We start from the raw sequence: 72,089 nt of genomic DNA, 5'->3' as shown, positions 1-72,089 counted from the left end.
TCTGAGGTAGTATCACCACCTGGCTCCACTGTACCACCCTTGTGGGGGATAAAGTTCCTTTTTTCTTCTTTTTCGCTTACTCTGAAATACCACGTATATTTACTAAGAGTTTAGAGTTGAAAAATATAGTTTTTTTAGATGCAGGTTCAGCATTGAGTATTTAAAGCAGCCTTGTCAATGAATTAATAAAAATATTTCATCTTAAAATTATGGTGACTGGCAAGCTTAATAAATGTTCCGTTCTTCTGATCTTTCCTAGGACCTTAGTAACAAGCATATTCAACTCTCATCAATCCAGATGTGACAAAATAGTATAATTAAATTATGACCAGAGATTAACACTTGAGATGATGGGTGCATTTCTGATTTATTGAATATTGAATGGCACCTGATAGGTATGACAATGGTCAGCTAGGTGGCACAGTGGATAGATCACTGGGCCCAGAGTCAGGAAGACCTAAGTTCAAATCTAGTCCTAGATACCCACTAGCTGTGTGACCCTGGGCAAGTCACTTAATCCTGTTTGCCTTTGTTTATCATCTGTAAAATGAGCTGGAGAAGGAAATGGCAAACCACTCCAGGATTCCTGCCAAGGAAACTCCAAATAGGGTCATGAAGAGTTATATATGACTGAAATGACTGAACAATAACATGGATGACAACGCTCCTAACTCAGAAGACTTGTCTAGGATACTGTAACTGGATTGCTTCATTATAATTCACTTAAAAGTATTTCAGGGACGTGTGACACCATTATTATGAATATTCTTTTTATCTATAGATTGCTGTGGCTGAAAAAAACATCATCTGGTGAAGGGAGAGCTTTTGGTGGAGAGCCTTTTTAGATTTAACTAGGCTGGTTCTTGGACAGAAGGCATCTGGTCTGACTGGACCCATACTTGAAGCCTTCTAGAACGTTCATGTAGCTGGTGTGGTCTTTGAGCCAGTCCAGAGTCAAGTTGATAACAGTAGTTCTTTAATGGAGATTTTACTAAAATGATCAAATTAATTTATTCAGTATTAAATAATGCTGAACTAGGCAGTATAAGGGAAAATTTCCTTGACACGGTCCTTGCTTTCTAGGAAAGGATAATCAATGGACAAGCTGTACTGAATGCACCCAGAGGTCAAGGACATACACATGAGTGCTATAAAATACTTGAGTAATTCTGATGTATAAAATAAAGGGATTAAGTGATGATAATGATAATTCTCATTTACATGAGGCTTTACAGTTTACAATGTGTTTCCTTTGTGACCAGGGAAGTAGGAGTTCTACACCCAAGCAAGGGTACCTGTTGGCTTTTTTTCACCTGCTCACTCCTAGAAGGCTTTCTTAAAGAAATGAGTTGTCAGGAGTCACTTGAATGACAAGAAACAGTCAGCCAACTTGACCAGCAGTCAGTGAATAATGATACATTTTTAAAAAAACTAGAGAATCTCTGAAGATAACTCAAAATAGTGAAAATTAAATGTCTGCATTCTAGGTGTGCTTTATAATTTTAGAGGCAGCATGCCAAGAACTAGGAAGCCATGCAAGCTGTCATTTTCATAACCTACTTTTCAGGTTAATGATTTTCTTAACAATAATCTCCACATACCTATACTCCCCAAATAAGCCACTTAAGATGTTTCAGTGTCTTAGAGGTAATATAATAGGAAAAAAAAGTAAAGATGCAAGCAACTTGTGGGCTATAAATTTGAGATATTTCCAACATTTTTAGAAAGATTTCTTTAATAAAAAAATCTTTATGGCTGATGTAGGTGTATGAGCTATTTGTCAGGTAGATAGGTTATAGTCAAAAACCAAAGTTTAGTTAATGTCTTTAGTAGGAAGAGAACATTTAGTCAATTCATTCACTGTGTTTCTGTGTAGCCTTTTACTCTTAAGGCTTCTAAATGAAAATGTCTAAATTAGGGTAGTTAGTATGTAAGTGGTATCAGACATTCCATTCCCATAAAGGTACCCTTGAATAAGAATAGAAATTGTTAAATGATGGAAGAGGAGACTGGAAAAATTTTCTTCTCTATTTTTGAAAATAGAATAGATTCAATGGATCAACAAGCACTTTAAAAGCACCTACTATGTGCTGGTCACTGTGCTAGGCACTGGGGACATAGATATAAAAATGAAACAATCCTTGATCTCAAGGTCTGGGATTGTGAACTTTCCTGTGCATAATCTAAGTTCTAGTTATTTCCCTGGCTAAAAAGAAGTAGATTGACTGTGATAGCTTCTTAGTGACCCTTAGGATGACTTTATCACTTAAGATTTTAATTAGGAAACCACTGTCTTCCATCAACATGGCATCGTGATATGGAGGTGACTTGTGCTGTCAATGGCTATTCCAGCTGCAGATTCTGGCAGGTTCAAAGATTCTGGGAAAGTTTCCTGTGTGGTCTCAGCATCTCAGTGTTGATCATCCAAGGACCAACCTAACTTAGGTTGTTGAAGCTTGTCAACAATTCGTTAGGATTTTGTGATCAGTGTTTTCACAAAAGAGATTGATGAAGATCGTCTGTTTGAATGCTCAGTCATTTTTCAGTCGTGTCTGACCCTTTGTGACCCTTTTTGGGGTTTTCTTGGCAAAATTACTGGAGTGGTTTGCCATTTCCTTCTCCAACCCATTTTACAGATGAAGAAACTGAGCAAATAGAATTAAGTGACTTGCTCAGAGTCATATAGCAACTAAGTGTCTGAGGCCATATTTGAACTTGGCAAGTTGAGTCTTCCTGACTCCAGGAAGAGCACTCTATCCACTGTGACATCTAGCTGCCCAAAGAGACAAATGAGATAATATTCGTAAAGTGCTTAGCACAATTCCTGGCACATAGTAGGAACTTTAAGATATTATTCCCTTTCTCCCTTCCTCTAAGGGGCACTAGGGTTGCAATTGGTAATTGGCGCATACAATAAAATCATCTATCCTTGGTAAAGGAAAAATTAAGAATCATGATATGCAAACAACAGATGACAAGGACAAAGTGCTTTATGAAACATTATGTTCTTTTCTCAAAAAGTTATTCATCTTGGTTCCATGAAATTTCAGGACCACATACCTGGGAGTTATTCAATGGATTCTTTAGGCTGTTTTTTCACCTGCCTCTAATTGTTGTCTGTATCTAATCACTAATCACCGTCACTCTAATTGTTGAAAAAATGGCACCTTAGGCAGCTGCTGTGAGATAGATGCTTCCTTTTTCCTCTTTACTAGGACATTAAGCCCTGACTCTTATGTGAGCTAGAGGGAGGGATTTTCTTTACTTCTTCCTTATTTCACATTATCCTAATCTCACCTCTGAAGCTGGGGGATAAACACATGCATGCTTCTTGAGCCTTCAAATTCCCAACGTGTAGTGTCATGCAAACACTTTTAAAACTCTGATATGCTTCAGCTGAGATGCCAGAATATTTGGGAGTGCTGGGGTGGAGAGCGAACCAGCCTTCCCTTGCCACAAAAACAAAACAAAACAAAACACAACAAAACAAAACAAAACATTTTTATCCTTCTCACATGAAAAGATTAGGCAGTCAGACAAAGTGATGTCTAAAGTATTTTTCTAGGGACTTTTATCTCCTTTCCCAACTTTTATTTATGTAGCCCTCTCCTTTATGCTACTTCTCATTCCCCATCCATCTTCACAGGTTTGGTGTTCAAGGTTCTTTGCTGATAAGCTCCCTTTACCTTTAATAGTCAACCAGTTAATGCAATTAACTCAAAGCAAAGGCATTTATGGGGTACCTAGGTGGTGAAATAGATAAAATAACGGGCTTGGAGTCAGGAAGACTCATCCCTGAGTTCAAACCTGGCTTCAGACACTTACTTAGCTGTGTGACCCTGAGCAATCCCTTAACCCTGTTTGCCTCAGTTTCTTCATCTGCAAAGTAAGCTATAGAAGGAAATGGCAAACCATGACAGTATCTTTGCCAAGAAAACCTCAAATGGGGTCACAAAGAGTCAGACACAACTGAGCTGACTGAAAGTGAGTGTACTCCAATCTCTTTCCTCCAATGGGGTTAAGAGAGCAGTTGGACATGACAGCAGTAACAACAACAACAGAAAGGCGTTTATGGAAATGGGCAGTAAAATTAGTACCTATAAAACATTCTCAATTTTCCAAAATTGAATAGATTCAATTGATCAGAAAGTATATCTTCTTAAAGTTGGGGTATACACTTCTGAAAGTTCACAAAACATCAGTGAGAAGGGTGGGCATAAACATAGAGTACATTTGTGGTAAGCCTTTAAATGTTAGTGGATTGTTGACTAACAGAGAGGAAAATGACCAAGGCAATGGATACCACTAGTGCCGTGGATCTCCATTGTCTGTATTATAAATGGATGGTGACGAGAAGAGAAGAAATCCCTTCCCTCCTTGCTACTCTGGAAAAGGTGCAAGGGAAAAGGCAGAGTAATTTTCTCTCAAAAGCTGGGTTCTTCCTCCAGGGCTAGCTCTTGTTTCAACTGCTAGGGATCACTTATAAAACTGATCACTAGAGATGATTTCCTTAGAGTCCGGTGTTTATGTGAAGCCAACTCACTTGCTTAAAAATATCATTCTTTAAAACAATTTTAACAGAAAAAGAGAATAATTTGTGAAATCATGAATTTTTACTGTAAGGAGGGGTAGTGCTCCAGTGCAATGATGTCAAATTCACAAAGAAATCATCCCTGAAGTCCATGATGACTTGAAGAACCAACCAACCAATCAATAAACATTTTTTTAAGTGTCTACTATGTGCCAGGCACTGTGTTAAGTGCTGGGGATACAAAAGTGGGCAAAAGTCAGTTCCTAATCTCAAGGAGCTTACAACCAAATAGGGGAGACAGAGAGAAGGCACTGGAATGAAAAGGGGTTGGGAAAAGGCTTCCTGTAGAAGGTGAGATTTTAGTTGGCACTTAAAGGAAGCCAGGGATGTCAGCAGTCAGGGTGGAGGAGACAGAGCTTTCCAGGTAAGGGGGAAGCCAGAGAGAATGCTAAGAACTGAGACATGGACCATTTTGTTCCTAGAATAGCCAGGAGGCCAGTTTCACTGGACTGAAGATTATGTGTTAGAGAGTAAGATGTAAGAAAACCAGAAAAGCAAGAAGGGGCTAGGTTATGAAGGGCTTTGATAGCCAAACAGAGCATTTTTTATTTGCTTTTGGAAGTAATAAGAAACTATTGGACTTTATTGAGTGTGGGAGCAGGGCAGGAGTCACAATAGGGATCCACTGGTGTTTATTGAGTGGAGGGTGGTAGGTGGAGGGGTGACATGGTTGAATTTACACTTTAGAAAAGTCACTTTAGTGGCTGAATGGAAAATGGATTGGAATGGTTAGAACCTTAAGGCAGGCTGACCCACTAGTAGGCTATTGCAACAGTCCAGGTGTGAGGTAATAAGGGCCTCCACCAGAGTGGGGGCAGTGACAGAGGAGAGAAGGGAGTGTGTAGGAGAGATAAAACAACAGCTTGGTTATGGAGGATGACAGACAGCGAGGAATCCAGGACGGCTCCTTCCTTTCCAGCCTGAGGGATTAGGAGGATCTGTTGTTTTCAAAGGGGACCAATGATATCAAGAGGGTGATGTCTTGACTTGTTCATAAATTAGATTTAAGTGAGGCACAGTTGTGCAATGTGTCAGCCTCACTCTCTCTTCCCGAGTCATTCAAGGCCAGTGGCAAGACAAAAATCAAGACAACTGGACACGGGCCAGGATGCAGTGGATGACTTTGGCATCTTTGATGTCTGACCAAGCTCTAAGCACCACAATGCCTTTTTCAGTGACCTTCGTGGCATTGGAACAAATTGTTCTCATCTGCCTATTCTGCTGGGGAAATCTTCATGAACTTGGGGTAGACATTCCCCTAACTCACTAACAAGTTCAAGACCTGTCAGTTACCCTCTGCCCAGACAATTTTACTGGGGTGTGATTGCTGCACATGCTACAGTTACCTGGAGCCATAGGTGAGAGTTGGTTGACAGGTGGACACCAAAAATGGATGAGCAGTTCTGAAAAGGCCTCAAGAGGCCCTCATCCTGGAGATGCCAGAGCTCCCTAAACACTTCATATATGCTTTGCTCTACAATAATAGGGAAAGCAGCAAGTCATTTAATCCCTAATTGCCTTGCCTTCCCCCCTCCAAAAAAAATAATAGGGAAAGTAGGAGGGCCAGGGAGAGTTTGGGGCAGGCCTGCATAACTTTCGGTCTGCCAAAAAATTTTGGGTGGCCCATGAAAAAATGTAGAGGAAAATATCCTCTACAGTTTCTGATGGGCTACCAAAATCCTTTGACGGGCCACAAGCAGCCAGTGGTCCGTGGGCTGTGGGTTGTGCAGGTCTGATTTAGAGGAAAAGATAATGAGTTGTTTTGAACAAATCGAGTTTCAGATGTCCAATGGACATCTAGTTAGAGATATCTGCAAGGCAGTTGGAGATGCAAGGCTGAAGGTCAGCAGAGAGACCAGGGCAGGAAAAGTAGGAAAAGTAGATTTGTTGTTTTGTCCTTTCTTCTTGAAGAGGACCATGACAGCAGGAAGATGATGCCATGACTTGCAAGTAAATTGGATTTAAGTGAGAGAGAGCTGTGCAAGGTCACCAGCCTCACTTTCCCTTCTGAAGTCATCTGGGTCTAGCGGAAAGATATAGATCAGGACAACTGGAGATGACCCTGCCCATCAGCACTGAGATGATAATTAAATCCCTGGGAGTTAATGAGTTTACCAAATGAAGTAGTACAGAGGGAGTAGAGACTTGGGTCCAGGACAGAGCCCTGAGGAATACCTACAGTTAAAGGTCATGATCTGAAGTAGCTATATAGTAAAGGAGACAGAGAAGGAAGGGTTAGATAGGTAAGAGGAAAACCAGGGGAGAGCACTGTCCTGAAAACCTAGCGAGAAGAGAGTATCAAGGAGGAAAGTATCACAAATGAACATTATCTACTTGTATTTATTTTGTTAAACATTTCCCAATTACATTTTAATCTAGTTCAGGCAGCACTGGTTGTGATGGTAGTCATGGGCTGTGAGTTTGACCCTTTTGGCCCAGTGAGACCAGTACAAATGAAGGTCTGAAAAGGATAAAAGGGACATCGAAAGGTAAAAGAGAAACAGACACAAAAAAGACATTTCTTATCCTAGAAAGGGGAATTGAAGACCCAACAAAGAGGCAAGCATGTGTTTATCCCCAGCCTCAGAAAACCACAGAGGTGAAGTGAGGACAGTGTGGTGAGGCATAGTGCCAGTCCTTGCGATGGGGAGGAAGTAAAAGAAAATCCCTCATGCTAGCCCAGATAAGAATCTGGACTGGAGATCCTGAATGTGGAGAGGATTAAGGAAGTGTCTCACAATAGTTGCCTAAGGGGCTCTTTTTTGCTTCGATTAGTTAGAGTTGTAAGGTGAGGAAAAAAGTAGGCTAAAGAATGTGTGGAGGGAGGTGTTTCTTAATTGCTTATCAAATAGCCAAGCAAGAAAATAAATGTGCCTCCAGGGTATTGTATTCACACCAAAGCTACTCAGATACCTAAGGTTACCAAAAGCGGGGGAAGAGGTGAAAATGACTGAATTGAAACTAGATACTCCAAGGCAATGTGAAATGGCCTATTGAAGGAAGGGACTTTTTAGCTAAAAAGAATTCATTCAAAAAGCTTAGGGTTGTTGTTGTAGCTCTAAGATCTCAGTAACACTATAGCTGATGAGAGCCCAGAACCCCCCAGCCCAGCCCAGACAATAGCTTCCCACTGAAGAGCAAGTCTAGGAGACTATGGGATTGACCTGTCCAGCAGGGATGCTGTGTCCTCAGTGGAGCACAGTGGCTGAGCAATCAGTTTAGCTTAGTTCAGCAGCAGTGGAGTCTGGTGAAGAGCCAGCACAGCCACCGACCTGCTTGACCCAACTCAGCAGCAGATTGGCCTCTCTATAGCTGAGACATTACACACTAGAATGAAAAAGCCCAGCTGGGCTGCTGGACTGTCAGAGAAACCAGCTGAACAATAGAGCAATTGTAGTGAATTTTATGAGGACGCTTTCTAGAAAGAAAGGATGTTGAGGTCTTGAGATACAGGAGTTGTGGATTGCCTTGGTCATGTGTTCCCTACATGTGTGCCTGACTACCACTGAATTTTAAGTTCCTGTCCACTCTTTACTCCCTCTTGGATTTTGGGTATGTTTGTGGCAGAATATGGCCCTAATATGCCACTTGAGTAAAGGAATTTGTTCATAAGCTGAGTCTACTATCTGTTTAAGGGGAAGCACACCAATGTGGGCTTGTGAACTAGCATCTCGGAGGATATTCACCACAGGGTTACCCCTAGAACCCTAGTTCAGATAATAGCTACCCCTCTGGGGACCCAACTTGCCAAGTGCTGTGTGACTTTTGCCAGTGAATCCTTAGAGAGATGTTATACTATTATAGATAGCTTCCCTGAAAAAAAAAGGATGTAACAAATTCAGTCTGTTATTTTCAGAGCTGTCCTACTTATCTATGTTTCCTTTTGAATTTCCTTCTGTTCTCTTCGGTGAATTTTAAAAATGCTTTGGTGCCCCTCTTTTTTAAAAAAATACACATCTCTAGATCCGCAGTCCTTCACAAAAGTTCCCTTCCCAATAAAAACAAAAACACAATCCTTATAACAAAGAAGCATAGTCAACAAAAACAAATCCATACATGTCTGAAAAATATCTATTTCCTTATGCACCTTGAGTCCATCACCCTTCTGTGGGTACTATGTTTCATGATTCCTCATGGTTGGCCATTGTATTGATCAGAGTTCTTGTGTCTTTCAAAGTTGTTTTTCTTTACAATGTTATTATTGTTATATAAATTGTTTTACTGCTTCTGCTTACTTCACTCTGCATTAGTTTATGCAAGTCTTCCCACGTTTATCTGAAATGGGGTCTTATGGCACAATGTATGTATATTATATATATGCTATGTTACATTACATATATATCTTTTGTTTAGCCATTACCCAACTGATGGGCACCCCCTTTGTTTCCAGTTCTTTGTCACTAGAAAGAGAGGGACTATAGTTTTGTATCTATGAGCCTTTTTTCCTCTGTCTTTGATCTCTTTGTGGTATAGGACTTGTAGTAGTATCAAAGGGTCAAAGTTAAGTATAACCATAATTTATTATTGACTTTTGGAGCATAATTCCAAATTGCTTTCCAGATGGCTGGATCAAGTTACAGTTGTGCCAACAATTCATTTGCCAGTCCCTCCAACAATTGTAATTTTCCATTTTTGTCAACTTTGTCAATTTGATCAACATAAGGTAGAACCCCAGAGTTATTTTAATTTGCATTTCTATGATTATTAGTGATTTGGTACATTTTTTCCCATACGGCTGTTGATTACATGGATTTCTTCCTTTGAGAAAAAAATACTGTTTATACCCTTTGAAAATTTTTTCTATTGAAAAATGCTAACTTGTTTTTTAAAAAGCCCTTGGGATTTGGCTGATCCTTGACTTAGAAAACAGCAATTCACCCTACAATGTCATCAACTACCGCCTAAATGAACAAGTAAATGTAAATTTATTTTTATAAAACAATTTGCTAGTAAGAAGCTACTTCTCTCCTAATCTCAGCTATCAATATGATGAAAATGAATCAATTCAACAAATATATACATGCGTGTATATATACCCACGTGTATATACATCTATGTACATATGTATACACATATGTATAAACATACATATAGAAATTAATAATAACAGCTAGCATCTACATAGCACTTTAAGGTTTACTAGGTGTTTTACAATGTTAACTTGTTCAATCCTCACAATGACCCAGTGAGGTGGGTGATATTATTATCCCTGTCTCACAGAAGAGGAAACGGAGGCAAACAGAAGTTAAATGACTTGCCTAAGGTCACACAACTAGTTAGTGTCTGAGGCAGAATTCAAATTCATGTCTTCTTGACTCCAAGTTCCCAAATCTATCCACTACACCATCCAGTTGCCTCTATATTTGTGTGTATACCTATGTGTACACATGTATGTATTCAGGCATATGTTTACATATGTATACATATACATGCATGTGTGTATATACACACACATACACAAACACTCATGTAATGTATTTACCTAACTTGTAAGGATATAGCTGTCAAGTAAAGGGGAGGATACATGAAGCAAAATCAAAGGCATTGACTGTTGCCTTCAGTGGATGGCCTTCCTGTGCCTTTTGTTGTTCCTCTATACTGAGGATCACTGCAGATCTCAATCACAACAGACAGCCTGAGGTAATGCTCAGCTTCCCCCTTCTATTGCTTTTAATCTTAAATTCTGGATGCTCCCCTGGGATGTTTAGGCTATTGCCAAACTGGCCTACATGACTTGGGGCATGTGTATTTTACATTTTATACCCTTGTTTTCCAGGCTTTCCTTCCCCTTCCATTCTATTTTATGACCCTGTTTTTTCATGTTCCTACCTAGTTAAGTTCTTATTAGACCTACACCCTCAGGGAATTTATTTATGTGCGGCAATCAGGTCTTAGTGGCCTTATAACAGGTCCTGGCCAAAGCTCACTGCAACTTCCTTTTACAAACAGTGATTTGGCCACTCTCAATTTTGTACAATTTATGTTATAGGAATAGGAGGTTAGGGTGTGAGACCAGAAGGTTTCCCAACTCTTACCTGAGGGACTTGACTCCAAATCCTGCAGATTCCAACTGACCCACTCAAAATTGAAAAGAGGCTGCCCTTTATAGGAACAGATGAAACAACTCCAGGTGTGAAAGAGGGGTATCCTTAATACCACCTTGCCTTGGTGATCTGCCTTTTATGTTCTCTATATCATGAAGTGGGTTGGGTGTCATTGGATCAGGCCCCACTTCATCTATCAATTCCTGTTTATTTTATCCTCATCAGGCAATTTCCAAACTGCTCTCCAAGAAAAGCATGTAACCAGCAAATAAAGGACATCCATTTTTTTCCCCTCTGGTGGATGTTGCTTTCATAGCACAATCTTTGCTCAGTGTTACTCTGGTAGGGAAAAACTGATTCTTTTCCAGTTGGCCTATGCTTTCTTCATATTTCATCCTAAATACAAAATTGTTTTACTCAGGAAAAGAACCACTGTGATATGGGTTATTTAATATGTTAATAAGGATTTGTTAATAAAATGTATTTATTAACCTATATGTACTCTATCTGTTACATATGTAATACATGTAGAACACTGTTACGGCATAAGTGAGATAAGAAGAGACATAAAATAGGCTTCCATCCTTCAGGGAGCCTGCAAATGCGAAAGTAGACAAGACATAGTCAAACAGCTAAAATACAAAATAAAAAAAGGCACAAAACAAATTCTGTGAAAGTTCTAAGCAGAGGAATTATAAGTGATTCTTGGGGATCTGGGAATAGTCAAAGATACAAGCATCTGGGTCTTGAAGGATGTAGATAATTGACCATCAATGGGGAATAACCTTAGGGGAAAGGTGGCATTGAAAGTGGAAGTTAAGTGAGCAAAAGTATAGAGGCCAGGAAGTCCCGTATTTCAATGGTTCTTTTCTTCAGTAAAACAGTTTTGTGTTTGGGATGAAATATGAAGAAAGCATAGGACATCTGGAACAGAATCAGTTTTTCCCTACCAGAGTAACACTGAGCAAAGATTGTGCTATGAAAGCAACATCCATCAGAGAAAAACAATGGATGCCCTGTATGTGTTGGTTATATGCTTTTCTTAGAGGGCAGTTTGGAAATTGCCTGATGAGGATGAAGTAAATTCATTCAGAATGAACTAGTGCTGCGGAATAAATTGGCTAATGTTGAATTTCTTGGCTCCACTTTACCTCTGATTCTGATGAATGTTGATGCACCTATCTGCCATTTGCCTAGCAGCAAAAAGACCATTCACTATTGGCTTGGTGATATCGAACTCGTTGATTTAGAAATGAGGGAGAAGTTTTTCTTCTGATGGTATTTTTCAAATATAGTTTCACCTCTGCTGAATGTCACCTTAGATTCTTGGCCACGAGGTATCGTTCATAAAACATTTGTGTGTTCTAGGTTTGGTGGGCATTTTATTTGCATCTTTGCAATTTGTCCCATCTAAAGATTGGGAGTTTAATAGGAAGTGTGGCATATTGACCTAGAGAATTGTCCTAGGGGTCAGAAACACCTGGGTTTTAAGACCTGGCTCTGAGACATTTTACTTTTATGACTTTGGCTAAGTCCCTTAAACTCTTAGTACCCCAGAAAACGCTCCAAGACTATAAATGGCAGAGCAGGTGCTGATCTACATTGGTAGGTCCTTCACTGGGAACTTGCTGTATCAAAAAATTATAGATCTGGTAAAAAAAATGAGGGAACACAACTCTGATATCAAAGAAGAATGAAAAAGAGTTCTAAGTTTAGAAAATGGATATCTTCCATTTATATTATAAAAGGAGGGTCTGTCCAAAACCAAAATTCAAACATTGGTTCCTCTAATTTTATCTACAAATGCCAGAATAACAAAGTACAAAGACTTGAATAGAATAATAAAATAAATTTCAACTATGTTTGTTGAACACATGATGTGATACATACATATATATGTACATGTATATATACATATATATATATATATACATTTATATTTACTACTTGACTGATAGTGGCTCTGAGAATTATCTCCCTTTGATTGAAAAGCAAAGAGATGACAAAAAGTAGGATAGCCTAGTCCTTAAATAGTAGAAGGAAAGGAGACTGGGGTTGGGATGAGGGAAAATAAACTCTCCTTTCCTATTCCTTGTAAGAGCTAAGCTTGAACATTTGGGTTTAACATAATAATAATAATAGCTAACACTTATATCATCCTTTGAGGTTTACAGAGTGCTTAACAAATATGTTATCTGAGCCTCACAACAACCCTGTAAGGTAGGTGCCATTATTATCTGCATTTTCCAGATGAGATTTCAGCCTCAGTTTTCTCATCTGGAAAATGGGAATAATAATAGCACCTGCCTCCTTTATTAATTAATAATCAACCATTTAGGGACAAACTGTCCCCTACTTCCTCTTCTTTCATTCTCATCCTCCTCAACACTCCCCTATCCATGTTCTCATTCCAATCACTTATACCATTTCCAATATGCCCCCTGGAATTCTGATTCTATGCTGAACAAACTCTTCTTTGTCTTAGGGTTTCTTTCTTTCACTCCTTCCATCTCTAGCTCTCACTGAAACGTGGTCTACCCCTGATGACACCACATTTCTGGCCATACTCTAGCATCTATCGTACCTTCCCTCGTACCTCCTGACACAAAGATCCTGGAGGAAAAGTTGTAATACTCTTTGCCCCTCTTTGCCACTTCTAGACTCTCCCTATACTGGTATTACTACTCTTCTGAAGTCTATGAAATAAAAAATTTCCACTCAATTCACATCATGGTGGTTCATATATATTGTGCCCTAGCTCATTCTCCTTCCTTTCTCAAGTAATTCAGCACTTGGCTATCTTTCTCTCCCACTTGAGTCCTTCCCTTATAAGAGGGCATTTCAACCTTCATACTGATGCTCCATCAAACTTTATAATCTTCCAATCCCTCAGTTGCTTTAAATCTCATGACCTGCTCCTTTACTCTGCCTTATTCACCCTATAAGTAGCCATATACTGGGTTTTAAGACCTGGCTCTGAGGTATTACCCACAAATCATCTGTTTTCTTAATTAGAAACTCCAATATTCCTTTATCTGATCATAACTTCCCTTCCATCTCTCTCTATGCCTCATCCCTGCTAACCCTATTCTTTCCTCTCAATGAGAACTCCAAAACCCTCAGTACCTTCTCAGGCCTTTAGTCCTGCTCTGACTCCTCTTTCTAATGTCAACCCTATAGTTAACCATTTCAAATCTATCTTGTCTTCTACTCTCAAATCCCTTATTCCCTTGTCCTTGGTTTCACTTTTCTTGCCAAGCCTTCTCCTGGTATTACTCCCACCATCTGCCTCCTGCATTCCTATTTATGCACTGCTTAATGGAGCTAGAAGAAGTCACACAATCTTGACTGGGTACATTGTAAATTTATGGGCTCTCACTACAACAAAGCAGCCCTTTTCTTGCTCTCTAATTGATTCCCTATATTACTCTCCATAGAAATTGTTTCAAACCTTGCTTCCCTCTTCAATCTTCCTATGCCCCCCTTTCCTGAATCTCTCTCTCTCTCTCTCTCTCTCTCTCTCTCTCTCTCTCACCATCTCTCTCTCCTGAAGACCTTGCCTATTACTTTGCTGAGAAAATTAATAATTGTTTAGTTGTTTTTCTGTTTTGTCCAACTCTTGATGATTCCCTTTGGGGTTTTCTTGGAAGAGATACTGGAATGGTTTGCCATTTCCTTCTCCAGGTCATTTTACAGATGAGAAAATTGAGGCAAACAGAATTAAGTGATTTGCCCAGAGTGACACAGCTAGTAAGTGTCTGAGGCCAAATTTGAACTTAGGAAAATGAGTTTTCCTGACTCCAGGTCTGGTCCTGTGCCACCTCATTGCCCACTGAGTCCATTAGAAGTGAACTCCCATCTTCTCCCATTTTCTTCACGTCAAAACCCTTTAACATTATTCCCCAATTTCATCTCCTTTTTCCCAGTCTCCAACAAAGAGGTATCCCTGCTCTTTGCCATAAAACCCTCAATATGTGTGCTTGAGTCTCTCCTCTCCCTTTTTCTCCAGTAGTTTACAATGCCTAACATCCTCTCTCTTTCACCAATCTTTAACTTCTCCCTATCTGCTGAGATCTTTAAAAATCTTTCATTAGACTCTCTTATCCTCTCAAGCTCTCATCCCAAAGCTTTCCTCCTTTTCTTAGCTAAACTCCCAGAAGTTTTCCACACTCACTGCCTTCACTTCTTCCCTTCTCATAACTCCTCAACTTTTCACAATCATCATTCAACTACTCTCTCCAAAGTTACCAATAATCTATTTTTTCACGATTTGAAATCATGTCTTTTAATTCCAAGAAAGGTGCTCTTTTCTTTTAAAATACACTTTAAAAGAATGATTGCTAATAGTTACTTCCCAACAAACACCCAAACAACTTCCTCTTTGATGTATGTTCTCCAATATGGTCATTGTTGCCGGAGAGGTGTTCTTTTAACTTTGAGGGTTTGGTACCAACGCTGACTGTTGCATTTGGCTGTGTCTCTTGAGCTTGACCTTACTTACATTGCTGCATTTATCATGCATATTTTTCTTTTGTCTTGAACAGAGCACTTTGAACAACTCCTATTCTAATCAGTCGCTGAATCTGATGGTCTTTTCTCATTCATCATCCTTCTCCATCTATCTGCTATATTCAACTTCTTTCATTTTCTCCTAGACAGTCTCTCCTTTCTGGGTACGTGCTTGCTTCTTCACTATTTCCTTTACTGACTGACTCATCATCTCTATCACTCTACCCTCTCACCAAACATGAGTGTTGCTCATTTTCTCTTTTCTCTCTACATTTAATTGTCATTTCTATCTCTGTAGATCACTGGCAGATCTCATCTCCAGCCCCAGCGTCTCCCCTGAGTTTCAAATCCACATCACCCATTGCTTATTAAACATTTCAAACTGAAAGTTGCAGAAACATGTCACACTCAACATGTCCCAAACTGAACTCATTATCTCTTTGTGTACAGACTCTTCCTTCTTCAAAACTTCCTTATCTTTGCTGAAAGCTTCATTATCCTTCCAGTCTCCCAGGTTCATCACCTTGGCATCATTCTTGACTTCTCACTTTCCTTCATAGCTCACTTTTTAGTCAGTTGCCACATCTTGCTGTTTCAACCTCCCCAGCATCTCTAGCATCCAAACTCTTCTCACTGATCACACAACTATGACCCAAATGTAGGCCCTCATCACCTCTTACTGAGATGATTGAAACAGGCTTCTAATTACTTGTTCTCCCTGCCTCAAGTCTCTTCCCTCTTTGGTCCATCCCCCATGGTGAAGCCAAAGTAACCCAGTATCTATGTCAGTACCCTAATCAATCAATTCCAGTGGCTCTTTGCCTCTAGGATAAAATAGAAATTTCTGTTTAGCTTTTAAATCCCTCCACAACCTGATGCTATTTATCTTTTTAGATTTTATACATTCCACCCTTCACACACAGATAATCCAGAATCCAGCTAAACTGCTCTTTTTCTTCTTTTCTTCACAAATGGGAGTCCACCTCCCTCCTGTATTTTGACTTTTACTCTAACCATGTAATTCATGTAGTCATGGAGTTCATTCCCTTCTTATCCCTACCTTCAAGGAGCAGCTCCAGCCCATTCCCACCTCCTGTTGGAAGCCTTTGCTGATTCCCCCAAATGCTAGTGCCAACTACCTTTTATTTAACTACTCTGTTTTTATTCTCTTTATATTTAATCTCTATCTATTTATATGGGTACTTGTCTCACCCAATAGAATGTAAGCAACTTGGAAATAAGGATTGTTTCATTCTCTGTACTTATAACCCCAGCACTTAGCACATAGCCTGGCATGCAGGAGGCACTTAATAAATGCTCATTGGTTGATCAACTGATATTCCAGCTGCCTTTTGAATTAAGATCCTTATGTAGCATTGTATCTTAAAATTATCTGTGCTTTGTTGCCTTACCCCTAGTTAGACTGTAAGTTCTTTTAGGGAGGTGATCACATATTATCTAAACTTTATATTTCTTCTAGTGCCTAGAACAGTGATTTGCACACAGTAATGCTTAACGAATGATTGTTGATTGGCATTTTCTAAAAGACCCATTTTCTTCATGTACTATGCCTTAAATATATATGGTAAATTGTGTTACATGAAATTCTTTAACATGGGCAGAATTGGAGATGTAATAAAAGCAGTTTTGGGGAGTTTAAGGCAGCTCATATTTAATTATAAGGCTCTTACCCTGAAGTGGACTGTAACTGATAATCAGAGACAAGTGGCAGTTCTAAAAACACTTTTATCCTCCAGGACTCAGAAGGACAGCCTTTGTGGAAAACATTGTCCTCTTTAAGCCATAATTTATATTCTTGATGTAACTTAAATTTTTGATGTGAATAAGAATGACAGTGACTTTTAAAAGTTCTCCTAAGGTCTATCATCATGCCTTATACATAGTAGATTCTCTAAAATATTAAATGGATGAATAAACTACCTAGCTCCACAGTAGATCTAAATGCCCCAAAAATATCTATAGAAGGTTTGTTTAGGAAGGGATGATCCCTAAAGTGCTCTAAAGAGTGAGAGACATTGTTGAGTCATTTCAGTGATGATCAACTCTGCATGACCCCATTTGGGGTTTTCTTGGATGAAGAAACTGAGGCAAATAGAATTAAGTGACTTGCCTAGGGTCACATTGCTAGTAAGTTGTCTAATTTGGGATTTGAACTCGGGTCTTCCTACCAGTCTATCAACTGCACCACCTAGCTGCTCTATATATAGAGACAGAGAACTTGGGTTCAGTTCTTGATTCTGTCACATACTACCTGTATGACTTTGGGTAGGTCACCTAACGTCTTTGGGTCTCATTTGCCTATAAAGTGAATGAGCTGGGTTAGATGATGCCAGTGGTCCCTTCCATCTATAAACCTATGATCCCATGGCGTTATTGCTTCCAATTCTAAAGTCCTATATTATTCCTGGAAGTCTCTAGGAACTGCTTTGAGGTTGTGTTGATGACACCTAGTGGTAATGAGTCATAATTACATACTACTTCAAAGAACTCAAAGCACATACTTAGCAAGTTTCCCTGAAGTAGTGTGGACATTTCCAAGCTATCCTTCTCAAATGTCAGGCAATGGAAAGATACCAGCCTCGATAAACCAGTTCATGCAGTAATTAACTATCTAGAATTCCCTTTCTGTTTAATGTTAGGGGTGAGGAGAGACACATCCTTAGGTATTTTACCATGAAAAACTCAGAAGAAAAAAATTTGGTAAATGTTGTCCCTTGACCAGGATAATCATGGGTAGCTAGGTGACATAGTGGATAGAGCACTGGGTCTGGAGTCTGGAAGACCCAAGACACTTACTAGCTACGTGACCAAGTCATCTAACTTTGCTCAGCTCCTCATCTATAAAATGAGCTGGAGAAGGAAATGGCAAATCATTCTAGTATCTTTGCCAAGAAAACCCAAATGGGGTCACAAACAGTTGGACACAACTGAACCATCTCAACAACAACCCTTTGACCAATAAATTAAGTGAAAAAAAAGTATATAATTAAGAGAAAGAGGAAGAGGAAAAGGGCAGTTAATGAGAGCTGTTTATTAATAACACATGAAATCTGAAATGGAAGACTCCATAAGACATCTAATTCAACCTGTACCTTTCCTAGTCATCTCCAACATCCAGCCTTCCCTGGAAGATCTCTGATGTTAGGAAGTCCATTTCTTCCCAAGACAGCCTATTTAACTTTGGCATAGAACTAGTAGTTAAATGAACATTAATTAGTTAAGTTAATTAAGATTTCCTCTGAAGAAAAGAATAAATACAACTCTTCTTCCACACAACAGCCCTTCAAATACATAGAAAATAGCTATAATGTTCTTTGTCCTAAACATCTTTTCTTCTCCTTGTTAAACATCTCTTCCTTCTTCTACCGATTCTTTTACATTAGGATAGCAAGATACTTCACCATCCAGGTTGCCTTCCTCCAGATGTAAATGTTTGCCAAAATACCATGGCCTACATCACTAGATCATCGTAGCGTATACTTGGATTTCTACTGAAGGCTCTTTATAGACTTCGAATAAAAGGTACTTCATAAACAGACACTATCATAAGGTAACCACTTACTCTTTTAGCATGTCTTCTTAAAGGTTTCACCTCTATGAAGTCATGTGTCCATTTATGTCTTTCAGGCTACATTAAACTAGAAGATATCACATTTTTTCTTATCATGAAAACATTGTTTGAGAGAAGATTAATACTACATGTTGTGCAACCATTACATCTCACATCATGGCTACTTGTGTCATTTATTTTGAAACCTATTGCCTCTTCAAAACCTGCCCGACTTCCAATTTATCAAAGGAAACCTTTTATAGCTGCTTGGAATGCCCCAACAGATCAGTGTTCAACAAAGTATAATATAATACTGAATTTAAAAATGTTTCACGTCATTGGCAGCCCATTGGCCAAGGCAAGAGGGCAAAATGTTACCATATTTTATGTCAATAGACTGGGATATTATCCCTGGTATACATCACAAGGAGTTCCTATTAATGGGGGACTTCCCCAGAACATTAGTTTACAAACCCATCTGGAAAAAGCTGGCCAAGACATCAATTATTATATTCCAGCTGAGGATTTCAGTGGACTTGCTGTAATAGACTGGGAATACTGGAGGCCTCAGTGGGCACGGAACTGGAACACAAAAGATGTGTATAGACAGAAGTCAAGAAAGCTAATCTCTGAAGTAAAAGCAAATATGTCGGCCAGTGATATTGAAAATTTAGCCAAAATCTCTTTTGAAGAAAGTGCAAAGGCTTTCATGAAGGAAACCATCCAGCTGGGACTTAGGAACCGCCCCAGGGGCCTTTGGGGTTACTATTTATATCCTGATTGTCACAATTACAATATTTATGACCAAAATTACACTGGCTCATGCCCAGAGGATGAAGTTTTGAGGAACAACGAACTTTCCTGGCTTTGGAACAGTAGTGCGGCCTTATATCCTTCCATTGGAGTCAAGAAATCACTTGGGAACAGTGAAAACATCTTGCGCTTCTCCCAATTTAGGGTAAATGAATCAATGAGGATTTCTGCTATGACATCTCATGATTATGCTTTGCCTGTATTTGTCTATACAAGGTTAGGATACAGAGAGGAGCCATTATATTTTCTTTCCAAGGTAAGAATTCATTAAATGAGGATTTTGAGACTAAATGATTTCTAAATTCTATGATTTGGATCAATTTCCTTGTTTAAGGGGAAGATTTCTCTCTTCTTCCCATCAAACTTCCAATTGGTAAGTGTTCCTTTGAAAATCCCTGAGTCACTGCCGGTCAAATGGGGAGGTGGAGTTAATTCTGGTTGATTTTTTCAGTTTGAGGATCGTCTGAAGATTTTGAACCCTTTCTTTTCTGTGACCTCATTTTTTGGCTATTTCATGGATCACAACCTATGTCACCAGAAAATAAATAGTGGAAAGATATCAAATGGTTCAAAAGGCATCAGGATTATTCTGTCAACAAAATATTTATTCCCAATTTGATCCAACATATTTATTAAATACATGAATACGTGCTAAGTGTTAAGGATGCAAAAATATAAAAGTGATACAATTAAAGAGGTTACATTCCCCTGGGGTGACAAATATCTATAAAGATAGGTGAATTCACCTAGGAAGTACACATAAAATAATTTTGGGTGGAAGAGAGCATTGACAAATGGGAGAATAAGGGATGGCCTCCTCTAGAATGAGATACATGAGCTGGGGCTTGAATGAAGCTGGGTTTTCCAAGAGGCAGAAGTGAGGAGGGAGAGAATTCTAGGCATTGGAGACAAGCCATGCAAAGACATCTAATGTCCTATATCAGGTATATCAAGCAAGTGGGCTAGTTTGACTGGGAAATAGAATATATGATGGAGAACGATTTAAAATTACTCTGGAAAGGTAGGCTGGAAACAGATTGTGAAAACTTTACATGATAAAGGAGCTTGAATTTTACTTTAGAAGCTATAGGAAGCCACCCAAACTTTTGGAGGGAGGGACAAGGTCAGATTTGGGAACATTATTTTGGCAGCCACTCAGGGTATTCTATTGATGGGAGAGGGGAGGCTCCCTAACCCATCCTGTACATTTAGAGGCTGTTAGAAAGGAAAGGAAGTGTATAAAGAGAATATAAGCTCCTTGGGTATTATCAATGGATTGCATTTATGTAGTGCTTTAAGATTTGCAAAAGCACTTTCTATTTATTATTTCATTTGATCTTCATAACAATCCTTTGAGGTAGGTGCTCCCATTATATTCATTTTACAGATGAGAAAACCATGGCCGAAAGAGGTTAAACGACTTCCCCAGGGTTATACAGCTAATAGTATTTAAGGTGGGATTTGAACTCAAGCTTTCTTGACTCTATGAATAGCATTCTACTATGACACAGCTATTTGAGGGCAAGGACTAAGGTTTTTTGTTTTTTCTTTGGTGTCTCCAGTGCCTAGCACAGTGTCTGGCACAGAGAAGATACTTAATAAATGTGTGTAGATTGATTACCACTTAAAAAAATAAATAAATGAAGGCTAAACTAGAAAGTAATAAAGAATACTGTGGGATAGTTTGCTCCTTTTTTCTAAATATGGAATCTAAATCACTTGTCTCTTGCTGGGATCTCTCAGAATATCTCTATCATTTCAAATATTGTGATGGATACAGCAGATGATGAATCTTGAACTGGTCAGTGTTCAACTTGTGGTAAAAGGTGAGGGAGGACATTGTAACTCTTTCCTAAAATGAAGTTTTGGTTTAGTTGTCCATGTTGTCTTTGCACCATGGTCATAACTAAAAGTTAGTTAGATGCACTCGCTGGAGCAATAGAAATACCATCTCTGCAATTGAGTATGGAAAAGACTTTTAGAGAGCTTTATAAGCCTAAATTTCACTCACCAATTGATCTTTCTCTGTATCTCTGTCTCTGTCTCTGTCTTTCTGTCTCTTTCTGTTTCTGTGTCTTTTCTGTTTCTTTTGTCTCTCTCGCTCTATAAAAAACAAAACAAAACTCGTAGTTGACCTAGACAATCTTTCAATCAGGTTTACCCTCTTCACTTACCCTCCCCCATCCCCCACAACTGAAACATCTGGAGAAAGCATATGATATAGAAGCCTCGGTTTTGAGTAACAATAGGTTAATATTCTGTGAGTATGGGCCGCCAAGTTTATCTAGCTCTTCACCTTTATGATGTGGTAGCCATTGAAGGCTTTAGTAGGTACCAAGGGACATCAGGCACATTAACTCAAACATTTCCTCCTTCCCTGTTGTTATAGGGCTTAGCTATCTGTAATGCATTAAAGTACAAAGAACAAAGACTGTTCCCAGAGTATATTTTCTTCAGTCTGAGGTTCAGTGTCTCTACCAGGCCAAGTATACAACTTTGAACCTACCATGTGCATATCACATAATCAGCCTCTCCTGAGGGGTATACAGTGTCAAGAACCCTGGATTTGGAGTCATAGGGCTTGGGTTCAAATCCTAACTCCTTCACTTATTACCTTGTAATCTTGGAAAAGTCACTTATATGTTTCTTTCACTGGTTTCAACTGAATCCTCTGTCAATCTGCAATGAATTCCTTGATTTTCCTGGGAAATTATTGGTTTAAATGTTGATGTTTCAAAGATGGCCTCAATTTCCTCATTTGTAACATGAGAGAGTTGGAATAGACTACCTTGAGGGTCCCTTCCAGTTCTCAATCTATGTCATAAGATTGATTTACGTAGGATAAGAAATGTCATTTACTACCTTTGTTTCTGGAAGGGAAGGCAAATGTTTGGTGTTTGACAATATTGGTTAAATGACTAATGAACGAATGCCTCTTTTGAATGTCAACATTTAGACCAATAAATTACCAGGTAAACCAAGGAATTCATTGCAGATTGACAGAGGATACAGTTGAAACCAGTGAAATAAAAGTGTAACAGTATTTGAAATCTTTGGGAGTTGTCCACTCTGTGTTCCTTACAAGTTCAAAAGAAAAAAAAAAAGAGTGTTATCTGAGTGTTTCAAAATATCCATGGCTTACATCTCTAACTATACAAAGCTGGATTTCCTATGCTATTTGTAGCTTAAGGAGAGCCTTTCCCCAAGTGATGATAAAATTGTCTCCCCTGGGAGTTAGTAATAAACTCCAGTGGTACAGGGCTCATTTCAATGGAGTAACTCAAGATTGCTAGAACATGGTACACAATTAGTTTTCCTTTTCACTTGGTCCAAACACCAAAAGGCTTCAAATCATTGCTGAGGAAACAGGTTATGAGAGCCAGGTTGACAGATAGGAAATGTGCCTTGGGTACCCTCCTCCCAAAGTCTTATTGTTCTGTAATTATCTTTCTCCTCCCTTTCACCAACCTCTATCAAAAATCAGAAAAGGAAAGTATGTAAAACATGTTCTTACTAAGATATAAATGACTGATAATTTATGTTTTGATTCTGTGCCCCATAATGTCAGCCCTAAGGCTACTAGTACTTCTTCTTCCTAAATGTAGTTACATTGTATTTATTTTGTATATAATGTGTCATATATGTATGTCTTGTGTTATAGGGTATAATTTCCTATAGTATAGAATGTTAAATTTTTGAGGGCCAGGACTCTCATTTTTGGTCTTTCCAAAGCACAGTACAAGCCTTATATAAATGCTTATTGATTCATGGACTCATTGATTATCCTTAGCTAGGTATTTTCATTTTAATAGGATCATTGACACCTCAATACTCAAAGGTCTAATTTTTTGGTCATGAGGAATGGTTAGTCAGCCTGTTAGGAGGGGAGGAATTCTAACTTCTACCAGCAATTGAATCATTCATACTCCCAAATCTGTTGGGAGTCAAAGATTCTGGATTTTTAGGCCCTGATCATTAAGTACCTGAACTCTGTGAAATAATTGCACGGTTTAAGAGGTGTTTGATGGGAATTGACATCTACATGGATTATTAGAGAAAATGAAATCAATTATGAACGTACTAGCATATACATGGACTATTAAGTAAAATATTAACTTAATGGCACATATATGAATCTTTCAAAAATGACTCCTATGTAGGGATAGGGACAGGGCCTGTGATTTCTTGGATAAGGAAATTCCCTCTAGCAATGCAGGTGGGAGCCTTCTCTGCAACTTACAGTCTTGGAATCTTGGATTCCTTTACCAAGCTATTGACTCTATATTCATGATTTTCTTATATCACTCTGATTTCTCTTCCAAATTTTTCCTCTACCTCTCTTACTTGCTTTTTAAAATCCTTTTCAAGCTCTTCCATGGCCTGTGACCAATTTATATTTTTCTTTGAAGCTTTGGATATAGCAGTTTTGACTTTGTTGTTTTCTTTTGATTTTGTGTTTTGATCTTTCCTGTCACCATAGTAACTTTCCATAGTCAGGATCTTTTTCTGCTGTTTGCTCATTTTCCCAACCTATTTCTTGACTTTTAACTCTATACTACAGTGGGGCTCTGCTTCCAGAGTGGAGGGGACACTGTCTCAAGCTTCACTGTGTGTATGTGTGTGTGCAGCTGTTTTCTGAAAATAATTCTAGGGACCAGTAAGTTTTCAGTTTTTCTAAGGTGGTATGATCTAGGGAGAGGTGTGTTTACTACTCTCATGGCCTGTGCTCTGGTCTGTGAGTGACTACAATCACTCTTTTCTGCCCTGGAACTCTGACCAAGGTCCCATCTTCCTTGTGACCACAAGCTCTGGTGTGCTAGTGTTTCTCTTTGCCCTGGGACTAAGACCCAGGATTGCAATCCACATCCAAGAATGGTCAATGCAACAGAGTCCTGCTCCTGGTGCCAGTAAAAGGGCCCCTGTAATCTCTTTCTGACAGATTGTCTGACTTCCTTACCATCTGTGGGCTGAGAGGCCTGGAAACTTCTGCCACTGATTCGGTTGTCCCCAAGGCCTACTGTTGGTTTGCTGGGTCATGTCTTACCCAGATACAATAGACCTCTGCTGCTGATATTCTAGGTTCTCAGGCTGGGAAATTGTTTCACCCCATCCTCTTGTGGGTTCTGCCACTGCAGAATTTGTTTTGTAGCATTACTTGAAGTTCTTCAGAGGGGTTTTGGGAAGAACTCAGGCAAGTCCCTGACTTTTCTCCACCATCTTGGCTCCACCTCCTTTGTAATTTCTTTAAATATTATGTCTAGGCTGTTTTTTGGATCATAGCTTTCAGGTAGTCCAATAATTCTTACGTTAGCTCTCCTCAATCTATTTTCTAGGTCAGTTGCTTTTCCAATGAGATATTTTACATTTTCTTCTATTTTTTCATTCTTTTGACTTTGTTTTATTGTTTCTAGATGTCTCACGGATTCATTAGCTTCCACTTACCCAGTTCTAATTTTTAAGAAATTATTTTATTCAGTAAGCTTTTGTACCTCTTTTGCCATTTGGCCAATTCTGTTTTTTAAGGAGTTCTTTTCTTCAGCATTTTTGTGCCTCTTTTACCATGCTATTAATTCTATTTTCATAATTTTTTTACTTTACTCTCATTTCTTTTTTCAATTTTTCCTCTACCACTCTTATATCTTTCCTTAACTCTTCCAAGAATTCTTATTGGTCTTGTGTCCAATTAGCATCTTTCTTTGAGGCTTTGCTTGTAGCTGTTTTTACATTATTGTCTTCTTCTGAGTTTGTATTTTGTTCTTTCCTGCCACCATAGTAGTTTTTTATGCTCCAAGTTCTTTTTATGTTGTTTACCAAATTTTAAAGCCTATTTCTTGACTTTGAAATTTATGTTAAAATTGGGCTCTGTTCACCTGGGGGAAGATGGGGAAAGCACTCAAACTTTAGGCTTTTCGTGCTCCTGGTTTCAGAGCTGATTCTGAGGATCCACAAGTTTTTGGTGCTTCCAGGGTGGTGTGTTCTGGGGAGTAGTGTGGTCATTGCTTTCCCAGCCTGCACTCTGGTCTTTACCCCAGGAAGGATCCCTGCTATGTTGCAGCTACAAGTGCTAGTGTTCCTCTCTGCCTTGGAACTGTGATTAGGGCCCCCTGCTCCTTTGTGACTGACCATGAGTGCTCCTCTCTGCCTTGAAACTGACCCAGAACTGCATATGGGCAATAGAGTTGTCAATCAGGGCCATGTGTACTTAGTGTCAGCAGTGTTCCCTGCAATCTTTTTCTGACCAGTTGTCTGACTCTCTTACTGACCTTAGGCTTAGAGCTCCCAGAGCTGCTGCTGACACCTTCTGCATATGCGCTGGACAAGTCTCCACTCTGGTGTGACAAACTCTCCTATCAACTTCCTTTGTTTTCTTAGGTTGGAAAAATGTTTCACCTTCACCTTTTGTTGGCTCTGATGCTCCAAAATTGGATTTGAGGCCTTATTTTAAAGTTGTTTTGAGAGAAATGTTAAGAGAGTTCAACTGGGCTGCTGCCTCTTATCTGCCATCTTTCTTCTCAAGCTTTTTGAAGCACAAATTTCCTTCTCTGACATTTCTTTCATTTGTCTTTTATATTTACTTCTGTGGATAAGAAGGGCTACTTAGCATGAAGATGTTAAGAATGAAGTACGTCAAAGCATTTTCTTTGACAAAAATTGAACACAAATGATTTCTGGGGTTCTGCAAAGTTACTCTGGAAGCTTGAGCAAATTTGAGTCTGGCTATTTTTAATAGAGTGAGCGTTTGCCTTGAACTTGGATTGTGGATGACTCATACCAGTCAAAATCGTTGCAGAAAATGAGTGAATTACCAAATGGAATATTGAAAAATAAAATGGGAAAATGGGAGTGAAAGGAGTCACTATGGCATTTGGAAAAAGACAGAGAACATCTGGATTCTGTTTCGTGAACCATACGCTTAACTAGGTTTTGGGGGGGGCACAGCAGGGTATTCGGGGCAACAACTCAGTGCAAACCACTCTATTGAGTTCAATGAAATGATCTATTTGTATTTGCTTACTAGTTTACTAGTTAATGGAATTAAAAATACCTACATTTTAAAAAAAATTCAAACCTTAAAAAAGGATCTGGTTTCTCTTTTCACAAGTCTTTCACATTCCATAAAGTTTATTTACACATTTAAAATTTATTCTGCTCTAGAAAGGCAGGAAATACATTGTTAAAAAAAAAAAGAAGCTATGTGAATTCAGACTTATCCCTACTAATCTTCTCTTCTTATTTTATTTTTTAAACTTTCGGTGAGATGTTTTGTAGTCAGATTGACAATGGCATTTCTTTCTTTTCATTATAGCAAGATCTAATCAGTACCATAGGAGAAAGCGCTGCCTTGGGAGCCGCAGGCATTGTTATTTGGGGAGACATGAATTTAACTTCATCTGAGGTAAGTCAGTACCGTAGTGGCACATTTTATAAAGGGAAATGTATCTGCCCTCCCTTTTCTAAGTGGCCCACTTTCTTCTAAGTTCCTATGGTCCCCATATTACAGTAGTATAGACAGAGTGAGTGGTATTGGCTTTTGAAGATTCAAAGGAGATGTGACTTTCTTCTGTACTTAGCATGCATTGTCTCTGGAAAAAAATCAGTTTAAAAATAGCAATTTTTAAAATGACTTGTGCATTTCTTCCAAACCTCTAAGAAGTTATGCTCAAATGATGTTACCATGGCTTTCACTGGAAAAAAAAAATTGGCTTTTTTCCTGGACTTTCAATTAGACTGTTTCATGAAACTATTCCTGCTATCATGCTGCTAAAACTTCCCTCTGTCCATATAAAAGAGCCAGAAGGAGGATCATATGATAGCATGCTTCTCCCTGAGATCGTGTGTATTCTGCTGCAGAGTTTTTAGTTTTTTTTTTTAAATTTTTGGAGGTCTACTCCTGGGCTGAAGGGGATTCTCAGAATTAGATGAACTGGTCAATGCTAAAAGCAAGAAACTCTCTTCTTTGGTGCCTTTAAGAGATGGCCATTTAGCTTGGCTGGAGATACCCAAGGGGGCACTAAGGAGGGAGGAACAACATAGGAAGAGTACTTGGGTAGGGCATACCCCCTTTCTCACTTTCATATACACCTCCTTCAAAGCTAGGACCACCTGCTGATCTTCACCTCCCTCCAGGGCCTAGAATGACACCTCTAAAGTGAGACAGGAAAAGCTATGGGAAGGATAGAATCAGGTATGGCACCAGAGAGCTCAGGCAAGATGATTTTCAGGTCATGACACGTGGAGGCAATCTATGACCATGCTTGATTTCAGCTCATATGGGTCAGCTGAAGATCATTATTAGCAAGACAGGTAGCTAGAACTTGTGGCCTCTTTGTAAAAAAGGAACCTGGCCACTCTAGGTATTTTGAGGTCATTTCTGTGGTATGTGTTTGAACATAAGTTTGGTAGAGCATAACCTAGGGAGACTTCAGTTTGAGCACTTGACCTAGAGCCTTGGAAAGGCTCCAGATTGTGTGTTGCAATAAGTCTAACGAGAATGCCCAAGTTTAAGTGGCACCAACATAATGAAAGGCAGTCTTGGGTGGGGAGATGAGCTCAGTTGTGACATAATTTCAAATTATCTAGCCCTTCTTCCCATATGATTGGGAGAAGGAAAATAAAGATAGGGAGACTCAGTAATTTGTGTCCTGGGGACAGGGAAAGGTTAGTTATTGTCTAAGGTAGAGGAAAGAAGCTGCATCAGAGAAACTTTGGCAAATATTAATCAAAGACATGTACTTAGGGGAAGTAGTATGCAGTATCTTTTTTGGGTTGGGGCTAAAATGACAGGTACCTGATGTCACCTCTAGAAACAATTCCATTCTCATATACTATATTAATCAGGCATGACAATTTCAAATAACACAGATAAAGCCTGCTACTTAGTCTAATTTATTAATAGGGTTTATTAGCATAAAACCATGTATGCATGCTGACTCATACAAAAAGGTGACAAGGCATGTGTCTTTCTGTCTTGTTGCCATCCCTGGGTCCCCATCTTTGTTAGGCTTGAAGAAATCAAGCTATAACTCATAACTGCTCCCAGAAAGTCAGAAATTGTACATGTGAACTTTAGAACGCTGTATCAATTAATTAATCAACCAGCTTTTATTAAGCATCTATGAGATGCCAGGAATTATGCTAGTTTCATTGTTATCCAGATGATAATAGCTGAACCAGGAGATGGCCCATAGAGTCTAAGGTACCTTTTTATATGAAGTTATACTTTTTAAGTTATACTGTTTATACCAAGTTAAATGAAGGGAACTGAAGGTGCTTTGAATAGGTCAGATAAGGATAAACACAGGGGCTTTTAGAATTCCTCCAGAGTCAGATGCTATAGTCATGGATAGCTATTCATTGGTCACCCTAGATGCCTTCCTATTCTCTGGGCCTCCCATTCAACCTTGAGACCTTTGTGCCATAGACCATGTGTCGACAGTAAGGGTGATCATGTTTGTGTAGTGCAAGGGTCAAGTAATGAAAACCGAGAGTACTGGTTTCAATCCAATCTAGATTTTCAGTATTGGGCTGTTATATGTAGGAATAATGGAACCCCTCTGTGTTCTCTACTTCTAGGGCAACTGTACAAAGGTGAAACAGTTTGTTACGTCTGATCTTGGGACCTACATCGTTAATGTGACCAAAGCAGCTGAAGTATGCAGCAGACACCTCTGTAGGAATAATGGGAGATGTGTAAGAAAAATCTGGAAAGCAGCAGATTACCTCCACCTGAACTCTGAAAGCTGCCAGATTGAGGCCTCTGACGATGGAGAATTTGTTGTGAAAGGACAACCATCTGATTCAGACTTGGAAGTGATGGCAGAGAAATTTTCTTGTCACTGTTATCAGGGATATAGGGGAAGTGATTGCCGGGAAATTAAGACATCTGACAACCGCTCTGGGGCTTCTCTTTCCTCTGCATCAAGAACAGTACAGTGTCTGCTAGTGTTAGTCAGTTATCTGAACTTTCAGCACTAACATAAGTGAGTTTAAAAAGGGGGTAAATGCAGTCTCTAGAGCAATCTCTTAAGAAAGAGATTAAAACTATGATCATTTTCCCCTCTATTAAAATTGGTTGAAATGATAGTAAGCGGAATAATGGCTGCCATTTTATAGCATTCACATTTTTTCCCCTAAGCACTTCATATCAATTATATCACTTCATTCTTACAACAATCATAAGAAGTAAGTCCTAGAGGAATTGAGACGAAGCTATGACTTCACTGGTATAGGGAACTCCCAGTGAGTAATCTCCCTCGACCAATGCAGACTGGAACTTTGTAAATAACTTAGAGTCTTAAAGGGCTGGCCAGGGAGGGGGAAGGAAGGATCAAGTGACTTGCCCAAGGTCATGGAGAACTAGGCTCAAGTTCTCCCATGATACATGCTGATTTGTGTGACCTTGGGCTAGTCACTTAATCTCCCATCAGTATTGTCAATCCCATTTTATAGATGAGGAAACTGAGGCTCAGAGCATTTCAGTTATGGTATTAGTAAGTATTAGAAACAGTAATTGGAACTTAGTTCTCTACTGACTCCAAGGTCAATGATTTTTCACTACATGTTATGTAGAACACTAAATGCAAATAGAAACAGATTGCTTATCTTGGGCTTCATCAGCTCTAGACACCAAAACAGGGGTAAAAGCACCACCATATTTCTCTTTAATCATCTTTTTTCATGTTTTAAGGATTTAGAGCTGGAAGAGAGGGCACTTCGTTCAACTCTTGTAGTTTACAGCTGAAAAGACTGAGGTACAGAGAAATGACACGATTGCCATTTTAGGCAGAAGCTCATTAACTAAAAAACCTTGGAATCTTTCTAGAAGGTTGTTTCAGTCAAATTCAGGATTTAAAGCACACAATTGATATTCACTAGGAGTTTTCCTAGATATAATTTATTGGTATCATAACAAAGGATATAACAAGGACACACACCAAAATTTGACATAGCTACTTGGGTAAAACACTTGTGAAAGACCAGGCCTACCAGGCCTACAGAAATTGAGTGTCTCTGGAACACTGGGACTGTTTTATAGTCAAATAAATGCTTTTTACAGAGGCACAAAGTAGGGTAAGTCTGATTGCAGACATTTCTGAATATCACAAACTGAAGCAAGGTAATGTACATATGTACATACCACAGGATACAACTTCTGGTGATTATACCTAATGGTTCATCAGTAACTCTGGCTATTTTTCTGCCTGTCCCCCTCCTCCCTTTGTGGCAGAGGGCCTAGTATTACCAGACTACCTCAGATGTTCATAAGTTTATCTATTGAATTCTTCAAGATACAACAAGGGGGAATCGCCAGCTCAATATTCCTAATTTTTAGGCTCGAATAGCTTCTCTAAATAGAATTTCCTGAGATAACAGAAGGATGGTAACTTCCTACTATTTTTAAAATAGAAGTAGCGTAAGTAGATGATGGATGAATTGTGCCATTGTTTGGATTACAAAAACTGGTCCCTTTTTAACTTACTATCTCTCTTTTATTACCATCAATGCTCCTTTCCTGGTATAATTTTCAATTTCATATTGGAAGTTTAGTGTTTCAATATGCAGAATTCTATTTTGAAGTCATCTTTTTGGTATGGCATCTATTCCACATGGGTGATGTTTATTGCTTCTGTCATACTGCCATGAATCCTTACCATTATTACTTAACGTAGAATTGCTAACTATAGCAATAAGACAAGAGAAATAAGAGGAATTAACATCATCAAATATGAAATAAAATTCATTTGGAGAAACAAAAGGTCTTAAGAGAAATCATGAAAAAGGTAGGAATGAAAGGCATATAGCATTACCTTCAAACTATGTTACAAAATAGTAATCATCCGAACTATTTTGGCTTGGGATGAAAAAGAGAAATGTAGAAGAGTAGAACAAACTAGAAGCATATGAAAAAGAAATAATCAAACTCAGTATCCCAATATTTTATAAACTACTGAGGGAATAACCACCTATTTGACAAAAAACTGAAAAGTAGTTTGGCAGGAAATAGATTTAGACCAATATTTCATATCGCATCCCAAGTTGCATCCCAAGAGTCATTCTCCATTGGATAAGTGGTCAAAGGATATGAATAAATAGTTTTCAAAAGAAGACTTGCAAGCTATTAATAAACATAAATATTACTCTAAATCACTAATATTAAGAGAAATATAAATCAAAACAATTGTGAAGTTTCACCTTACACCCATGAAATTGGCAAAGGTAACAAAAGACGATAATAATGTCGGAGGGACTACAAAAATAGCAGTAGATGAATACTGCTAGACCTATTAATTGGTTCATGTATTCTGGCAAGTAGTTTGGAATTACATTAAATTGCATTAAAATATCTACACTGTTTGATCCAGAGATTCTACTGCTAATCATATAACTCAAAGAAATTAAAGACATATAGAAAGGTCTCAAGCACATGCATAAAATATTCATAGCAGCACTTTTTTGTGGTAACAAAGAACTAGAAAAAAAGGAGATATTGGGTAACATCTAAATAAAGCACGGCAAATTAATAAAATGGCATATTGCTTTAAAATCATAAATATGATAAAATCAGAGAATTATGGGGTAACTTATATGAACTGATGAAGACTAAAGTAAACAAAACCAGGAGAGGAACATATACAATCACTACCACAACAAAGTTCATAGAAAGAAAAAAATAAAACAAAATGCTGTGTAATCATAATTACTAAGCATAGACCTTGGAGGAGAGTTGAGAAAATGTACCTCTCTCTTCCCCTTGCAAAGGTGGTGAGCTATTGCTATGGAATATTGCAGCATTGGTGTAATAGCATAAATGTGTTGGTTGGTTTTGCTCAACTCTTTTTCTCTTTGTTTTAAAATCATGGTGGGTTCCATGGAAAGAAATAAGAAATTTGGAAATGAGGATGATGGAAAAACAAACGATCAATAAAAGTAGATTTAGTGCAGTACCAAAGTACTAAATGACTACTTTACAGAGCTAGATAAAATAATAACAACATTTGGGATATCAAGGAAATAATGAAAAATGTAGGAATGAAGATGAAATAGCAATTCTAGACCTCAAACTATATTACAGAATAGCAATCATTGAAATTATTTGGCACTAGCTAAAAAATAGAAAAGTGGGTCAATAAATAGACTAGAGAAGAAAGAATAAAAAATAATTAAACTCAGTAATCCAATATTTGACAAATTTCCAAACACAAATTACCAAAGTAAATAACATAAGGAAAGGATTCCTTATTTGATAATAATAGAAGCATTCTGGCAGAAATTAGGAATAGACCAATTTCTATTTCCACAATAAATTCTAAATGAATATGTGACCTGAGTATAAAAGATCATACCATGAAAAATTAGAATAGAAGTAGATGATATATCTTTCAGAGTTCTGGGCAGGGGATGGATTCTTAATCAAACAAGTAGAGACAACTACAATATAAAATAGCTAATTTTGATTACAGGAAATTGAAAAACCTTTGCACAAACAAAATGAACCCATCTAAGACAAGAAGGGAAATGGTTGGGAGGAAAAAAAAGCAATCTTTGTATCAAATATCTCTGATAAGGTTTTGATATGCAAGATATGTAGATCCCTAGTAGAAATAGGATGAGACCTAAAGCCATTTCCCAGTAGAAAAGTAGTCAATGGATATCAAGAAACAATTCACAAAAGAATTTTAAACTATTAACAGCCATGTGAAATAATGCATATAACCACTAATATTAAGAGAAATTCAAAAGATAATAAAAGCTGGGAATAAACAATGTTAGAGGGGTTGTGGAAAGACAGGCACACTAATGCATTGTTGATGGAACTGTGAATGAGTTTATCCTTTGGAAAGCAATTTGAAATTAGGCAAATAAAATGACTAAAAATGTCCATACCTTGTGACACAGATATTGCAAAGCTTTTTTTTTTTTAACCAAAAGAAAGGCTCTAGATGTCCCTGAAAATTTATAGCAGTACTATTTGTAGTAGCAAAAGACTAGAAACATCTATGGAATGGCATGATACATGAATGTAATAAAATATTACTGTGTTATAAGAAACGATGAATGTGACAAATACCGAGAATCTTGGAAGGACTTAAATGAATAGAAGAAAAGTGAAGTAAGAAGGGAAAGGAAAATAATATACACAACCACTACAACAATGTAAATTAAAAGAACAACTGTGAAATAATAAAACCCAGCACAGAGAAATTAAAATGAGCAAGCCTGGCCTTAAAGAGGAGATAAGAGATAAGACTTCTTCCCTTTCCTTTACAGAAGTGAGGCTCTACTGGCATGGAACATAGCAAATAACACCAGATTTTTTTTTGGTGTACTGATTTGGGTGATGGCAAAATGAAAGATATCAGCCTGATCTATTTTAATTAAAAAGAGAATATGAAGAAGAAAAAAATCTAAATCTTTTTATAAAAAAAGATCGTGGGACAGACTTTCTACATACTCCATTTAATTCACTCTATCTATGCCTATCTAGTCATTATCAACTTGCCCTCAGATCTTCCTTCTCACCAACCCTGTCAAGTGCCCATGGAAGCACAGTTTAGTACTCCACAACTGCAATGCCCTCTTTAAGGTTATCTGTTTTTACTACCTTGAGTCCTTTTATTTCTTGACTATCAACACTAGTCTCTTCATGCTAATGCTAACTTTGAGGAATGTTCTACTTGAGGTGAATATGTCCCTAAAGTGTTGAGCAAAAATATTTCTCCCTATTTATATCTAACAGCATCTCTGATGGAATCCTACTAAAGCTGCCCCCAGCCCCAATATTCTAGCTTCCTTATGGGCTTCACTGAACAGCAGGAATGTCCTGATTTAACCACACAATCTGGCTTTAAAGACACCACAGGCCCACAGACTCAGTCATAGGCCTCGTTGAACAATAGGCCCACTGCTCCTAGCTAGCCACTGCTCACCCTCGACTCAATATCCTAACTTCCTCGTATGGCATATGAGGCATATGCCTCACTGCCTCACCAGAACAACAGGTGTGTCCAACTCATATTTCTCACAGAAACAGCAGACATCTCCATGTGATGGGATCCCAGACACTACCTCAAAGAGAATTCACTTAGTGTATCTAATGACCCTCTCACCAGGGTACCTTTCAGAGTATAATTCATTCTAGTTAGTCATCAATCTACATTGGGGCTCCCTCATTCAAAATTCTAGCAAAGGGTTCAGTAGAATGCTTACTTTTAGGCTAGGGGAATCTCAAAGACCTTCATTCCTGTTTTTCCCTTGTAAATAGCAAGAGCACAATTGCATTTCCATTTTCCAGTCTTTGCAAGAAATCTCTTCTATCAAGTTCTCAGCTTATAGCCAGTTCTGCTATATCTGCTAATCAGCCTAGATTTCAAAAGTAACTCTTTTGATGCAAGCACATACTTCAAAGATTCTCAGTGTCTTCTTCCTGGAACATCTTTCTCTGAATTTCAAATGGGTTAACATTGAATTTGAATTTCACATACTGTGGTTCACATTTTGTCCTCTTTTCTTTGGTCACTGATTTGGATTTATAAGCCACAGGTGGTCTGCTTCCTGTTTATTTTAAAGATTTTTCTCCTTTCATATTGCCATAACAACAATCTATTGGGTTGATTCAACTCTCAGGCTCCAGACTTGACCTCTGAGTGGCTGTTGCCAAGTTAGATTTGGTAAAAGACTCTCTTTTCCTTTATTGTTCAGCAGCCCAAATTATTTAGTCTCAGAGGACCAAGTAAGTCTGGTACTTGTCTATTTAATCAGACTGTTGAGAGAATTTTCAGGGTCCTTAATAGCCACTGTCCAAATAAACCAACAAAAGATATAGACAGGTAAACTGAGTGTGATACATACCATCAATAGGTGATGGAAATGTGTGTGCATGTCACAATTTCATGGATGACACATGTACACCTATATTAAGGGTATCCTGGATGAATATTTTCCATAAACAATATTCTATGGCAGAATGCATCTTTATAGCTGCACAGTTGGCTGATAGATACAGAAAATACACGCTTTCACTGTGTTTGTTTTTTGTTGACTATAAAAAATATTTGAATTAGTAGAGTAAAATGTAGTCTTAAAGGCTTTCCTCACAATTCTACTGATAATGTAGATGATATACGTGTGTATTCTCTCTTTCAGAGCTTCCTCCACCAGAGAGAGAGTAATAGCTTTTTACAAACAGTTTTGCTAAGAGCAGGAATAGGTAGAGCAAATAGGCAGGAAAAGATACTTATAAAACAAAAAGATGTTATGAAGAAAATAATGTATCCTCGTTAGCATGGCCATTTACACCTTTCTTTCATTGTCCAGGGGAATGAGAGGTATTGAAGAAGACATTTAGTACTGTCAGAGACACACCATTCAAAAAGAAAAAGAAAAATAGCAAATACAGGACAAAATGGAGTGAGTTATCTTCTCTCCCTCAAAAAAATGTTCAGCAGGCATTAGCAGGGTCAATTGAATAAGATTTGGATGTGTGGTTGGAAATGCAATTCATATGAAAAATATCTTGGAGAATTAGTGAATGGTAAACTCAATGACTCAACAATGGGACAACCATTAGGTAGTCCTCCCCGAAAATATATACTGCGATCTGAGATTGCCTTAAGAGGATGGTGTATAGAACTAGGAATGGTGATCCTCAGACTGTATCTGGAATATTTTGTTGAGTTTGGGGTGTTACATTTTAGCAAGAACATGGATAAGCTTGACAGTGTTCAGAGGAGAATGACCAAGACAGTGAAGGTGCTTGGCTGAGTTCATGGCATGAGGATTTAATCAAGGGAACAGGAGATGTTAACTTGGAGAAAGGAACAGTCAGGAGAAACTTGGTAGTCATGGGATTTGACTTACTTGGTTTAATTTCAAAGGGCAAAACTTTGAATAATGAGTAGGAGTTGCCACAAGGATGATTTAGGCCCAATATAAGAAAAAGCTTCCCTATCAGTTCAAGCTTTTCAAAAATGGAATGGCCAGTCTCAGGAAATTGTGGTTTCCCTTCCCTGGAGGCCTTCATACAAATACTGGATGAGTACTTGTTCAGTTCTGCTGCAGAGATTCCTTTTTAGAGTATGGGTCAGGGCTGGCCTTCATGTTTGGCCCCTTCCCATTCTCAGACTCCATAATTTTTGTATTAACCATTTTTCAGTGTATGTACTTTTGAAACATTTTTGTACCTGTTATCTCACTACCCTCATGAGTATCTTGTGAAGTAGGTAGATTGACTTTATTATCACTATTTTACAAAGAGGAAACTCAAGTACAAAGAGCCATTTGGTGACACCATGTGTTAACATAGCTAGTTAACTGTAGAGTCAAGAATAGTGCTTATATTATACTTTTCCATCTTGAAATATAAAGGCACTCTCAGGAAATGGATATATTTCTACTAAATAATCAAAATATATTTGTCTCTAAATTAGTCCAATTCCAAACTTCTAGGAATAGAAACAATTCTTGAAAAGGGGCAAATGGGATGGGGGAGGTAATCAGAAGCAAACACTTTTGAGGAGGGTCATAGGAGAGAATAGAATTAATGGGGGGCAGGATAGGATGGAGGGAAATATAGCTAGTCTTTCCCAACTTGGCTGTTATGGAAGTGTTTTGCATGACTACACATGTATAACTTATATTGAATTGCTTGCCTTCTCAGTGAGGGTGGGTGGGGAGGGAGGAAGGGAGAGAATGTGGAACTCAAAGTTTTAAAAATGAATGTCAAAAATTGTTTTTACATGTGACTAGGAAATAAGATAAACAGGTATTGGGGCATAGAAATCTATCTTGCCCTACAAGAAAATGGAAGAGAAGGGGATAAGAAAATGGCAGGGAGGAGTGATAGAAGGGAGGGCAGATTGGGGGAAGGGGTAATCAGAATGCACACCGTCTTTGGGTGGGGGGAGGGGAGATATGGGGAGAAAATTTGGAACTCAAAATCTTGTGGAAGTGAATGTTGAAAACTAAAAATAAATTAATAAAAAGAAAAAAAGAAACAATTCTTAAAATCAAAGCAATGTAAGTGGCACAGTGGATAGAATGTGGGACTTTGGAGTCAGAAGGACCAGAATTCGAATCCTACTCAGACACATACCATTGCATGACCCTGGACAAATCTCTTAGCCTTAGTTGCCTCATCTATAAAATGGGGGCATAATAATAGTACCAATCTCACAGTTTGTTGTGAGGATCAAATGAGAAAATTTATATGAAGTATTTTGCAAATCTTAAAGCATCATATAAATGCAAGTTATTACTAAATCCATTCCTATAGGAGTTATTGATAATATAGAACCCCTCATTAGTACACACACACACACACACACACACACACACACACACATGCACACTATACAAGGATACATCTACCAAATGAGCTCTGTTAGTCATTCAATTTTTCACCTGTCTGTCTTGGTACATGAGTGATCATCGGTGCATGTGTCCATTCCAAGAAAACTAGTCCTGTCTAGAATTGCAGGCTGGCTCTTCTGGGTGGCAGTAGTAGTTAGCTGTAGCACTGTTTATTACTGAGTTGGAGTTGGAGCCTTTTTAGAAGAAACCAATCAACATCTCCCTTCTCCTGCACCTTTCGAATACATGAAATCATGAGTAAATTAATTACTAATAAGTAAACTAACAAAGAAGTTGGTAGAGCTTCTTTGTTATAACAGGAAAGCTATAGCTCATAGGTTTATCAGTTTTTCTAGCTGTTTCTGTCTACCTGTCTCCTGTTCTCTGTGAGAAACATACAGGCAGACTACATCAGTTCCTATTTTAATTATAATTTTTAATTCGTGTGTCATGCTCCATCTCCCATCCCTGTGTATTTGTGCTGGCTATATTCCATGCCTGACATGTATTCCCTCCTCATTTTCACTTTTGGAATCTGTGGTTTCCTTAAAGAATCAATTCAAGCACCACTTTCTATGAGAGGCTTTTCTTGATGCCTCAGCTGCCTGAGTCTTCCCTCCCCCAATTAATATTGTATTTATTTTGTGTGTGTATACACACACATGTTTGTATATGCATATGTGTGTATGCACATAAATATATACACATATATGTGTGTATTTGTACACATATATACATACACATACATACCATCTCCACTGTTAGCATGTGGTCTCCTTAAGGGTTGGTACCATTTCACTTTTTTTCTTTGTATCCTAAATATTTACCACAGTGCCTAGAACATAATAAATGAACAATAAATGCTTTTTGATTGATTGATTGATCCTAGGCCTCTGATAGAGTTCTTTCCATCAAACCACACTATTCACTGCCCTAATGAATCATCATTAGATAAGTCATACTTTCCTGACCTCTCACCTCACAGACTGAAGAACTCTCTGCCTAAAGGGTTTTCTTATCTCCCCAAGGGCCATGTGGATTTGTCATGCAGTTTCTCAACACTGTGTGTAGAACTCCAAACTAGACATTGTGATACAGGTGATGTAAAATACCTTCTCCCTATTCTCAAAGAAATTACAATTTATTTCAGAAGAGGAAATAGAAACAATAGAAATTAGGAACAATAGGAAATAATAGATCAACAAGTGTAAAGTAAGTGACAAAAATAAGTATCAGTGGTACAACAAGTATCAGTATAAGGGTCAGTAAGTACAAATGGAACAATAAGTACTATCAATTTTTTTGTGATTTGTAACTGTAGTATTTAAAAAGTTCAAGAGACATAATTTCTGGATAATTTAATCATCTTATTGATAATGCCAGCATTTTAAATAAAAGGGCCAGTGGCACTCTGAAATGCCAAAGGCTGTCCTGGTGGAGGTGGGCTCATAGTTTATATGCCCTTGGAAGAGGGTGGCAATCAGCTTTGATTGGTTAACAGTTAATGAGAGGTGGACTTTACAAAGAGAAGTAAGCTCACTTCAATGAGGGGCTGAGATGACATCATTCTTTCTCAGACTATCCCTATACCCAGATCACCCCCAGCCTTGGGCACTCTAGACAAAGAATCTGCAATTACCCTTTTCACATCACAACTTTCCCATTGTGGTTTCAATATATTGCAGATTGGCATAAGAAATTAAATGAGAATTTTTGGGGAATTTTTGTGCAAGTTGTAGATGATGTGTGAAGGCCAGCAGACAACTCAGAAAAAGTTTAGAAACTCAGAAATGCATGAAATGTATGTTTAGTATTATATATCAATTTATTTTATCTTTTAATACCATAATAATTTAGACTTCTTTTCTGGTATGAAAAGAGGGCCAAAAATTTTTATGAGGATTTTCCAGATCTGAGGGGGAGGGACGTGCCTTACCCCTAACTTCCCCCCTCCCCACTGGTGTATAAGAGATAGTTGTATATACAATCCTACCTAAGCCTGAGCTAGTTGGGTGGAGTAGCAATACCCAGAATGAAGAGTATGTTAATATTACTATCTTCCATCAGCCCTGTCCTTGGATAGGAAATAGGACAGGGAAAAAAAGCTGGAGTTTTCCTAATTTTAATAATCAGCTATTAATACGAGAGAAAAATAATCATTTCTCTCATCACCCTTCTCAACCAAAAATGTTATTTCTCTCGTTGTGACGAATTAAACTTGAAGTAAGTGATGTAGTAACTGACATTACCAGTAACTGGAAGGATGGCCTTCAGAGGTTTTTTCTTGAAGAGACAAAGAAAGGATTTGCTTGTGATGAGGCCCAATTAATCCAGATGATATTGAGATCATTTAAACATGAAGCAGGAATAAAAAGGTGAAAAATGGAAGAGATCTTTCAACATTTCTATGTTAGACTTTTAAAATTTTTTTTTTATTTTAATCAATGACAGCAGAGATACCGCTTTTATATTTTAACATCTCAGGTGGGATGTACTCCATGAAGAACTGGATAAATGGATATAGAGACAATGAAGATAAGCACAGGTGGATAGACTATATGTGTGTGTGTGTGTGCATGCGTGTGTGTGTATACACACATATGTATATACACACACACATATATACATACATACACATATACAGTGAGGTTTGTTCTGGAGGCAACACAATTTTGAAGGCATTGAGGGCCTGATTTTCAAGAGGGAAGACTATAGGAAAAGGCAAAGGAGAGGACCTCATTAATTTCTGACTTCTCATCACTAAAACATGTTTATGAGAATGAGTTACACATGTATTAAGGGTATGTTAGATAAATATTTTGCACAATGTTCTGTAGTAGACCATATCTTTCTAGCTACACAATTGGCTGATAGGTACAGAGAATACAAGTTCTCACTGTGTGTATTGTTTATTGACTATAAAAAAGTGTTCTAATCAGTAGAGTAAAATTCAGCCTTAAAGGCTTTCCTCCATGAATATGCTAAGATTATGCAAGATTCCTGGAGACATAAAAATGTAGATAACTGTTCTATGACTCTTCGTTGATATTGAGCAAGGCATAAAAAGGTAGACACATGTTCAATATGTTTGCCACTGCAATAGAATGTCTATCGCAAAGTCCAAATGGAACAGAGATTGCCCATAGATAATGAAGTCTTGCAAGTGCTCTTGTTTGTGGACACATAGTATTAATTACACCAAGCCCCAAAACACTATATAGCTTCCTCTATCAGATTCACAGCCACTCAAAGAATTTGGCCTAACTATCCCCACCAGAAAAACTAAGTGGGTAAATAATGACTGTTGTTCAGGGTGTGATATACAGTTAGATAGCTCATTGAGCTGGTCTATAAGTACACATATCTCAGACTGAATATGGACATTGAGTTGGGCTCAGAATTAAACAGAAAGAAGAGAACAAGCATTGAGCATGTCACTTAACTGTTGAGGACTTCAGGTTCCTCATTTGTAAAATAAGCTGGACTAAATGGCATCGATTGTCCTTTTAGGATCAATGTTGGATCAATGCTGGAAATTAAATTGTAGGGAAGCTGTGAGGTCTGACTTGTATTGAATTAACATATAAGGAAATGAAGTTGGATTCATGATTAAAAGAGGACCTTGTGAGATGATCAGAAAGATTTGTTCCATTCCCAACCAACTCAAGACAAAACTAATTACTTGTTTTTAAATTTATTTTCTTTAAACATAAGAGTAGTAGGGTATTCTCTGGAGTGTTAGCTAGTTTGTGAATGGAGGTATGCCACCAGAGGGCAGCAGAGTCAATGAAGTTCTTTCCTTATTTTCTTTCAAATGCTAGAAGCCTTTTGAGAAAATATTTAGAGTTGTTCGATCTTAAAGAGGAGTCAGGAATCTGCAAGCTATCTATCTTTGGTGCAGGTAGGATACTCTGAACCACAAGGACATGTGATTTGGATTAATTTTCCAGTAGGGGTAATGGGTATCTATGGATATATCCACATTCTCTCCAAGTACCAAACTCTTCCCAATGCTTTTCTTTGTAGAGAGCAGAAAGTGGAATCTGCTCCGCTTCACATCTGCTACTTTGCCTGGTTTCAACTCCACAGAACAAGATCCCTTCCCTGGTTAGGCTCATCACTTTTAACCTCATCATCATTTTACTAACTCAGACTTTAACTGATACCACCTTCCTTAACCTCCTTTCCCCTCTGACTGGAGGGCTGAAGGGTGGACTACCAAGCTTTTCTTAATGTTTTTTTTTTATAGAGGGAAGAAACTGGACTTTTAGTCTCTCCCCATCCCCTCCCCACCCCTCCTCCCCATCTCCTGGCTCCTTTTGTGTGGAGGACAGAAACTATAGTACAGTGCCTGATACATAATTGTTATTCTTCCTTTTTTTTTTTTTTGAAGAGGACCAATGATATCACAGGATGATGTGTTGACTGGTATGTGAATTGGATTCAAGTGAGGAAGAGTTGTACAAAGTCAGTCTGATTCTCTTTTCCAGAGTCATTGGTGGTAAGACAAAAGTCAAGATGACTGGCAATGGCCTGTGATGCAGTGGGTAACCGTGGCCTCTTCAATGTCTGACAAAGCTCGAAGCACCACCCAGCTCTTTCTTCAGCTGCCTATGTGACTGTTGGAATGAATTGTTCTCCTATGACTATTCCAATGGGAGAAGTCTTCACATTTGGGGTAGAAATTCCCCTAACTTACTAATATGGGTTTGATACCTGTTGATTACCCTCAGTCTGGTTTTACCTGTTTGTCCAGATGACTTTACTGGGTTGTGGCCACTGCACAGGCTACAACTTCTTGGAACCACAGGTGGCAATTGGGTGACAGGTGGATATCAAACATGGGTGAGTAGCTCTAAAAAGGGCTCATCAAGCCCTCAGGCTAGGGGTGCTTGTCCTCCCTGGACACCCTGATTGGATTGTGTGTAGTGAGGCAGAGTCAGTGGGTTGAAATCCCACTTCTGTCTCATATTAGCTATGTTAACTTGAGGAAATCATTTCACTTCTCTAGGTCTCAGTTTCCATTTCTTTAAAATAGAGCAATTAAACAAAAGGATGTCTTTGTGCCTTTCATCTCTAATGTTATCTGATTCTATAAATTAACTTAAAAAGCAGTTGAGAATTTGGGAATCTTTTGGATCAAGTCTTTTTGCCCAGACATTTAAGGAAAGCTCAGTATGATTTTCTAGGTATGCAGCTCCAACAAATGATGTCAAGAAAGTCAGGACACAGTGACTAGCTGTCACTTTTGTCAATTTAAGATTTCTCACTAGAAAAATCTCAAGAGTTTCTAGCCTGCATTTTCCTTATTTTAGAGATGGACAATAGACCCATTGGTGTTTGTGTTACAGCATATGCCATGTAACTTTAGACTGATCACAGCTTTTTATTGAGTCATGTCAGGTAGCAGGATAATGAATGAAAGAATCTGAGTTAGAAGGGTACATCTAGAAGGTCAGAATGAACTAAAAAAGAATTCTTTCCACAGTAGCTTAAGGTCTCCCTCTGAGGTTTGTCATCTTCACCACCTTCATGCCCTGATTCCAGCAGACTGTGATATGCTTATCCTGTATTCCAAACCAAGGAAACTAGATGCCTCTCTGGTGAGTTTTCACCATACTATCCCTAGTTCAAGAAGTAAGTTGGGCCATGCATCTGCCAGCTAGAGTGGTATGGGATAAAATTTGGCACTACCAAAGAGATTGTCTGGTCTACTATTGTTAAGTGCTATACCCAGGAAATGAAAGTCCAATTCTACTCCTTGGTTTTGACCATCTGAGCACCATTCAGTCCTTCACTTCTCTTCCATCCATGTTACTATGACTAGATAATGCTTTGCCAACCTTAAAGCACTCTACAAAAGTCACCTATTAGTATTGCTATTATCTCTAGAAAGAGTTGTCCGATTGTAGGTCATGAGAACGAACCCTCAAATCTGAAATAGTTTTAGAAAGAAATTTATTTGGTCATTTGGTAGAGGAAGAAAGCCGGAAGAAGGCTCCCTCCTGAGTCTCAGCAAGGTTTATATTATAAAGAGTTTCAGAAGAGAGCAACCCCACACAGAAGCAGTTAAGCTATTTTCTAGAGAAGGTGCTAACCTATTAGAATTTCATTATCTCCTGAAGTGGCTTTAAGTGGTACTTGAGGTAATGGGCTTCTCCTTGTCCAGTCTATTTGAATCTCTTCACTACCTGTGTGACCTTGCCCAAATTCCTTCACCAGTTTCTTTCTTTGTATGGAGGGACTGGACTACATGATCTCTGAGTCTGTTCTCAGCTCTGCTGTAATGTGGGAAGAGAAGAGTACCTTCTCTGGGCCTGAGTTTCCTCAATCTTTAAAATGAGAGTGTTGAAATGGATGAGCTCTTGGGAATTCATCTCAATTCCTATGATTCAGTGGAGCTCCAGTTCATTACTACTACAAGCAGCAGTTTTAAATTTATATTATATTATATTCATATACCATATAAAATAATATATTATTCGTGTCCATATAAGTAATATATTTATGCATTACATGTTATAATTGTTTGTTTATATTTGATTTATATTTAATATATTAATTAATTTATAGATATCAATTCAGGTGACTGTGCTAAATCTATTTTATCACCAACTTCAATAGCCTCTACAACAGTGATAGTAGAAGCTTACTGTCTCTCTAAGAGGAATCTTGAAAACTTCTATTTAACTATTTTTCTGTGGTGATTTTATGGGAGACTGGCAGTTGCTATCATGGAGAGAGAGAACAAGCAAGGTAACAGGAAAAAAGAGATGAAGATAACTTCTTTCTTGATGAAATATGTTTCAACTTTTAACAAGTTATTTTGTTATAATTTATAAATTTTGTATATTTATATATTTCATAATATATTATAATAGATAATATAATATATTATATATAATATATGTAATTTTATATAGTTACATAATTTTGGTGACTTGGAATACTTTGTATTATTCCAACATCATATTCTATATAAATCCCTGACAAAGTTTGTCATCTGCCTTTTTTTTGCATCAAAAATAAAATCTGACTCCTGAGTAGTTCAAAGGGCTGGCTTTCTGTAAATTTAATTATTGTATATAATTTTATACAATACATATGTGTATATATATATATACACATACACACATACAAAAGTGTGAGTTGCACACTTACTACATATACACACTCATACTTTCAAGTATAGCACTTTTCTCACTGTACCATGATCGTACTTACACAAAAATGTGAATTACACACACACACACACACATATACACACACATATAAAGATGGGACCCCATTGATTACCCCACATACTTAAAAGTAATTTACTTTTGTTAGGTAAAAAACAAACAAGCAAAGCCCCAAACTCCTTAATGGAATCAATCAATCAAAACCAAGTATAAACAGGGCCTACATAGCTCCTTAAGTCAATCAAAGCCATTGTGAGTTACTATAAAAAGAAGGACCTATCTGAGAAGGACAGTAAACTTCTAAGGGCCTGGGTGTTGGGGAGCCAGAGCAAGAGCAGCATTCTACCATACTTCAGAGGAACAAAGTTTGGACTGAACCATGGTGGAGGGGGGGAGATACTGAGGACAGTTATTGGCTCTACAGGGATCTTGGAGCTTAAGACTTGGACTTCTCTGCCTTCTCTGACACTACCACCAATGGTGTAGGCTCTCTTACCTTGTATCTTCACTTTTGTGACAGCCAGCTTATGGGCTTGCCTGCCTCAAGTCTCTCCCCACTCCAATCGATCTTCCATTCAGCCACCAACATGATTGACCATGCCACCCCACTACTCACTAAACTCCAGTGGCTTCCTACTGCCTCTAGAAGCAAAACCAAAATACTTTGGTTGGCATTCAAAGCCCTTCATAAGCTAACCCCCTCCTTCCTTTCTAGTCTTCTTACACCTTACTTTCCCCAAATCTTTGATCCAATGACATTAGCTTCCTGGTTGTGCCATGAACAAGAGACTCCATCTTTTCAATCCAAGCATTTTCTCTGGTTGTCTCTATGCCTGAAATGCTCTCTCTCCTCATCTCTGTCTTTTAAATCCTAAGTAAAATCTCATCTTCTACAGGAAACTTTTCCCTAACCCCTCTTAATTCTCATGCCCTCTCTCTCTTACTTCTTATTCACCCTATTTATACCTTATTTGTATGTATTTTCTTGTTCTCTCCCCCACTAGACCCCTTGAGGCCAGGGATTATCTTTTGACTTCTTTTTGTATTCCTAGTGCTTAGCGCAGTGCCTGGCACAGAGTACTAATTAATAAATGTGGATTGATTGATAGGAATAGACATGGACCCTGTGATTTCATAAGTATTGGGCAGAGTATTGGTATTGGTATTGGGTAGAGCTTCCTCTACCAAAGCTTAACAAAACAGTCCCACAATTCAGTTTGAAATAATTGTTGAGATGTTAAGTCAGGTCTGAGGGTGACAAAGTCCTGTCAGAGGCAGGACTAGAGATCAAGCCTTCTAATTCAAAATTAGTTCTCCAACTGCTATGATATGCTACCTCTCTGAGCAATGTATCCACATTTTAAAATTTTTAATAAAATCTTATCATGATGACTATAGCAATATGTTCAAAATATTATTTCTGTGACCAAATTGGATTTATATAGTGGCAAGGATGGTTTAACGTTTGGAAAACAATGAACATAATTTCAGTATTAGCAATAAAAACACTCCACGCATCTGATTAGATCAATGGACACAGATTGTCCTTGAATGTCCTACTGATGAGGCCCTGAACTATATTATCACATTGCCACTGAGGGCAGCCTTGGCAGAAACTCCAGTCCTCTGCTACTATAAACCTCATAGATAATCTTGGAAATCCCTTGCCTTTGCATGTCCATGTGTTGACACAAAGAATACACGGCTTCTAAGAATTAATTAAAAACAAAACAAAACAACAATGTACATTTAACTACTTTAATTTTGGACAACAGTTTCTGGTACCATCAAGAATAAAACTAGTTTGGAATGTCAGTTTCATTGCATTAGATTATAATCATTCCCAAGAATTGGGCAAAAATCTACTTTACCAGAAATGGTATGAATGGACATAGGATATACCACTCCTCAAAATTTTTTCTAAAGTCTTCTTTTAGTGCTTTACCTTTAGAAAGGCCCTTGCCAACCCCTCTTTTTTACAGACCCATAAGAACTGGAACCTATGTTTAACAGAATTCCAAGCCACTGAAAAGCATCTACCCTCCTGCTAAAACTCTTGACAATGCTATGCATGATTAAGAATGTCAACAGAATGAGTGGGTATGGGTGGGAAGGGAAGAGTGAGAGCAAACACAAACAGGGAAAGCACCCTTGCCTCATTCTTCACAAGCTAAGGGTGGCCCAATTCACTGTGATTGCCTAGATTTCCCCTCCCTTCTCATGACTACTACTTAATCAGCAGAGTGGCCTAGATTTGGGGGCTGCAAGGGTTTTTAAAAGCCATCTAGTTCAACCATAGGAGTAGGTAGGTGTGCAGTGGATAGAGTGCCAGGCCTAGAGTCAGGAAGACTCATCTCCTGAGTTTCAATCTGGCCTCAGACACTTAGCTAGCTATGTCACCCTGGGCAAGTCATTTAACCCTGTTTGCCTTAGTTTCCTCCTCTGCAAAATGATCTGGAAAGGGAAATAGCAAACCACTCCAGTATCTCTAACAAGAAAACCCCACATGGGGTCACGAACAGTTGGACACAACTGAAAAAATGATTGGAAAGTTCAACCCTTTCATGTTACAGATGAGAAAATTGAGGTTCAGAGGTTTTGGATAACTTCTCAAAGTCATATAGGTAGTGAGAGCAGAGCAGGATTCAAACTTGGATCCTCTGACTCCAAATTAAGCTTTCTTTCCTCTGTAATTATTTTCTCCAATTAACTAAGGATTTATGTGCCTTGGGTAGGTTTCAAGAGCCAAGCTGACACTCCTTGTTTCTTCTCTCACCTCTTGCTCCATCCTCCTATCCCCAAATTTCTGGGACCTAACCAGGAGATAGTGAATCTATTTTCGTCTATTCTTACTGCCACACTTCCCTGCTTTCCCTCTCCCCAAAACCCACCAAATTAAAAATGACTGAATTTCTAGTCAATCCATAATCTGTTAGTCAATATAGTTAGCCAATAAATATTAACCATCTACTATGTGCCAGATCCTGTGCTAAGTTCTGGGAAATAGAAAAAAGAAAGCCCTCCTGTCTTCAAGAAACTCACAGTTTAATGAGGGACAGCATATATTGACCAGCAATTGTATTGAGAGGCCTATATGGGATCCTATGGGAGTAGGATCCAATAATAAGAGATAGAGAATATGTGGTTCTTCCTCTTATGGGAATTATGGAGAGATATGGTCAATGACACTTATCAGACCTAATTTATGCAGAAGCAGAGTTGTTAATACATAAATGTTATTAGATGGGTCTAAAAACACCCCCTCTCCTCCCCACTAGGTGGCAGAAATTGGGTAATTTTTTCTTGAAAGACTTTGAAGCTTCAATTAAAATAAAAATATTTAAACTAATAAAAAAAAATGAAAATATTTCCTTTAGCTCTAACAATAAATCAATGTCACCCATTAACATCTTATAATTAAGTTTGTTTCTCTGACTTGCTCTGCGGCCACGCAGCCAAACACTCAGGTAAAGTTTAATGGGGAGTGGATGAAGAGAGGTCAGAAACCTGGATTGCACCTTTGAACAGAAGCTAGAGTGGGGTTCCATGATGAGGAAACTGTACAATTTTGCCACTGCCAAGAAGTGGGAATTTGAAGTGAAAGGTATCTGGGGTTGGATTCTTGCATTGGCTCTGTCACTAGCTAAAGTATTGATCTGAAAGCTTCATTAGGAGCAGGGACCCCATCTTATCTAAATTTATTATGTCTCCCAATTAGTTGCTGAACATTTATTAAGCACTCATTATGTGCCAAGAAAGGCAAAAATAGTCCTCACCTTTATGGAGCTTATAGTATAACCGGGAGCCAACACATAAATAACTAGATACACACAAATTAGGTACAGAAACAAAATGACCTGGAGAAGGAAATGGCAAACCACTCCAGTACCTCTACCAAGAAAACCCCAAAAGGGGACACAAAGAGTTGGACGCAACTGAAAAATGCACCCCTCTCATTATATATGAGAAGATTGAGCTCCAGAGGTACCAGATAACTTGCCCAAAGTCACATAGGTAGTGAAATTGAGAAAGTTTAGCTTATCACAGGGCAACTAGTATATAGAGTGCTGGGCCTGGAATCGGAAAGATTCATCTTCCTGAGTTCAAATCTGGTCTCAGACACTTACTAGCTATGTTTGCTTCGGTTTCTTCATCTGTAAAATGAGCTGGAGAAGGAAATGGCAACCCACTCCAGTATCTTTGCCAAGAAAAACCCAAATGGGGTCACAGAGAGTAGGACGTGAATGAAATTACTGAACAACAACAATAGCTCATCACATTTGGTATAGATAATGATGGGTCTGAAAAGAGATTTCAAGCCTGATGCCCTATACTGCATGGGACTCATAACTACATTTCACTTCCTTAGAGAATTCCTTATCAGCTAGTCACGCTCCACCCATGTTTCATTGCATTCTGATGATTAACTCACATAACCTGTCTATGATGTGTCACTGCTGACAAGGTTAATAAATAATCCTTGCAAGTCATTAAACTGAAAGGGGGCATGTAAATACTCATTTATTTTAAGTTTATGTGGTTTCTTTCATTTGTGGAGCTCAGAGCATATTAGCCTCCCAAGAAGAAATAGGCTAGTAGAAAGAGCATTAAATTTGGAAGCAGAGGCCCTGGGTTTAAATCCTGACTTTTAAGAATCCTGACTGGTTGCTTACTACCTCTATGATCTTAGGTGAGTCACTTAAACTCTTTGGGACTCAGTTGCTAAATCCGTAAAATAAAAAGGTTCTATTGGATGATCTTGTAGGTACTTCTGGATCCAGAATCCTCGGATCTAGTTTCTTGGATACCCTTATATAGAAATGGAAATTGGCATCATCATTCTCATTTTCTAGATGGGAAAACTAAGGCAGAAAAAGCTAAAACTCCTCTGAATCGTTGTTTCTTTGACTATAAAATGGCAATAATACCTGTTCTGCCTTTGTGGATTGCTATAGTAAAATGAAATAGGCTGCTTAGGTAGTGAAAAGGGTTCTGGAGCGCCACATTCCTGAAAGCAATTTGTATTACTGTACACCAAGAAATTCAACCACAAAAAGAAAGATTCCCATATACATCAAAATATTTAGAAATATATTTTTTTGGTAGTAACAAAAAACTAGAAACAAAATAGATACCCATTGATGGGGAAATGGCTGACCAAACTTTCATACATGAATATAACGGAAAATTGCTGCATTTTAAGATGTTATGAAAGTCATGAATACAGAGGAACATGGGAAGATGTATATGAACCAATCAAAGAGAAGGAAGTAGAAATAGGAAAACAATTTATATGACTACAATAATATAAATAGAAAGAACAATAAAAGCAATTAAAATTGAACTGTGAAATTATAATAACTAAGCTTAGTGCCAAAAAAGAGGTGTTGGAAGATAACTTCACATACCATTCTTTTCGGAGCTGGGGGATTATGGGTGTACATATAATACCAGGCTTTTTTTGACATGTTGGTTAGATTTTTTTAAACTGCTTTTTAAAAATTATATTCCTTTAAAATTCTCTCTTTTCTTTTTTCCTTTCTTTTCCTTTTTTTCTTCCTTCCTTCCTTCCTTTCTTCTTTCTTTCTTTCTTTCTTTCTTTCTTTCTTTCTTTCTTTCTTTCTTTCTTTCTTTCTTTCTTTCTCTCTTCCTTACTTCCTTTTCTCTTCCTCCTCCTCCTTCTTTTAATAAAGGATGGCTCCCTGGGAAGGTTAGTGAGGTGAGATAGATTAGAAATATAGGTGACATAAAAAGAAAAGATATCAATAAGAATAAATTTAAAAGAGTGCTGGACAATTTGAAGTCAGAGGTACTAGGTTAAAATTATGGTTTTGCCTCTATTGAGCTGTGTGATCCTGGAAAAGTATGAGTCCTTCCCTGTTCAACGAAGATGTTAATAATTATACTTCAAAAGACCGTCAAGGGTGATAATGTATAGAAACCTCATCTAAAAGTAAAACAAGTATGTTGTATTATGTGAAATGTTTATAAACCTCAAGCACTATATAACTATTAGTTATCATTATTATTAGTGTTTGAACCCACAGCTTATGGTTTCTTGATTTTCAGTTTTCTATACCTGGGTTAGAGTCGCTATTCTTACGGAATTTTAGAGCTGAAAGGGATCTTTGAGATAATCTAATACAACTACTTTATTTTATAGATGTGGAAACAAGCCAGAAGTGAAAAAACTTTCCCAAGGTCACCGAGGTAGGAAATAGCACAGGTAGTACTACAACTCAGCTTTCTTGTTTCCTAGTCTGGTTTTTTTTTTTTTTTGGACTTATCATATAAATGTGATGTAGCAGAGAGAGTGGTGGATTTGGAGTCAGAAAGAATTGGGTTCAAATTTTGCCTCAGACAATTATTGGCTTTGTGACTGTGGCAAGCCACTAAATGACTCAAAACACTAAATGCCTCAATTTCCTCAGTTATAAAATGGAGATAATCACAGTACCTCCCTCATAGAATTGTTGTGAGTCTCAAATGAAGTCATGTACGTAATTACTTGGAAAACCTGAAAGCTTCCTATAAGTGTCAGCTATTGCATCATATTGCCTTCCTTGTAATCACCTCAATATTCTTATATTAAAGTTGTTTAAACAATGTCTCATCGTGGAATGGTGGTCAAAGGTTGTGACTGTGGAAGACAAGTTCTGGCAGACATTTACCAAACTGGAAAGACTTCCAAATGGTCTAGGTGACAGCTTGCTTGTCCATCAGGCATAAGTATCAAAGGAAGGCTTGCCACCAGAGGGATGGTAAGTAGTCAAAGATATTTCTTTTGGCTTCAGAAACTCATGAAGATAAGTAGGATTATAGACTTTGAGACGGAATGTGGTAAATGTAGTACAGCAAAAAAAAAAAAAAAGTTCAAATCCCAGGTCTGCTAATTAATACCCATGTGACCTTGGGCTTCACCTTTTCCCTCTCTGGGCCTCAGTGCTCTCCTTTATCTGTAAAATAAGGGAGTTGGATTAGATGTGCCCTTAAGTCTCTTTCAGCTCTAAATCTATGAACCTGAAGGACTTTAGAAGTCATCTAGTCCAGAGGCTCCTGACCTGAGATCCTTGGGCTTATAGAAGATGCTTAATAAATGCTTATAGACTTACTGTATAGACTTCAGGGAGTCTATAAACTTGGGTAGGAAAAAAATTATATCTTTCTCACTACTTATTTCAGAGATTATTAAACTTGTGTCATGGGTCCCTTTGACATGGTGCTGAAACCTATGAACCCCTTTTCAGAATCATGTTTTTAAATGCACAAAATAAAATGATTTGGATTACAAAGGAAACCAATCACACTGAAACATAATTATAAGCATATATTTATACATTTATATAGGCATACACATATATACACACATATATAGATATATACATGTATATACATACACATACATAAATTCATTGGTCCTAGGTTAAGGAACACTACAATTTAACTGAAATTTAGCATTTACTTCAATTATTTAAAAACATTCTGAGAACAGGTCCATAGACTTCTGGAGATTGCCAAAAAGGGCCATGACATGCAAAAAAGATTAATGAACTTTTACCTACTTCAACGACTTCATCTTACAGAGGAGAAAGGTGAAGTCTAGTGAGGGTGACTAGCACATGGTGACATACATAGTATATGCAAAAGCAGTACTTGAACCTCTGCCGCTAAAGCTATTATTCTTTTGCTCTGCAGCATCCTTCAGGTAAAGAAGTGGCCATCTGAGTTGGTAGAGGGAGAACACATGTGAAATTATGATAATAATAATAATAGTTAGTATTTATATAGTACCTACTTATGTGACAGGCCCTGTGCTAAGTACTTTACAAGTATTATCTTATTATTTTATTATTTAATTTATTATTTTTATTTAAAAAATATTTCATTTTAAAATAGTTTTATTAAAATATTAGTTTTATTATTTAATTTATTATATCATTATTTAAAACTGTTAAATATTTATCTTTATGACATTGGTAGGTAGGTGTTATTATTATCCCCATTTTACAGATGAGGAAACTAAGGCCAAAAAAAAGATTAAGTGACTTGCCTAAGGTCACACAGCTTCTAAGTATCTGAGGTCCTATTTGAAGCTCAGGTCTTCCTGACTTCAGGCTCAGCTGCTCAATCCACTGTTCAACCTAGCTACTAGGCTCTTCGTTTGTAAATTTTATTTTATTTTCAGTTCCAAATTCTCCTCCTTCTGTCTTCCTGTCCCTCACCCATTGAAAAGGCAAGAAAAATAAAACCCATTAAAAATATGATAGACATACAAATTTCTGCTTAGCCATATATCCCCCACCCCCCAAAAGCAAGAAATAGAAGAAAATATGCTTCAATATCCATTCTGAATCCTTCAGTTCTCTTTCTGAAAGTGGACAACCTTTTCTTTCTTTTTTTTTTAAATTAAGATTTTTTTGTTTTTAGTTTACAACACTCAGTTCCGCATGATTTTGAGTCTGCATGATTTGAGTTTGTGGTTGTGTACAATGTTCTCCTGGTTCTGCTCTGCTCACTCGGCATTATATCATGTAGGTCTTTCCAGGTTATTATGAAGTCTGTATCTTCCCCATTTCCTATAGCACAATAATATTCCATTACATTCATATACCACAGCTTGTTTAGCCATTCCCCAATTGATGGGCATCCCCTTGATTTCCAATTCTTTGCTACCACAAAAAGAGCTGCTATAAATATTTTTGTACATACAGGTCCATGAAAGTGGACAACCTTTTTCATCATGAGTCCTTTGGAGTTGTGATTGGTCATTGTGTAGATCAGAGTTATTGTCTTTCAAAGTTGATTATCTTTATAATATTATTGTTATTGTTTAAATTGTTTTTCTAGTTCTGTTCACTTCACTTTGCATCAGTTCCTACAAGTCTTACTGGGTTTTTCTGAAACCATTCCCTTTGCTTCTTATAGTACAATAGTTATTTCAACATGTTTATAAACCATTTCTTGTTCAGCCATGGAGAATCATTTGATGGGTACTCCCTCAGTTTCTAATTCTTTGCTAGCACACACACACACACACACACACACATACACACACACAAACCTACTAGAAATATTTTTATACATATGGGTCCTTTTTCCTTTTTCTTCCTCAAATTTCTTCCTCAAATCATATCAGGGCCTTGAGATCCCAGGTTTCCTACCTTTGAGATCTATATTTATGCAAAGAATGTTTTATAATTGTGTTCATGTAGTTCCTCTATGTGTCTTGGCAGGTGGACTCCCAAGTATTTTATAGTTACGTGTAGTTATTCTACATGGAATTTCTCTTTCTATCTCCTGCTGGGTTTTGTTCATAATACGTGAAACTACCAAAGATTTGTGTCAATTTATTTCATATCTTGCAACTTTGCTGAAGTTGTTAACTGTTTTGATTTGTGCTTTTTTTTTTTAAAGTTAACTTTCTAGGGTTCTCTAAGTAAACCATCATTTCATCTGCAGAGGAATAGTTTTGTTACCTCATTGCCTACACTTACTCTTTCAATATCTTTTTCTTGTCTTATTACTATGGCTAATATTTCAAGTACAATTTTGAGTAGTAGTAGTGATAATGGACATCTTTGCTTCCCCACTGATCTTTTTGGAAAGGCTTCTAGCTTAATCCCATTACAGAGAAATACTTGCCTTTGGTTTTAGTTAGATATTACTTATCATCTTAAGGAAAGCTCCATTTATTATTGTGCCTTTTAGTGTTTTTTTTTCTTTTTAAACAGGAATGGGTTTGTATTTTGTCAAAAGCTTTTTCTGCATTTATTGAAATAATTGTATGATTTTTGTCATTTTTGTTGTCAATATGGTCAATTAAACTTGTCTTTTTCCAAACACTGTACCAACTCTGCATTCCTGGTATAAATCTAGTCTGGCCATTGTGAAAAATGATTTTTCTTGGTAACCCTGTCTTGGAGACTCAGAGTTCCCAGCCCCCTTCTTCTCTAAAATTTTTCACAATATTACTGCCTGGTCAACCCTGACCCAGGCCTGAATTGATTTAATCTGCTCAGGCTTGGCCAGAGTTAGATCCTTCTGCCTACATAGCCCAAGACTGGAAGTGTTCTGATATGGTGGAAGGTCTGATAGAACAAGTATTTCCTCTATCCAGGAGATAGAGTGAGGGCTGGTGATATCAGCCCGGGGTGAAAAGGTATTAAGTGACTTAAGTCACAGACCTCATTTTAATGTAACCCACCTCCCAGTGTTCTGACCAATCAGAGCTGATTGGCAATCTTTGGGAACACCTTCAAAGGACATAAAACTCTACCCCCAAATCCCAAATAGAACCAGTTCTGAATTGGCCCACTTAGAGGAGCTCAGTTTTGGACTGAACTCACATGCAATGCATGCCAAGTCAGCTTGAGAGAAATTAAACTGTGGACACAAGCACCTTAATTTCATTTGTCTCTTTCTTAGAACAGACTCGGTAATAAATTTGGGTTCAATACCATAGTGATATATTGGTATAATCTCCTTGCTAGTATTTTATTTAATCTTAGTATTAAAATTCATTAGGAAAATTAGACTGTAGTTCTTTTTATGTTTTGACCACATTAGAAGGAACTTGGCAGGATTCTTTAGTTATTTTTTCAAACAGTTTGTATAGTATTAAAAGTATTTAAATGCTTAGTAGTATTCACTTGTAAAATCCCTCAAGTCCTGTTTCTCTTTTTTTCTTAGGGAGTGCATTTATGGTTTGTTCAATTTCTCCTTATAAGATAGAGATATTTAAGTATTCTATTTCCTGTTCTGTAAACCTGGGCAATTTTTATTTTTGTAAACATTTATCTATTTCATTGATTGCCAGTTTTACTGGCATATCATTGGGCAAAATAGCTCTTAATAATTGCTCATATTTTGTCTTCATTGATTGTGAATTCACCTTCTTCAGTTTTGATACTGGAAATTTAGTTTTCTTTATTTTTAAAAATCAAATTAGCCAATGGTTTATCTATTTTATTTTTTTATTTAAAAATCCCTAATTTTGATTATTAATTAATTTTTTCAACTTTCAATTTTGATAGTTTCTACTTCAATTTTAATATTTGTATTTTCATTTTTAGCTGGGGTTTTTTAGTTAATTTCTTTCTAAGTTTTTTTTTTTAGTTGGATGCCTAATTCATTGATCTTGGGTGAGGTAGATAAAATGTGAAGACTTCACAGGGAAGATAGGTATAAATATATATCTATATCTATACTAAGAAATGTTTAAAAATCAAGAAATAGGGAAATAGGGAAGTAGAAAAATTCTGAGACCATGAGAATCTGATGGCTCAGCCTCTGGGAAAGTTTACCCTGAAATTTTTGTTCTTTCTTATGGTTCTGGTTTAAAGATGTACTCAGTAAGAATAGGGTCACTGTGACCTACTTTCCTTTACTGTAAAAGTACTGTAAAAGAACGGAGAGGGTCTCCCCCTCCCCTTATCCTATTCTCCTTCTTTAGATTTATAGATGTCACCTCAGTTGTAATCATTAACTAAGGGAATGGGAATTGGAGTTTCTGTGCCTCGATTTCCTGGTTCTTTGTCTAGCTTTTGTGCTCAGATTGTAAGCCCGCCTCCCAGCCAATGGTGAGAAGGGTCAGAGGTGGGCGGGAATTCTCTTGTGTTAGGTATAATTATTGGTGCTTTGCCCCTTGTAAAGCACCTCCCTTGCTAGATCCGTTCTGGCAGAGGAAGGTCTATTCTCGAGAATTGAATAAAATTTATTTCTGTTCCCACCCTGAGATGGCTCCTTATTATAAATTAACTTTTTAATTGGTGAGGGTCTTTCATCCCACAACATCTCTTTCTTTTTTATTGATGTAAGTGTTTAGAGATACAAGTACCCCTTTGGCTGTATGCCACAAATTTTGGTATGTTGTCTCATTCTCAGTATTTTTAGTGAAACGATTGGTTGTTTCCTTTTGTGGTTTCTTTCAGGAAATAACGGAGAGATTCTTTCAATTCAATTTCTACTTAGACCTAGGCAAAAATGTTTCCTCTTGACTTAGCCCCTCCCCCAAATTCTTTTGAAGTGCAAACAACAAAGTATAAATTTTTTAAAAAAATTTTATCTTGACTTATGGTTTCATCAGTGGGGGAAACTTGTGGTATAGAAATTCCCTTATTTCATTCCTCACTGATAGTTTTACAAAACTGCCTAGGGCATCAGGAAGTTCACTGACTTGCACAGCATAAGTGGATGGACTTGAATAAAAATCTTCCTTATTCCAAAGATCATGTTGGGGTTTATTGGCTAAATTTCTTTTGTCTCTTCCCTACTTATTTATTCTATCATTAAAAAAAAGTTGGGACAATTAACTCTTTTGCCCCAAGTAGTTTCATTTATGATTTCTTGAAATACAGCATTGGAAAACCAAGCTTCAATAATTTAAAAGGAGCTACTTGACCATACCTTAAACCCAAATCACTTTGGCTTTTACAGATAGGCCAGAAATAGACTCCAGAGCTAGCCTCACTTGTACCTTGTTTGGGTTTTGATTACTCAGAGTGAGTGTAAATAGTAATTGTTTTTATTTTGGCAGGTCCTCACCTCCCAGAGTGATTTTTTTTTCACTAGATAAAAGGCCATTTTTTGCCGCATTTCTTACCTAGCCTTAATCTCTGAATGGGTATTGCCTCAGACAAACTGAGACCTTGGAAAAACCTTTAAACTTAAAAAGGCCAAGGTCTCCTGCTGCATCTGTGGCCATCTCCAGTCATCCTGATCTATATCTAGCCTCTGGACTCAGATGGATCTGGAGGAGAAAGTGAGTCTGGTGACTTTGCACAGCCCTACCTTGCATAAATCCAATTCACTTACAAGTCATGACATCTCCTTTCAGATGTCATGGCACTCTTTAACAATGATGGACAAACAAAAACAACAAACAACAATCCTGACTCCAAGGAAGGCCATTTCTATACTGCTACATCATGCTGCCTCTCATTTATTTGCATGCAGTTATAAAAAATTTTCTAGATGCTGTCACAAAGATAAAAACACTTCTGGTCCACGTCATAAATGCACAGACAGACACACAGACACATATTTATTTATTTTACCTTGACAACCATAAGCTGCTCCAGGTAGATATTTAGAGGGTTTTCCCTTCATAAGCTTGATGGCCAGTCATATTCAGTTAGACTCTGAAACATAAAGATTCACATTTTTCTTTAGAAAAACAGTAGATTCCTGGAGCTAGAACTGAATGACTTTTTTCCTTCTCAATTGCTCATCAGGTGAGTGCCAACAGTTGAGCTAAACCTTTATCACCTCATCATCTCTTAGGCCCGTTTGTTCTTTTTGTGACTTTGTCCAGATACTTGCTCAGAATCTAAAACATATACACATTTATTGTTCCAGTTGTAATGTAACTTAGATTGTTAAAACAGTTCTAAAGACTGGGTTGAATGAAAAGTAAATGACAAATTCAACAGAACTAACAATTGCTTTTGTTTTGTTTTTATTTTTGGGAATCAGGAGTAATGATTCATTTGAATAGGTCAAGAACTAATTAGATGCAGCCTCAGGAGACATATTGTCCTATAACAACCAGAATACAGGGCTGATGTGATTTAAAGAGACCTTTTAACCTTCTAAAGTGATTTCCTTTAAATTGTTGTCTATGGCATCTCCCTAAATCAAAAAACCCTAGTCCTATCAAGCTTGGATCCTTGGGTTCAATCTCTTTAAAATACCTGAGGTGAAAATCCTTACATTCTGAATCTCTGCAAGCTCCCTTTGGTAAAAATTCAATTTGTTCCTTAAGCCTATTGCTGGATTGTGCAGCTCCTTTCAGGAGCCCCTCCCATTAGTCTTTTTGTGTTTTCTCAGCCGATCTTCTGGACACTCCCAAGCTGCCACCAGCTTTGCAAATTCCCTGCCCTTTCATTTGTCAATGAATTTCCTGTTTCCCCTGTTTTTAGTTACTAATCATTACATTTCTCCTCCACCTTGTTCTCGATTAGGACTCAGACAAATGTACCTGTTCTTCCCATCCTCAAAGGTAAATATGCTCAGTTTGTTGTGAGATTGGAGTTTTCGTGGATTTTGTCTTGTATGACATCTCTTGTGTTTTTAGGTACTTAAAACGTACTTAAAACAGGCTTATAATAATGCTGGTTCTTGCAACTTTCTGGTGAATTATGACATAGTTGGTAATATTTAATATGACATTCTTAACGCACCAATAGTCAGAGTAAGGTGATTTGATTTGAGACAGGAAACAACTGGTTCGTCATTGCTCAATCACTTAGATTTTTGGTAACAGTTATATGTCTCCTCATTTATGGAATGGAAACTGAGCCCTGTCTTTGACAGGACAGTTCTGTGACTGAGTAATCAATGGCTGAAAATAATGGCAGGTATGGGAGGCAGCATGGCACAGTGGAAAGAATGTGCTTGACTTAAAGTCTCAAGAGACTAGGGTCAGAATCTGATACTTATGAGCTTTGTGAACCTGGGCAGACTACTTTCTGGGCCTCAGTTTTCTCCTCTGTGAAAGGGAGATCATGATGCCTCTAATAGCTACTTTCTAGGTTATTGTGAGGATTAAAGGGATCATGTATATAACGAATTTTACAATCAAAGTGCTGGCAACATCAGCTAGTATTATGACTATGATGCAGCATGCTCCAGTGGGAAGAATGCCAAACTTGAGTCATGATACCAGAATTCAAATGCTAGCTTGCCTACTTACTATTTGTGTTATGTTGGACAAGTCATCAAATCTAGTTTTCTCATTTATAAAATGAAGGGTTTGGTCTGGTTGCTCTCTAAGGTATCTTCTAGCTTTAGATCTTAGGACTTGAACATTATTTGGTATAACACTGGTTTTTTTATTCAAAATGTAAAAAACAAGTGTACAACTAATAAACATTCAATTATTCAGTGCTTGCTACGTGCCGGTCAGTCAATAAACACTTATGTGCCAGGGACTGTGTTATGCAATGAGGATACAAACAAAAAATAGAAATATTACTTGTATTCAATGAGCTTGTATATATCCTAGATACTATATTTCATGTTAGTGAAAGTGATGGAGTCTGAATGACCTTTTTTCCCCTTTTGGTCGATTTCTTCTTCCATAGTGACTAATGGATTTTTTTTTTAAGAAAAGGACTCTTACTCATATTTATGAAGGGATTGGACTAGATGGCCTCAAGTCCCTACCAGTTCACATTAAGTGAACTCATCTTCCTTAGTTCAAATCTGGCCTCAGACACTAACTGTGTGACCCTGGGCAAGTCATTTAACCTTGTTTGCCTCAGTTTCCTCATCTGTAAAATGGGGTGGAGAAGGAAATGGCAAACCACTCCAGTAACTTTGCCAAGAAAACCCCAGATGGAGTCAGATGGGGTCATGAGGAGTCAGGCATGACTGTAAAATGACTGAATAGCAGAAGTAGTCTAACTCTCATTTCACACATGAAGAAAGGTTGACTGTAATCGCAGCTCTTCAACTCAATACTTGTATGTCCTTGGATAAGTAACTTCCCATGTTCTTCATTTGGAAATCAAGGAGGCTTAATTGGATGGCCTCTAAGGTTCCTTCCAGACCTAAATACATGTTTCTTCAAGAGAGGTAGAGTTACTTGCATAAGGTCACCTGAGCAATCAGTACCAAAGGCTAGACTTGAACCCAGGTCACTTGATGACAGTGACAAGGAATTACCCACTATGCTACACTGCTTCTCAGGTGATAAATCTGGTGATTGTGACTATGAACCATAAATTACACAAGAATTTACAAATCAGAGTGCTAGTTTAATATGGCTTTAAGTAGGCTGCCTGGACATATACAAATGGGAACTTTGGCTCTGTATCTGAAGATGCTTTCAATGTGTTCCCTTCTCCAAGTAACCAAATAAATAGTCCCACTTTATAGTAAAGAAATTCAAACTCATGCAAAGTGATGAGCAAGGCAGAATTTTTGTAGAGCCATGAGTTATTATTATTTTACCATGGAGATAACAATAAGTCAAATTACATTGTGTTTTAAAATTTCTAAAGTACTTATTAATGATAAAATAGCAGAGAGATAAGGAAGTTTAGCAGGGTCAAGAAAATAATCCATAAATGTCATTAGTTTTGAATCTTTAAGCATTGACTTATTTCGCATTTTCTTCATTTAATATATGAGCTTCTGGCCAAATAAATGATGTAATCTGCCATTTGACATTGTATAATTCTGAATATGAAGTCCTGTTCCTGTGTCTAGGTTGTGGCATGGTGTAGCAACAATGTGGCTAGCAGCTATTGTGGCTGTGTAAGACCAACAACAACCAGCGTACAGAAGGGCTGTTAACACAGGTTCTTTGATCTGCTTTTCTAAGGAAAGCAACTTTAAGGGGTTAATAATTTCAGTTTAATCAAACATACATATATCATTCATTTAGTTCAGGGGGAAAAGATCAGCACCTTGAACTTCAGGGCAAATACAAACAGAAATTACAAACATCAACAGACAGACTTTGTCTGATTCAAACCACAATTCATAGTTACTAGAGAAGCACCAACATCTATCTGGATTATCAATGCTGGGGGTGGAGGGGAAGCGGGTATTTCAATGGCTTGCGCAGAGTCTCATCACCCATACCCATTCAATGAGTGTACACCACAAATTCAAACGCCAACCTTGGTTCTTATATACCCATCTTAAGGGCCCTGGGGCACTTGAGGCTCACCATTCAGAGTGTGAGAAATCAGTGTGGGAAAGCTCCAACCACTAGCACCACATCACATACAGTCCAAGGACTATTGATTGTCTTGGTGCTGAAAAACACTCCAAAGCAAAAGATTCCACTTTACCTGCCCCATTCAAACAAGGAACAGTGAAAAGTCCCATTCTGCTTGCCATTATACATGGGCTTTACCCTCTGTTTTTGAAAGCAGTGCCCAGAAGAAAAGGCTATACCCTCTGCCCCTTGGCCTCTCACTCTCATTGGATTGTTCCTCCCAGAAATACCATTTGAGAGTGTCCAAGAACCATGTGTCATTCCTCTCCAGGCTGCACACCAGACTTCTCTCTGCCTTGACCCTCCTCCAGGGAGTCTTTGGAAGGTAGCCCCTCTGCTTTTCAGCTTCCTTTTACGTATTATATCATCCTCTTGGAATATAAGTTCAGGAACCATCTTTCTATTGTTTTTCTCAGCCCGGAGCCCAATGTCTGGCATAAAATAAGTGCTTAATAAATACTTGTTGACTAATTGACTGGAACACAAGTTCTGGAAGGTTCTATTATTCATCAAAAGCTTTGAGTATAATCCCAGCAGCAGACTATACCTGCTTTCTGAATAGCTGCCTAGTTAGGGATAGAGAGCTCAATAGCAATAGACTGGTTATCTGATAATAAATTTTTTGGCCATGGTGACCCAAGAAACAAAAGAAAAAGAATGTAATGTGAGCCCCTTTCCATTTTTTGTAGTGATGGTGGCAATTGTTCAGTCATTTCATGTCCAAATCTTTGTGACCCCATTTTGAGGTTTTCTTGGCAGAGTTACTAGAGTGGTTTGCCATTTCCTTCTCCAGCTCATTTTATAGATGAGGAAACTGGGGCAAACAGGGTTAAGTGACTTGCCCTCAGGGTCATACTGCTAGTAAGTATATGAGGCCAAGTTTGAACTTAGGAAGTTGAGTCTTCTTGACTCCAGGTCTGTGATGGTGGTGGGGTGATGCCTTAGTGCTTCTTGCTATTCTCACCTCTTGCCAGTCCCTAAACTTCATAGGATGATGGAATCAGAACTGGTAGGGACCTGAGGCCATCTAGTCTAATCCCTTCATAAATATGAGTAAAAGTCCTTTTCTTAAAAGAAAAAATCCATATTAGTCATTATGAAAGAAGAAACCCGACCAAAAGGGGGGAAAACCCACGAAAAATATAGGGTGAAAAGTAATATGCTCTGATTTGCATTCAGACTCCATCAGTTCTTTTTCTAGAAGCAGATAGCCTTTTTTAAAATTTTAATCCTTTGGAATTGTCTTGAATCATTGCACTCCTAAGTCATTCACAGTTGATCATAGTACAATATTGCTGTTACTGCGTACAATGTTTTCCTGGTTCTGCTTACTTCACTTTGCATCAGTTTGAGTAAGTTTTTCCAGCTTTTTCTGAAATCAGCCTGCTTGTCATTTCTTGTAGCACAATAGTATTCCATTATAATCATTTACCACAACCTGTTCAATCATTCCCGATTTATTGGCATCCCTTCAATTTCTAATTCTTTGCCACCACAAAAAGAGCTGCTATAAATATTTTTGTACAAATAGGTGTCTCCCTTTTTTAAAAAAAATCTCTTTGAGATACAGACTTAGTAATGGTATTGCTAGATCAGAGGGTAGGCACAGTTTGATTGCCCTTTGGCCATAGTTCCAGATTGCTCATTAAGAGTCCTTTGATTATCCCACTCCACTTCAGTCAGACAATTAATACATATTTGCTAAGCACCTACTATGTGCCAGACTTCATGCTAATTGCTTGGGATACAATGAAATGTAAAACACAGTCCCTGCTCTCAAGGAGCTCACAGTTGAACAAGCAAGACAACATGCAAACAAATTATTTCAAATTTATCCTATATGTAGCTTTTTCACAATTAACAGAGAGAAAGCACTAAGATTAAGAGGGATCAGAAAAGACTTACTGCAGAAGGCAGGATTTTAAATGGGATTTAACAGGAGCTAGGGAATCCAGGAGGTATAGATGAGGAGCAGGAGCCACTGGGGGAATGGCTGGTGGAAATTACTGGAATTGGGAGATAAAGTGTCTTGTCTGAGTAATAGCAAGGAGGCTAGTGCCATTGGAAAACGTGTGGGTGTGGATGGGCGATAAAGTGTGAGAAGAATTGAAAGTTTGGGGGGTGCAGTATATGAAGGGTCAATCTCAAATAGAAATAGGGACCATTAAACCATATATAATAATCCCTCTTGACTACATATTAACTTTGAAAAACACCAATTAATATTACCTATTTTAAATTACATTTTTGTTTATTTTGTCAGATTTCCTGATTATATTTTAATCTGCTTCTGCATATGCAGAGGGTATTGCTGTGTTTAACATCTTTGCTTTAAAAAATTCACAAGAGCAGTGGCTCCTGCTCCCCATCTCCACCTCCTGGATTCCCAAGCTCCCTTTAAGTTCCAATTAAATCCTGTCTTCTACAGGAAGCCTTTCTTGATCCCTCTTGATCCTAGTGCTTTCCCTCTGTTAATTATTTCAGTTATCCTATATGTAGCTTGTTTGTACATATTTGTTTGTATGTTTGATCCTGGAAGTGATAAGGAGTCAATGGAGTAGGGAGGGGAGAGAAAGAGGGGGAGAGAGAGAGAGAGAGAGAGAGAAAGAGAGTGTGTGTGTGTCTGTGTGTGTGTGTCTGTGTGACAGAGACACAGACAGAGACAGACAGAGAGCCAGAGAACTAAACTTTAGGAATATCACTTTGACAACTGAGTGGAAGACAGGCTGGAATAGAGAGAGACTTGTGGCATTCTGTAGGACTTATATAACTCCAGGAAGATAGTTGGGAATCTCATTCTTAGCAGGTTATTGGCGGATGCCTTTAGCCCACCTGGAGAGAAAGAATTCTTTAGGGAGATCCTGCAGGAGGCAAGAGAGGGCCTCATCCTTGATTATCTTTTTTTTTTTTTTACTTTTTTTAAAATTTACTTTTTTTATTTTTAGTTTACAACACTCAGTTCCACAGGTTTTTGAGTTCCAAATTTTCTTCCCTCCCCCCACTCCAAGATGGCATGGAATCCAATATATGCTCTACATATACCTTCACATTAAACATATTTACACAACAGTCAAATCGTAAAGAAGAACCATTATCAATGGAGTGAATTATGAGAGAGAAGAAACAGCCCCAAAAAAGACATAGAAAAAAAAAGAGAGCAGATAGTTTCCTTCAATCTGCATTCAGACTCCATAGTTCTTTGTCTGGATGTAGATAGCTCTTTCCATCATGAGACCTTGGAGTTGTCTTTGAATCTGGTATTGCTGAGAAGAGCCAAGTCTATCAAGGTTAGTCATCACAGAATCAATATGTCTGTGGTTGCGTACAATGTTCTCCTGGTTCTACTCCTCTTACTCAGCATCATATCGTGTAGTTCTTTCCAGGTTATTATGAATTTGTATCTTCCCCATTTCTTATAGCACAATGATATTCCATTACATTCATATACCACAACTTGTTTAGACATTCCCCAATTGATAGGCATCCCCTTGATTTCCAGTTCTTTGCTACCACAAAAAGAGCTGCTATAAATATTTTTGTACATACAGGTCCCTTTCCACCGTGTGTGATCTCTTTAGGATACAGCCCTAGAAGTGGTATTGCTGGGTATAGGTGCAGCTAGGTGATGCAATGAGTAGAACGCACTGGCCCTGGAGTCAGGAGTACCTGAGTTCAAATCAGGACTCAGACACTTGACACACTAGCTGTGTGACCTTGGTCAAGTCACTTAACCTCAATTGCCCTGCTTTCCCTCTCCAAGAAAGAAAAAAGAAAAAAATTATTAAAAAAAAATTCTTGATTATTTTTGACCAATGGCCACCACTTCCCTATGCCTTTGGTCAGAGAAAGACCTTATGACTGGATGATTTGGACTCTTTCATTGCCCTTCAAGTTCTACTGATATCCCTAGGGCAGTAGAGGTTGATAGATAGACTTGATATGATGAAGAAAGGAAGAATCATAGCTTTAGTCAGTCAAATAGCATTTAGTAAGCAGTTACTACCTCAGGCATTGTGCTAAATGCTGGGAATACAAATACAAGCAGAAGGAAATGTATTCCTGCCCTCAAGGACTTCACATTCTAATAGGGGAAGACTATACATAAAACTGAGCTGAAAAAGTGTAGGAGTTAGAGGTGGTGAAGGTACCTGTCATGGGAGCATGGAAGAGAAAGTCCTGTGGAGATGAGTCAGCAGTGCAGCCTAGAGAGGAATGAAAACGTGTTTGGCTTGGGCTTCCTCCTTAAAATGGAGGTTCTGGAAGGAACCAGTCAATCAGAGGCAGAAGATGCAGGGGCAGAGGTACTTCTGGTGGGAGAGAGTGCCACTTTCAGACTTTGGGGGCATGTGTCTGCTGTTTTGTTCCTACTATACCACATTAGTAAATATCTTTAAGTAGAAGCAAATCATCTCTGGGTGACTACATAATATCAACTGACAATCAATGGAGGAAAAAAAAAAGGGATTCAGGCACTACAGAATTAGCGAAGGCACTCCACTAACCCTTGGGGCAACCCCTAGATCCCTGAGGGGAGATTTATGACCTGAGTTCTAACCCAGATTGCCAGAGGGAGTGAGTATTGAAACAGTAGCCTCAATACCTGAGATATATAAGGAAGGGGTTCATGGGGTGAGGTCAGTATATTAGGAAATTATTAGCGTAAAAAACAAAAGCAAAAATAAAACATAAATTTTTATGAATAAGCTGGTAATGATAGACTTTTAAGTAATAATTTCAAAACTGGCATTTGCTTTGATATTTAGATTTTCCCCATCTATTCGAATATATAATAGTACAATAATATTATACTATTAATAATGTAAGAAATGGGAGGAGGAGTTTTGTTTCCACAGAACTAAAAGTGTGCTTCTCTGCCCTCCCCCACCCCAGCTTTAGCAGAGACCAGGCCTCAAGGTCGGTCAGGTGAGAGGTCAGAGGCTTGTACGCATGTGCATACTTTTTGAGAAAGCATTCTGGGGAATTAGACCAAACCCACTTGAACCTGTTCAAGCTTATCTAGGGTCTGGTCTTGGTCAAGAATCCAGGCCTACTGATTTGCGTAATTTGCATATGTTAAAGAGGGAAAATAGGGGAAGTAAAAGAATATAGTTTAATCCTAAACTAAGGCAAGGAAAATCTAATTAACTTCACTTTTGCTTCTGTATCCTTATTATCCTATTTATATAAACTATATAACCTAGGAAAACTGTGTAAAAAAACAAAGATTGTAAACTAACCATGACTCTAGCAGGAGTGGAGGGAATGGTTACCCCTGCTCCTGCAGCTGTATCAGTGTGAGTGTTTCCGTGAGCACTACACCCGCTCTCCCGGGGAGCGTAATAAAATGCCTTCCTCTGCCCACTCTGGCCCTGAATTCTTTGGGTGTGAATGGGCAAATCACATGGATTTTCCTAAGGTCAAGTGAAGGGAAGCAACAGGCAGCGGAAGCTCGCCAGGCTTACTCCTGGATCTTGTCTTGGGGTGTCCTGTGATCCCCACTGCGGTGTTAAGAGGGCTACCACTCTGGATTCCTTTGGGGAACCCTGTAGTCTGCATGGCCTTCTTAAGGGGACATCACATGGGACTTCCGGCCCTGTCTCGGGAGCCTTGTGATCTTACGGCCATCCTAAGGGGCCATCGCTTGGGTCCTCCTTAGGGTCTGACCCCTAGGAGGCCCTGTGATCCCCACAGATTAAGGGATGGCTACCACTTGGTCTTCCTCTGGGAGTCCTGTGGTCTGTACAGCCTTCCCTGGGGATTATCACAGGGTTCTTCCTCAGGACTTTGGCCCTGCCTAGGAAGTCCAGTGATCCCCAAAACCACGCTTCTCACACTTATAATAATGCTGAAAAGATAATCTATAATGCTCCTCCACCCCTGACAAATGGGGCTGAACAATGGAATAGTGATGTGCTTAGACATCCTTGAAATTCTGCACTACCCTTGCGTACATGTCCCTGGTTACTTCATCTGCTCACCTACAGCAGGTTTTCCTTTACACAAATCCCTAGTTTCTCCCGGCTGGGGGGCATATCCCTTAAGGAGCCATCTCCCTCAAGCGGCTGTCTCCCTTGGGAGGCCCCCTCTCTTGGGGGGTTGTCTCTCTTAAGTTGCTGCTGCCTCCATTAAGGAGTGGCTGTTTCCCTTAGGGAGCTGCCTCTCCTAGCCTCCTTAAGCTGGGGTCTCCCTTAAGGGGTGGAGGAGCCTGCTTGGTGTGTTGTTAGAGGAATAAATGCCTTTATTTGATTTTTGGATACAGCCTGATCTAATTCTTTCAAGAGGACCCTGCCACACACACACACACACCTTGCACCTCAACATTTTGGGGGCCCCTAAACCTCAACAAGTATTTATTGGTATTGAACAATTGGAGTTTTCCTGATTTATCTTTTGTTCAAAACTGCATAATCTCAAATATTATTTAATTCTAAAAAAATGACTTCTGCCTTCCCTTTTCTCTTCTTGTTGCTGTGAAGTCATATGTGATGGGTTTCTTTCAAGCTTTATTTAATCTTTAAAAAAAACTGTAATTATGCATTTTTAAATTTAAAATCGTATTTTTTTTCCAATATCCTGGATACTTTATAGCAAAGCTATATCAATTTTTATGTTTCCACTTTGTATTTCTTGTTAAACCAGATCTCTCAGACATATTCCTATATTCTGGTAGTTTAAATGACAGTGCAGTATGAATGTCATTTTGAACCCTTTTGATTTCGGCAATATTTCCTCTACTTAATAGAGATGTTACTTGGTTCCTGTAGCGATTTTTTCCGTGGAAGCAGTGTAGGATAGGGGAAAGAGCATTGGATTGGGTGCAGAGAGACTTGCATTTTAGTTCTGGCAAGTCATTGCATTGCTAGGCTTCAGTATCCTTATTTGTGATGAAAACACACACACACACACATGCTACTAAAAGTATTGGTTTCTGAAAATCTATAAACTTTTAAAACCAATTCTTCCTTCATTAGTCTTGCTCTTCTAACTCCCCTTTTCTCATCTTTTTTTCTTCCAATCTTTGATAGAGTGTGAGGCTGTAGAAGACAGCTTTTGGAGAAAATCTCAATTCACTTTCATTTAATTCAACAAATATAAGGGCAAAGGCTTTTATTTTTGTCTTTGTATCTTGAGAGTGAGGCACAATCTATGGCATAGGAAGTACTCGTTTCTTGTTAGATGTTATCTAATCCCCACTGAGCCATCACTGCTATAGCAAAGAATTGACATTCTTCCCCACTATCTATCAGCATTCCTATACGGTCTGCTCCAAATCTTCTCTATCCTCCAGAATCCTGTGGTTTCTCATCATATGAGCACTTTTCTTTGGGAATTGTATCCCTCTATTATTGTAAGTTCCCTCATTGCCCCTGTTTCCTATTTTAGTCCCTCCTCCCAACCCTCAATTTTCAATTTTTCTCTAACCTCTGGAGAAGTCACACCTTTGGCAAAAAGGTGCCAAGACAAACTCTACTTGTGCCCTCCATCTTGTTCCCTCCCATGCCCTCTGGGAACTTACTCCCATAAATTATTGCCTCTCCTAGTTCCTAGCTCTCCTTATCACAACCTTTTTCCTTGCCTACAAATGTATTCAGGTGTCCCCCATTCTTAAGTAGTCTTCACTAGAACTAGAACTAGAACTTGAAAGGAACTCAAAGGTCCTATAGTGCAACTTCTTCATTTTGGAGATGAGCAGAAAAATAAATTACTTTCCCAAGAAGGGTTGGGGCATGATGTACCAGGAATATTGAGACTGCAATGGAGGAGAGGAGACATATAAGATAGGGTCATTATTTTAAGAGTGAAGAGGTTCCTCTCATCAGTGCAAGATTCAAAAAAACCTCCAAAAGACTCAGGATGAAAAAAGTTATGCACATCCAGAGAAAGAATTACGGAGTCTGAACGCAGATTGAGGCATTTGCTCTTTTCTTTTCCTTCTTTTTTGGTTTCGTTTCTTCTTTCTCATGATTTCTTCCATTGGTTATAGTTCTTCTTTACAATTGGACTATTGTGTAAATAAGTTCAGTGGGAAGGTATATGTAGAACCTACATTGGATTACATTTTGTCTTGGGGGAGAGGGGGGAGGAGAGGGAAGGAGAGAAAATTTGGAACCCCAAAACTTGTGGATCTGAGTGTTGTGAACCAAAAACAAAAAAAAAAATTTATAATTACAGAAAAAAAGAGAGTGATGAAGCTTGAAAATATAGTAGGGGAGTTGACATTGGCACAGATGAGTTTGTAAGAAATGGGAGGAGGAGTTTTGTTTCCACAGAACTAAAGGTGTATTTCCCCCCCACCTCCTCCACCCCAGCTTTAGCAGAAACCAGGCCTCAAGGTCAGTCAGGTGAGAGGTCAGAGGCTTGTACGCATGGGCATGTTTTTTGAGAAGGCAGTCAGGGGAATTAGAGAGGCCAAACCAGCTGAACCAGTTCAAGCTTATCTAGGGTCTGGTCTTGGTCAAGAGTCCAGGCCTACTGATTTGCATAATTTGCATATGTTAAAGAGGGAAGGTAGGGGAAGTAAAAGAATGTAGATTAACCCCAAACTAAGAAAAGGAAAATCTAATTAACTTCACTTTTGCTTCTGTATCCTTATTATCCTACCTATATAAAGTGTATAACCTAGGAAAACTATGTAAAAAGTAAAAAATGTAAACTAACCATAACTCTAGCAGGAGTGGAGGGAATGGTTACCTCCTGCCGCTGCCACCCCTCCCCCCCCACCCCCAGCCCCTGCAGCTGTATCAATGTGAGTGTTCCAGCAAGCACTACACCCGCTCGTAATAAATGCCTTCCTCTGCCCACTCTGGTCCTGAGTTCTTTGGGTGAGAACCGGCAAATCACATAGATCTTCCCAAGGAAAGCAACCAGGAAAGCAACGAGCATCTTGGGCTGACTTCCTGACCCTGCCTTGGGTAGTCCTGTGATCCCCACTGCGGTGTTAAGAGGGCTACCACTCAGGATTCCCCCAGGGAACCCTGGGTCTGCACAGCCTTCTTAAGGGGAGTCTTCCAGCCCTGTCTTGGGAGCCTTGTGATCTTACTGCTGTCCTAAGGGGCCATCACTTGGGTCCTCTTTAGGGTCTGACCCCTAGGAGGCCCTGTGATCCCCACAGATTAAGGGGGGCTACCACTTGGTATTCCTCTAGAAGTCCTATGATCTGCACAGCCTTGCCTAGGGATTATCACAGCGTTCTTCCTCAGGCCTTCCTTTGGCCTTGCCTAGGAAGTCCAGTGATCCCCAAAACCATGATTCTCACAATTTGGGGAAGTCCAGTGATCCCCAAAACTGCGTTTCTCACAAATTGAATACAAAATAGAATGTAAAATTCATGAAAAAATACAATTTTATATCTCCTGTTTCCCTGCAAGTGAAGAAGTTTCCAAATGACTATGCATGTTTGTTATTTTTTTTTTCTGGGAGGGAAAGAATATGAATGCTTTTAATCAAAAACATTTAATTAAAAAGACGATGTGGCACAAAGAGAAATCATGGTGGTCATTGAAACAATTGGAGGATTGATTAGGTTTTTTAAACACATGACTCTAGGAAGTATGACATTCTGGGGTCTATTTTTTGGTCTTCATTTGCCATCCTAGCATAAGTCTTATAAGGGCTAGTGTTGTGTAATGGAAAGAACATTAGATTCAGAGTCTTAGGAGAACTGGGATCAAGCCCCTGCTCTGCCACTCTCTGTGTGATATTGGGTAAGTCATTGAATTTCACAAAGCTTTGGTTTCCTTAATTGTAAAATGGTGCAATAAAATTTAACTTTCCTGCCTCAGTTGGTTTTTGGGAAGATCAGATAAGTATAAAGTGTCCTATAATCAACCACAGTGTCAAATAAAAGTAGTAAATAAAATGTAGTTGTGAACTCATAATCTCATTTAGAGGTCCCCAAAGTCAGCAGCAATACCTTTCTCTTCATCAAGACAAACATTTGCTCCTTATTCTTCACTTACTTGACATTTCTCTGGATTCCTAAGGGATAGCTGAAATCATCTTCAATGGCTAGTTATATTGAAAATGCAGATGGCTCTTGAGGTCAGACACAGCCAAAAGGCCCACATTAGTGACAAATACTAATGACTTGAGGACATTACAGATGGTAGCCATAGTCTGACTCAGTACGAGTACATATTCACTTATGATAAAGAGAAATCCTGTTGGAGAGATGGGATGTGGATTATCCATCAAACTAAGAACATTTTTCATGCCACCATGTTGGCTTTGCCCAGTCCCACCCCGGTATACCTTCTTTCCCAGTTGCACGTAAAAACAATTTTTTTAAACATTTGTTTTTAGA

At 38.3% G+C, this 72,089-nt stretch overlaps 1 protein-coding gene across 1 annotated transcript; it reads left to right on the top strand.

Annotated features, from left to right (window-relative positions):
* Positions 1–18,830: 18,830 nt before the first annotated feature.
* LOC118849696 (hyaluronidase-4-like) lies at positions 18,831–29,503 on the top strand. Its single transcript, XM_036758647.1, has 3 exons — positions 18,831–19,784; positions 26,835–26,924; positions 29,102–29,503. Exons 1-3 carry the CDS (start codon positions 18,831–18,833, stop codon positions 29,501–29,503), a joined length of 1,446 nt encoding a protein of 481 aa, XP_036614542.1.
* Positions 29,504–72,089: the final 42,586 nt, after the last annotated feature.

This window comes from Trichosurus vulpecula, chromosome 5 (genome assembly GCF_011100635.1).
Source record: "Trichosurus vulpecula isolate mTriVul1 chromosome 5, mTriVul1.pri, whole genome shotgun sequence".
Classification (NCBI taxonomy): domain Eukaryota; kingdom Metazoa; phylum Chordata; class Mammalia; order Diprotodontia; family Phalangeridae; genus Trichosurus; species Trichosurus vulpecula.
Note: the sequence above shows the minus strand (reverse complement) of the source record. Positions and strands in the feature narration are given on the sequence as shown.

Coding starts and splice junctions, on each gene's coding strand:
- LOC118849696 (XM_036758647.1), top strand. CDS start 18,831: ATGAAAACATTGTTTGAGAGAAGATTAATACTACATGTTGTGCAACCA. Junction 19,785..26,834: donor CATTATATTTTCTTTCCAAG/GTAAGAATTCAT, acceptor TTTTCATTATAG/CAAGATCTAATCAGTACCAT. Junction 26,925..29,101: donor TGAATTTAACTTCATCTGAG/GTAAGTCAGTAC, acceptor CTCTACTTCTAG/GGCAACTGTACAAAGGTGAA.